The following is a 72,089-nucleotide window of genomic DNA, read 5'->3' on the forward strand; positions in this document are numbered from 1 at the left end:
ACTATTCTGGAGCAACAAACTGGCATCTCTGGTTATTTTCCTTGTTCCAGCTTTGCCCATTACAGTTTGCCAGGTCTTTGGACATTAGCTCTGGTAACCTCAGGACAAGCAACACTAAAGGAGGAAAAGGTTTGATACTGATGAAGTACTGGGTAGCTGAGTGGTTTAGGTCTCTGGCTATGGAGTCAAAGGTTGGGAGTTCAATTCCCCAATCTCCCTCCTTGATAGGGGCTGAGCTCTAATCCATAGGGCCCCTTTCAGCTCTGCAGTTCTAAGACTGCATTAAGGTCACATTACTGTCCAGCGTCTTGTTCATTATTTACAGGCACATACAGTTCCAATGGCAGACATTGCCTCAGGAGCCTGACAAGGTGCCAGTCATGGGCAACCAAACACACAACTGGTGCTTCATCAGATCCCCGCAGCAGCATCCATAATTGGAGTTCCACACATATCAATGTAAAATAGATAGTGGCTATAGGAGCCTCTTCCATCTAGTGTCAGGGCTCATTGACTGGATGTCATCCATACATAATGTTGTTGCATGTGTTGTATGTGTTGCATAAATATTTGTTTATTTCCCACATCATAAGGAAAAAACAGATATGTATTATTAAGGAAGGATGCAAAAGGATCACACCTGCAGTCAAAAGAAATGAAAAGCCTTAATGGATAAGTGACAGGACTTTAAAAAATGGTTAGAGGCCAACAAGAAGCAAAAGTAAGAGGTGTTAGAAATAGTATCAGAATTCTGAATACAATCCTTCAGCAACTACCCATGAAAGACGTGGACAAGCATCATATTGGGGTATATCCCAAAGGATGTAGGGTGTGGTTCTAGCAGCACATTGTGTGCCCTTTTCTCTAGTGTGCCAGTGAGCCCCTAGAATTTAGGGAGGGGAAAATCAGTAAAGCTATGGATAGCTTCAAAACTCATGCACGCAAGAAAATAGCGAAGCAGGAATGAAACAAATAACAAATCAAATAGTGTTGTCTTTGTGGCAGTGAAGGCTACACTCACCCATATCATAAAATCAGTGGATGTACATCATGTTTTCGTCTGAACATTCCAGGCATTATCCACAGTGGTGTGTGCCGCTGCTCAAAGAGGTTCAGTACTCTGGATAGCTCCTTTAGTTCAGACTAAAACCTACAGTGGACTCACTGGCCCTGGGAGGCTGGGGTGATGAGCCTCCTCTCACTGAAGTCCTCCAAGAGAAATAAAGAAGGGGCATTTTAGCACTTCACTTGTTCTTGAACAAATTGTTGCATCCGCACCTAATCAGCACACAGAGAAACCCACAGATGAATTCTAATGGGAGAGAACATCAGAAAGGCGTATCTACACCCAGATTTTCATACAGTGCTCTATTTACAATGATTTACATGTTTGTGAACAGTACTTAAAAACACAACATGAACAAATTACCTCATTCTTTCTAATGAGAAAATTGTTCTGATATTAAGTCTGAAGAGGAAGACATTCTTACTCTCTGGTTCCTGACAAACAGTAGCAAACAAAGGTCTTTGAGACCCAGATAAGAAAATATTTGGAATTTGGGAGAGTCCTTTAGCATTGGTGGGAAACCACTCATTGTGGGCCATTGAGGACCAATCACCTGTTCAATTTTTTATATATATTTTGTCCTAATTAATTTAATTAAGTTAACTTCCAAAGTGGTGTTAAGAAGCACTGCCCTGGGTGATTAACTGTTCCCCTATCAAAGTGTTTTCACAAACACATTTACTCTGATTAGTGTACACATTATTATGTAATTAAATACCTCACACAGAGGAATTTATTAAGGCCTTCTTGTCTCTGAACAAATAAAGCAGCCCTCAGATTCTTGGGGGGAAAAAAACCAATAAAATGTTTCTTCCAAACATCAAATGCTGAGGAAGTCGATCGCCAAATCACCTCCGTGGAAGGTCCAAATCTAATATTGGGAAGTTTATAAAATGCTCCCAAATATCTCCATGGAGGTGATAGTTTACCCTCACCAGACTCGAAAATCATAAAAGACATCTCATGATAAAAAAAAAAAAAACCAAAATGTAAACAAGCCCCCCTCAAAAAAAATTGCACTTCCAAAAGCAGAAACCCCATGCTGTCTTTCCTGGAGAATATTCAGCCCAAATTAATCTTGTTCGGTGGAAGTTTAAGCTTCTCCTCAGGTTGTTTGACTCCAGCTGCCCTACAAGGTTCCCCAAGATATACTAATAAGTACACGTCCGTGCGTATCTTTAGTTCTTTAGTTCACTCTTCATGACACCTACGTTTTCACTGGATTTCAAAATAAAATGCAAAACAATTCCACCAGGAGGTGGAAGGAATGAGGCAAAGTCTGAGGATCTAGGAGCAGTGACAGAGAAAGCCCTCTCCTGTGTCTCCAGTAGAGACAGGCAGGAATTTAAAAATGAAGGACCAAATTAATTCAAAAATTGCGAATTCATCCATTTCTATTTGTATGAATCAATGCCCCCCGATGAATACCAATAATTTTGGGGGGCAATTTTTGATATGTCAATTGGTTTGGTTATCATGTGACACCCCCAGGCACCTAGAATCACCAAAAGTGCAGGAATTCATCTTCTGACTGTCCTCTACTTTCAGGTTTGGTGAAGATTGGGTTTCAGACATCTGAGTTATGCACCAACAAATTGGGTCCCTCGGGACATTTCTGCCCTCAGGCACCAAGAGACACCGAAACCACGGAGAAGCTTCAACTGTCTCTCCTCTACAAGCCCTCCAAGTCTGGTAAAGATTGAATTTCCCCAAGCCAGCTGTTAAAGGACACTTTCCTGAGAGACCCACTTTATGGGTGTATATTGTGGATGCCTGTAATCCAATCTTCACCAAACTTGGAGGGATTGTAGAGGAGAGTCAGTGGAAGCTTCCCTGTGATGCTGGTGTCTCCAGGTTCTTGGGAGGGGGGATGATCACAAAGGGAGACATGGTTCTCAAGGTAGCGTGGGCACAAGCCATTTATGGCTTTAAAGGTTAAACCGCAGAAGCCTCTGTGCTGCAGGGTCAGAAGATCAGCAGTCGTAAGATTGAATCCACATGACGGAGTGAGCTCCCGTCGCTTTGTCCCAGCTCCTCGCCAACCTAGCAGTTCGAAAGCATGCAAATGCGAGTAGATAAATAGGGACCACCTCGGTGGAAAGGTAAAACCGCGTTCCGTGTCTAAGTCGCTGGCCATGTGGCAACGGAAAATGTCTTCGGACAAGCACTGGCTCTACGGCTTGATAATGGGATGAGCACCGCCCCCTAGAGTTGGACACAACTGGACTAAAAATGTCAAGGGGAACCTTTACCTTTACCTTTTTAGGTTAGAACCAGCACTTTGAATTGTGCCCGTAAAAGAAGTGGCAGCCAGCATAGGACATTTACACTATTACCTTCTCTCTCTCTCTCTCTCTCTCTCACACACACACACACACACACACACACACACACACACACACACACACACACACACACACACACACACACACACACACACACACACACACACACACACACATTTTATAATTATTATACAAGGGAACACCTCCTTGTAATAAGGGACTTCTGCCAACCCCACCTGCTCCTTTTCAGGTTTGGTCCTGAAATCTCAAGGAACGTGGAAATTCCAAAGTCGAAATGCTTCTATACTTCCACTGAAATGTTACTCTCAACCCTGGGTGGAGCTGTCTCCCCTCATTTGAGGGGAATCCAAGGTTTGGCATTGGTGCGCGCAGTGTCCCAGCACTGGGACACCACTTGATCTGCGGGCAGGATCGCAAGCTTTTGAAACTTGAGTAACCACCCACCTGGGATTACCTTATTCATCTGTTTCATCTCTGTGAAGTTACGGAATGTTAATGAATATTCCAACTTCATGGTACGAGCTCCTTCATGAATAATGCTATATACCAAGAAGCAGATCTTTAAATGTGTGGGCACTTGAGGAGGAGGAAACATGCGGAATTTTAGAAACTAGCCATCCTGGGGAGGGGGCAATGATCTAAATGGAAGTATTAAACACTAGGGGAGATAAAGGAGGCAAGTGAGCAGGAAGGAAACATTGCACACAAATCCACTGCTGATCATGACTGAACAGCATTATGGAAGAATGGATTTTACATACTGCTTTGACTTTGGGCCAAGGGATTTTGATTTGCTTCTCAGCCTGTTCGTTGGCATGTGTTGAACGAATTCCTTGGAGCTTTACAGAAAGAAGCCAACCTCATCTCTGCTTAAGCAACAACACAGTCTGTAGGGCCATCTCTAGCCTGTACCTAGTATTTATTAGGCGTGACCACCGTTTTTCAGCATTCTGTGCTGACTTTGATAGTCGGTAATAAATTGAAGCCACCATCTGATGAAGCAATGAGATTTGCTTTATGCCTCATTGGTCTCTCTCTTTCTCTTCCCCACCCTCTTTCTCTCTAGCGCATTAGAGGCTAGAAATGAGCAAGTACCTGATAGTGCCAAAGTTTAGCTTGGGATACTTACTCCAATTTCATTTAAAATTGATCGTGGGCACCATGCGCTTTTATGGTGTCAGAGTTAATATTGCAGCCATTCTTGTAACTGCAGGAATGATGAGAGAGTTATGAACATTTGTGAACTGGAGAGATCCCTATTAGCATTAACCATTTATGACTGGAAACACTCTCTCCTGCATCTTCTATATGGCTAGTGGAAAATTAGCAAGTATGCAAATCTGGACTTCATCAGGAGTTGCTATGAAGACAACGGGCTCCCCTACCCACCTCGGATTGTGAGAAAACTGGTTCAGTTTCATAGAGGGATCCCCCTCATTTTTTAAGACTATAGCTAGCAGAGTTCCTAAGCTAGCATTTCTGTCTCTCATTCCTGCATCTGTCAGTTGGAGAACATCCTTTCCAAAGCCCCTCACAGGTGCTGTTTTGGTCTGTTTGCTTGTGACCAAGCAGCAGGTTGCCCCCTGCTCAACCTATGAGACACCCATGCTTCTAGGGCCAGTTTTTTATGGTGCCAGGTAGCCTGTGGTGGTTAAACCGCAGAAGCCTCTGTGCTGCAAGGTCAGAAGACCTGCAGTCGTAAGATCAAATCCACGTGACCAAGTGAGTTCCTGTCGCTTGTCCCAGCTCCTGCCAACCTAGCAGTTCAAAAGCATGCAAATGTGAGTAGATAAATAGGTACCACCTCGGTGGGAAGGAAACTGTCTTTGGACAAATGATGCCTCTACGGCTTGGAGACGGGGATGATCACCTTGTCCTAGAGTTGGACACGACTGGACTAAATGTCAAGGGGAACTTTACCTTTACCTAGCTCCATGGCAGGGCCCCTAGAATCAGCAGGAGTCAGTCCTCCAGCTATCTACACCAGTGACCAAGCCTGATCTGAAAGTATTTAAAGGAATCAGGAAGTATCACATGATCCATTCTGTCCTCTTGCTGCCCAACATCCTCCTCATGTTTCACCAGAACTCCTTTCTCTCTTGGAAGCCAGATCATAACAGGCAAACTGGATCCTTTTCTGAAAGATTTCCTCCCTTTGGGTTGGAGTTTTTGATTGAGAGGAATTCAGACTTCTCCTAATTCCCTCGCATGACAGATAAAGTCCCACAATGAATGGCTTAGGGAAGAAACCGGAAGTCTACATGAAGCTGACCTTCTTGTCCGAAGCTCATGAAACGAGTCATGTAACTCACTACACCTTATCAAGACTTATAGATGTATATTGAATTCATTGAGGAGGCCCATCTGGCTGCAGAGATAGGAAACGGTCCAAACCGTGTCATTGTTTGGTGTGTTTCATTTTTCCCCCAGAGAAAGACAATGATCTGTTAACAAGTCACAATCTCAAGCCGTAAGGATTTACAGAATTTCACAAGTATGGTCAATCGGCAGTAACGATTTCTCTACATACACACAGCCTGCCTCGCTATTGTGGGAGAATCAGCCGGTGTCTTTCTCTTGATCCCGACTTTTCTCTTTGTTTCTAAAGAGTTGGGTTTCAGCTGCATTCTTCAGGCAATCTGGAGAACACCCCTGAGTGAATCAATGTTGAAATAAGAACAAATACAGTCTCTACAAATGGGACAAGAGCGATCAGGTCTGTGGCAGAAGGGACAGAATTATGTTTGCCTACGGCTAACTCCTCGGGGAGAGCGGATTGATTCTTTGTGATTGATGAGTCGGCACCTGAATGCCGAGTCATCAATTCCCCCAAGTTAATGGCCTTGACAGCATCAAGATAACTTTTCCCTCGTGCCTAAACTCAGAGATCGCCCTCGCCTGTGCCCCAGCCCCCAACAGACACAGGTAAAGAAACCGCATCAGTCTCTTTAAATAAGGCGAGAGAAGAAAGTTGGATTATAAATGGATATTGTTCTGCCCGAGGGCAGTGGAACAAGCAGCATCACAACAATAGAGATTGAAAGGGAAAGATGACTTCTAAAATCCGTAACTGTTTACTCTCATGTGCTTCTTTCGAATTGTTGGCCCTAGGCATATTGGGTAACTGGATGTCAGATCTCTAATATGGCTGTTTTATGGGCATACTCAGCATCTCCTCATTGGCCTCTCTTTCCATCAACTTTTTTTTTATTGATTTGTCAAATCTTAAAAAGTTCCACAAAGACAGACGTGTTGGTCAGATTTAGTGTGGAGCACCCAAAATATTTGCAGTCAACTTTTCTTCACCAACTCCAACCTTGGTCTGACACAAAGGAGCAACAGATTTGCAGCGGAATTGCTAACTAGTTCAATTACCATTTCCTCCATCAATCAGTGAAATTAATCAATCAAAATCTTCTCATAGACAAAATACGGATTCTGGGTTGATTTATTGTGGTTGGTTTATACCTCTAATATCAAAAGAGGCATTATTCTCGATCTCTCACATTGGCCTAAAATTAGTCCAGCACTGGGAGTTCTCATAAGAGAATGATATGTTCAAATTTCAAGTGAGTGTTTTGTCTCCATGAGAATCAGAATTAAGGCTTCTCCTTCTTTCATGTCCTTCGGATTCTGCGGATGGCAAATTCTAATGACAGCTCTTCAAAACTGGCAGGAACTATTTCTGTTTTCACCACCTGTTGCTTGGAACAGAACATTCTGGGAAAAGTTGAACAGAAATGTAAAAAACTCTAGTTATTTTCATGCATGCTCTGAGTGAAATTCCTGTCTCTAGCACGTGTGGAGTAATTTGGGAGGAACACCTTGGGAACTGTATCAAAACCGAGATAAAGATGGCAATGAAAGAAGACACAAACATCAATGATGTATAAAGAACAGACCCAATTGCAAAGCTATTTCTAAAATGACTATTATATTGTCAGCATTTGAACTAGGATTTAAACAAGGATCTAAGAAACATCACTTTTTGTTGTTTAGTCGTTTAGTCATGTCCGACTCTTTGTGACCCCAATGGACCAGAGCACACCAGGCCCTCCTGACTTCCACTGCCTTCCGGAGTTGGGTCAAATTCATGTTGGTTGCTTCGGTGACACCGTCCATCCATCTCGCCCTCTGTCGTCCCCTTCTCCTCTTGCCTTCACACTTTCCCAACATTAAGGTCTTTTCCAGGGAGTCCTCTCTTCTCATGAGATGGCCAAAGTATTGGAGCCTCAGCTTCAGGATCTGTCCTTCTAGTGAGCATTCAGGGTTGATTTCCTTCAAAATGGATAGGCTTGTTCTCCTTGCAGTCCAGGGGATTCTCAAGAGCCTCCTCCAGCACCACAATTCAAAAGCATCAGTTATTTGGCAGTCAGCCTTCTTCATGGTCCAGCTCTCACTTCCATACATCACTACAGAAAAACCATAGCTTTGACTATGAGGATATTTGTTGGCAAGGTGATGTCTCTGCTTTTTAAGATGCTGTCGACGTTTGTCATTGCTTCCCTCCTAGGAAGATGTAGAAATTCTGTACTTGTCTCATTTTCACATTAAGCTTCAATGTAGTAACATAACTAAGCATGGCATGTTGTTTCTGTGTGGAAACTACCAAGGATCCTAGTTATGTTGGGTTCTCAAAACATATACATTGCTTCTGGGTGATCCTGAATGTGTGGAGGTAGGCATGTGTGCAGCCTTATGAAAATGTGGTCTTTCTAAGAAGAGAACAAATGGTATAGACACAACCCCACAGGAATACACAATTCAGTGTGTGCAGATATACAAGACTGGTGATGACACATTCTAATTAAAGCAGTTCCCAATGACAAGTCAATCAACAAGAGAACCCTGTGGTTATGTACTCTGATTATTTTTATAAAGGCAATCAGTACATAGGCATGTTGTTCCCTCACAGTCACATCTTTTTGATTATTCCGTAGGATGATTTGCCAGATAGATGGGTCATTTATGATTGTACAATACAGCAGGGAAAACATATATTTTAGGAATACATCCTGTAGGTCTCTGGTAATCCATACGACATTCTAAACCCTCGGTCGGACCTACAAAAATAAATAGATGTTAACTGTGTTGGTCGTGGTTCATGCAGAATAGAAATCCCCATTTGTCTCTACAATATAGTCATAATTCTGGGTCAGAATTCATTGCCTAAGCAGCCCATGGGGCCCCAAGTAGTAGAGGATTTCGGACTTTGGACAGGGAGTCCAAAGTTCAAATCTGTGCTCAACTCTGCCTATGAAGCTCGAACTGGTGTTCTTGACCCCATAGTGCCTGTTGACTCAGTCCAGCTCACAGATAACAATATGGGCAGTATGTATGTGATCCATCACATGCTCCCATGAGGAGGAGATTTGGGTTTATTTTTGTCCTTTGTCACCTAAAAAAAAACATGAAACACAAAGTTCTGCGGGGAACAGCTTGAGCTACCAAACAGTCACTCCTTGATTCAATTCTTCACTCTCCTGCATATGATAAAAACAAAGGCCAGAATCCTATTGCCCATTTATGTTTGTGGAAGGGAAATCATGTTAGTCACAACAGCAAATTGCTGCTCATTAATCACGTGCTGGTTGTGTTGCTGTAAAGGTAAAGGTAAAGGTTGCCCTTGACAATTAGTCCAGTTGTGTTCAACTCTAGGGCACGGTGCTCATCTCCGTTTCCAAGCCACAGAGCCAGCGTTTTGTCCGAAGACAGTTTCCATGGTCATATGGCCAGCACGGCTAGACATGGAATGCTGTTACCTTCCCTCCAGTGAGGTACCTATTTATCTACTTGAATTTACATGCTTTCGAATTGCTAGGTTGGCAGGAGCTGGGACAAGCGACAGGAGCTCCCTCCATTGCATGGTTTCAATCTCACAACTGCTTGGTCTTCTGACCTTGCAGCACAGAGGCTTCTGTGGTTTAACCCACAGCTGCACCATGTCCATGTGTTGCTGGGTGCTCCCCTAACTGTGCAATGGGAGAGACTCCCAAGATTGCAACCAGTCCCTCATTAAGAGTGGCAATGTGCCACTTTGATGTTCTCTTATGTAAGCCTAAATGACCCATCTAATTCTGCCCCAAAGAAAACAAAGCAAGTCACACATCACCTTTAAAGCTAACAGATTCATTTCTGTACGTGCTTTTGTGGAACTGCAGTGGACTTTTTCAGACACTCAGTGTGCAATATTTAAGCCATATGTTTTTCTACCAAGTATATGTGGAGGTGAAGGTAAGGACCAAGTCAGATGGGAAACAGAGATGCTAAGTACATAGTTAGCACTGCTAATGAACTATCTGTACATTAATTACAGATGCGTCCTGGCAATAAGTACAGTGATTAACTAATGTGGAGCATCTGTAAGTATTTCCGGAGTTGTGATGGATACAATAGTTTTTGTCATGGTGGAAAAGACACAGGAAATCCTGGATATGGGATCACAAGAGGTGATGGTAGCCATCCAAGCTGTGGAAACCCAAATGGCAGATACGGTGGAGAAGGTAGAGACTATCTATCTTTCTTTCCAATGAAGGTAGAAGCTTTGGTGGCAGATATGATGGTAATGGGACATGGTGGCCCTGCGGGTTAAACCGCAGAAGCCTCTGTGTTGCAGGGTCAGAAGACCAGCCATCATAAGATCAAATCCATGTGATGGAGGGAGCTCCCATCACTTGTCCCAGCTCTTGCCAACCTAGCCGTTCAAAGGCATGTAAATGTGAGTAGATAAATAGGGACCACCTCGGTGGGAAGGTCACGGCATTCCGTGTCTAGTCGCGCTGGCCACCTGACCATGGAAACTGTCTTTGGACAAACGCTGGCTCTATGGCTTGGAAACGGGGATGAGCACTGCACCCTAGAGTCAGCCACGACTGGACTAAATGTCAAGGGGGACCTTTATCTTTACCTGTGATCATGGTGGGAGCTACCGTGATTTTGGAAATTACACTGGACAGCAGGCCTCAAAGTGTGGTGTCTTCAAAGAGGGAGTGGTTTCAGTGGCAAAAGCTCAAGCTATGGATCAGGAGTGGGGAGGCCATGAATTAGGCAGAGGAAGTGGTGCTTAGGGTAGTCAGAGATTCTAAACCATGAGCCAGGATCAGGGCTGCCATTCTTAACAGAACTGAGCAAGAAACTGTCACCTTCCTTTGAGACAATTGTCCCCAAAGAATTAGAAGATCTCTAGGTAATACACATTGGTTAGCTTTTTGGCTGGATTCCTATTTAATCCAGAGAAGCCATTAAAAAATGGTCTCCAGGAACACCTGGTTAAGTTGAAGCCAGAACTTTGGAGAGGAAAAACGACATTTATATAGAGACAAAAACAGATTAATGTCTTTGGGCCAATATCTGGCACGTGGTTAGAACCTTGTTGGATTTCCACAGCAATGTGTGGAGCTTAAGCTATGTAGACGCACGCACACATTGAACAGGATATTGGCCATGGTGTGGCTAGAAGGCCTAATCTCTGTTTAAGCATCTCGTCCCATGCTGGAATTTACGGCTGCATTCCAAGTCATCTGTTTCCCTCTCATATCTCCATTTGAAATTCCTTTTTCCTGCCATTCCCACTTTGAAATCCATGCCAGAGTGATCTGGGAGTCAAGGACTCCAGCAGATGAGTATTGGCAAACGAAAGCTATGCTCCACTTCCGTCCCTCTGTCCACAGCAGGAGCAGAACCTCATTTTCCCTTGCCGGGCTGCTGCAGTGACTGCAACAAGATAATGCACACGGAAAGCTTTTGAAGGCTCTCAAAATGCAAAGTAAATACTAAGCATTATTTCTAAGTGGTTTGTTTTGGCTCCAGCCTATATGCCTAACTTGAAGGAAATAAGTGCATTTCCTCAAGGTTTTCTTCATCGTCATCTTTTGGTCTAGAAGCAGTGGATGCCAATTTAATGCTCATTCCATTGTAGCACTGTATGCTGTCCAGCTCTATTACCCAAAGTGAGAGAAAGAACGGGAGTCAATTTACACTATAATTTTGATTTAGATGCCTGTTTCTACCTATCTGTCAAAAATATAAAATAGTGCTGCTTCTCCTTCTGTCAGCAGGTTTCTCTGAGGCTTTTCCCCTCCTCCATCTTCTTCCTCCTCCTGCTACTGTAGTTGCAACATAGATCTGAGTTATGAATATTTTGATTGGTTTTCCAAGACATTTGATTAATTGCAGACCTTGCATTAAATGTTTGTGCTATCTCTCCCCTTACTGTTAGAGCCATTCTGATAGTAGCAGGAGAACGGTGACATGTAAATAAAACACATAATAAACAAACAAATGATTGTTGTGGGTTTTTTGGGCTCTTTGCCCATGTTCTGAATGTTGTTCTTCCCAATGTTTCACCAATCTCTGTGGCCGGCATCTTCAGAGGACAAGAGTCAGAACGTTGTCTGTGCTCTGGTGCACACACAGAGCAACCGGAGCATAGACAGAGTTCTGACTATGTCCTCCGAAGACGTCAGCCACAGAGACTGGCGAAACGTTAGGAAGAACAACCTTCAGAATATGGCCAAAGAGCCTGAAAAACCCCCAACAGCCATCAGATCCCGGCCTTGAAAGCCTTTGAGAATAAAATAAATAAATATTGTTTCCTCTGAGTTTGTAACTTCCAGAGCAAAATACTTTGCAATTATCCAACTGAAAATGTTTTACACTCGTCCACTTCAGTTGGCTCACAGCAAACATTAAAACTTTCCAATCCCCATTTCTTGTTTTACAATGTTAAGTTTGCATGCTTTCATACTGTTCATAACCCGATCACATGCATTGTGTGCCATCTGACATTCACTTGGCCTCTGTCCACAGCAGCAGCTAGACACCCTTTCAGCCTTAATGTAGTTGCTTCGTTAGCAATGATGGCATTCTTAGTTCTTGTTTCCTTTTCCCAAGCAACTGATTGAGTGCTTCCTGATCTAGGTGTCTCATCTTCCAGCACTATCTCTTGTTTTGCTTTGGACTACCTCCTCACAGTGTTTTCAAGGGATAAAACAGAAATAAGGGGTTTCTTGTTCCCTTCTTCCACGCCACTCTAACAAGAGTTAGCTTCAAGGTCACTGCTGTTGTCTGAAAGATTCTCCACCGGTGTCACCTTCCACCACTACTGCCCAGTCACTGACCTTCAGGGGTTTCTTAGCCCATCACCATTGAAACTATCCATTCTCTCCTGCTGAGGTGGATGTTACTCTTGAAAAAGGGTGAATGCATCTTAGTCTGGTGTCTCAGCTTTGACCGTTCTGCCTTGGTGACCTTGATAGGAGCCCTGACTCATAATGGAGTTTACTCTTCTGACAATACTGCTCTCATCTTTTCTGACACACTCAAACACTCTTACCATGTTAAAGTGTGCATAGGGATTATGCTAAACAAGGAAACAATGCACCCTGCATTCACAAAGCAAGTTCCTATTGAGAAATACTATTATTCTGAGAGATAAGATAAAATGTGAGCACTGCAGAGCTAGAAGGGACCCTATGGATCATTGAGCTCAGCCACCATCAAGGAAATACAGAGGGGAATCAAACTCTCAACTATGCCTAAACCACAGAGCTATCCAGCTGTTCAATTGTTACTGATGCTGATCAAGTGACAACTTTGTAAGAGCCATCATGATGGAGCCCAGTCAATCCCAACTTATACATCATGGGAAATTGATTGTCCCTGGCAAGTTTAAGGATATAAGAATGGCCTTATTAGTCTACATTATCTGCATCTTGGAGAACTTGGTTTTGGCCTCTTGAAACCTATCTTCTGGGTAGGATTGTGGCCCCATCTCTTTCTTGTTTGTTTTGCTCTATTTATTTAAATTTAAAATATCCAGAAGGCCTTTGATCAGAATCTGGTGGGAAAAGACTGAGGACTACTGTTGCAGCTAGAGTATCAGTTAGGTCTGGAGTCTTGTAGGTTGGAACTTTCTCTTAGCAATGAAGCTCCCACTTGGGTCATCTTGAGCCAGTCATTGTTGCTCCTGGAATTGTTGTCAGGGGGTGGTTTCTGGCCAGGAACAGGGGTCACCTCACCCCAAAATTTGTTGTGAAGATCACAACATGGGTTATGAAGATCATATGGCAGTCAACCCACTCCAGGTTTAGTCTGAACTTTACAGCAGTTATCCAAGGAGCTGTACTATAACCCCAATCCAAGATCAGCACCTTGGAAAGCTCCTTCAAGGTCAGAACTAAAATCTGAACTGGCTTCACTGCCCCACTGACATCAGAGCCACCAGATTCCACTGGAGATGATGTGATAGCCATTTTCAGATATTTAAAAGGCTACCACATATCTCAGTATGCTCAGAGCTATGGTGTGAGAGTTTGATTCCGCTGGGTGCCTCCCTTGCCACTGGGAGATGGGATCAGTAGATCATGTCACAGTCCTTTATGCCTAGGAAACTATGGCAAGGGTTGCCATAAACTGGATTTGATTTCACGGCTTTTATTTCTTATTATCACTTTGGGAGATGGAACAAGCTGATATTCTGCTGTTCTAGAGTTTAGGAATGCAGGTTCCAAGTTTAGGGGGAAAGACTTTAAAGAAAATTTAGAAAGAACATCCTGATGACACCACCTCTGGTCAGTCGTCTTGTTGACTAGTGTGACCCTGTTTTGAAAGAGTTATAGTTCGAGCAACAGATTCAATCCATGCAGATAAGGGCAGCTGATAGTTTACCATTCAGCAAATGATTTACAGAGTCCACTCACTCAACTTGGAGTATGTCCAATGGTGACATTGGGCATATGCTCAGGAACACAAACTGCACCCCATTAATTACCCGACAAGATCTACACCTTTTCACTGACGCAAGTGCAACACAGCAATACTTTTCTAGCAACCATGTTTAAGACTAGAGATGGGCACGAAGCAAAAAACAAACAAACTGGAAAATCCATCAAAAATCACAAATTCATCACTAATTTGTCAGTTCGACTCCAACAAATACAAATTGATGGGGTTTTTTTTGCGATTTTTGAGTTGTCAAATCATCTTTTAAAAAAAAAACCCAACCAATGCCTTCTGCCCCTTTCTCACCAGTTGCCTCTGCAAATGTGCCCACCTCTTAGCTATCACTAATATATATTAGTGACATCCACTTTGTGGGAGGCACAGAGGCATCCACTTTGTCGGAGCCAGCTGGGCTACCTTTCAAGATGGCAGCATTGGTGGAGGAGGGGAGGAAGTAGCAGCCACAAAACATAGGGCGATGGTGAGTGCAGTGCAGACGTGGGTGTCACTAGGCGCCTTGGGAGGTTATTATTCATGGTTCGTGAATGAATGAATGAATTGATCAGAAGCACACAAAATGCCACAAATGTTTCCTTGAAATGTGATTGGTTTTGTTGTCAATGCCGTTACTGATGGGAAATGCCCATTCAGTCAACAATGCATCTCATGGAAAACCAACAGATGCTCATTTCTGCCCAGGCTAGTTGGTTTTCTCTGATCTGATCTATTTCTCACACCATGTAAGCACAGCAGCTTGGTTGTTTATTCTGAGCCACATCTGTCCTTCCTAATAAAATATTACACCTTCCTTTCCTTGTGCCAACATCAAATGTTCATAAAAAATCATTAGTGATGTTTTCGTACCCTTCAAAGGGTATCACCCCTTTTATTTCACTGTGGAAAGAAAATTCACTCTGCACCCTTCTAGCATTCATGCGGAGCTTTCCTCACTTAAAATAAAACCAAGCCAAACAGCAACCTAAAAGTATCAAACCTTATATACTTCTAAAGTGCAGGAATAAATCATATAGTATTATGCCTTGAATAATCTGAAATGTATTACTGAGCACAGATTTCTAAGTGGCTGAAACACTGTCTCTTGGAAGAAGAAAGAAGCTAGGAGATACCGCCTCCAATTCAGAGTTGGGGGAAATGCAATGAGTGGTGATTAAAAGGATGATTACAATCATGATATTTCCCCTAGCATTAATAAAAACTGCATTAGAAAATATCCCAGGTAACCATTTGTGACATCAGCATTATTAAATGATAATCAAGGAAGGGACATTGCCAGATAAACATTTTGTATCAATGGCCACAGACACTCAGAAAACAGGGAGAGGAGCAAACGTTTTGCATTGTAATCAGAGAGATGGTCTCATTTGTTTTCTGTCTTCAACAGGAAATCCGAGAGCTTTGGAAACAAGATGGCGGAAGCACGTCCCACTTCTCTCCAGATACCCTGCAACAGGACTGCAGCTTCTCTTCTGATACTCTATAGAGTACTTTCATATCAGAAGAATATGCATTGTCTTCATAGAATCACAGCTTTATAGAGCTATGATCAAGTCCAACCCCCAGATGAAGCAGGACCTCCACTGTTAAAGCATTCCTGATAGATGGCCATCAAACGTCTTCTTAAATTCCTCCAAGGGAGAGTCTGCCATTTTCTGAGGTAGTCCATTCCACTGTTGTTGTTTAGTCGTTAAGTCATGTCCAACTCTTCGTGACCCCATGGACCAGAGCATGCCAGGCCCTCCTGTCTTCCACCGCCTCCCGGAATTGGATCAAATCCATGTTGGTTGCTTCGATGACCCTGTCCAGCCATCTCGTCCTCTGTTGTCCCCTTCTCCTCTTGCCCTCACACTTTTCTAACATCAGGGTCTTTTCCAGAGAGTCTTCTCTTCTCATGAGAGGGCCAAAGTATTGGAGCCTCAGCTTCAGGATCTGTCCTTCCAGTGAGCACTCAGGGTTGATTTCCTCCAGAATGGATAGGTTTGTTCTCCTTGCCATCCACGGGACTCTCAGTCCACTGTAGAAGGCTCTTATTTGCCAAGGTGTCTTTCCCCAAGTATACTCGAAAGCTCCTTTCTTGTAATTTAAACCCACCACTTTGGGCATTAGTCTTGCTTCCATTGTTTTTACAAACAGAGATTCACTGTTTTGCTTTGCTGATCGTTCCACTGAAATGAAAGTTGTTTGGACTGTGTTCAGTGTCAGGCAAACAATCAGCAGCTTTAAGAAAAATACAATAAAATTGTTTTATTAAACTTTTCAATCACAGAAGCATAATCAAACCAAGCAGAAATAACAGCAAAAAAATCTTTTAAAAGATAAATGCAAAAAACCAACACGAGTAAATGCACAAATTGAAGTTTAATTATTGACAGAGGGTGTAATATTTATCGTATTTTTCAATTTACCTTGCAATTACAAATATAATAGGAATGCATTAATGGCTTGGAGATGTTCTTTATCATTCTTTATATTAGTTTGTATTTAATTCTTCTGCACTAATCTGAGGAAGGTACTCAATAGATGTTGAATATATGAAATAAAAGCATGCCACATTTTGAAGAAATCTGATATTTTGGCATTAGTTTTGACTACTCTTTTGCAAGATGGCCCAAGGTATTTTGGCACCTGAAGGGGTGAGGGAAATAGCATTTTGTCAAGGAATGTCCTACCAAAACCAAGCCACATGACTTGGCATAGGAGGGAGATGATCCTGCAAACACCCTTCCTCTTCTCTAGAGCTAGCAAGAAAACAATAGCAAAAGCAAGCACTTTACCTACATTTCATGATACACTGAATCTATCTCTGCCTACCCTGTCTATTGATAGGGCTGGACCTGTTTTCTAAGTTCCCTCCATGCCATATTCCTTTAGATATAGGTGGTCTACTTCATTGGATAGATGTACTAGGGCATTAACAAAGATGGAAGTCTGCAGTCCTTCCTTCCTTCCTTCCCTCAACCACTTGTTCCTTCATTTATTTTTTGTGAACGTGTTTAAATAGTGCACAGTACAGGACTATTAGCATTTGGTCATGCCAGTGTCACAGGATAAATTTGGAAAACTGTGAAACCTTTCTTCCTACTAGGTGAGATTACAAGTATTTTGTGCTCCTCCTTCCCTGTATTTCAGGAGCTCCCTTTTTTAAAAAAAAATAAATAAAAATGCAGATGTTCTTTTTAGCAAACAAAAAAGGTATTTTGAACATGATAAGTTGCATTTGAGAAAATATACATTTTTTTAAAAAAAATGCAGGGTTTGAGAGTCAAATTATTACTGTTATATTGGTTCTTCAAGAATAGCCCTCTACAGAGCATAAAGAACAAAGAGAATACTAGTCCCAGGAAGCAATGTGACTGTTTCTCCCAGAAGGCATGGCAGCAGGAAATGAAGAGAACAAGAGAAGACTCATTTTTTAGTGATTAGGCATCCTTCAGTCTTGAGAGACTATGGTAACATGCTCTGAATAGAGGAGACATTAGAATAAAAGACTCACTAGAAAAGGTGATAATTAGAGATGGGGACAAATATAAAAACAGATTGGCTTTTTCGACAAAAATAACTGATTCGTTAAATATTCATTCCTTCATATTCGTGGGTACCAGAGACCCCCATGAATATGAAAGGATGAATTTTCACCCGTTTTTATTCGTCCTTCATACATAAGCCGCCTAGAGTGGTCCATTGGTCCAGATAGGCGGGGTACAAATCAAATCAAATCAAATCAAATCAATAAACAAACAAACAAACAAACAAACAAACAAACAAACAAACAAACTAAAAAAAACATTCTGCCTACCAGCAGCCTATCAGCTGATCAGTGGGGGAATAGGCAGCCATCCTCCTCCCACAGCCAGCCACTCCAACAGCCTACCCCACACCCCCTTCCTTTCCCCACCTTAGCCCCCACCCACCCCTCCGACACCCCCTTATCTTAATTGCTGCTGTCCAGGTCTCCTTCTGGCCTCCCAGCCACACATGTAAAAAGGGAGACTGGCTGCCCTTTGCAAAGATGGCAGCTGCGGTTTCACTTAGAGTAGGGAAGCTGCAGCTGTCATCTTTGCAAAGGGCAGCCAGTTCTCCTTTTTTACATGTGTGGCTGGGAGGCCAGAAGGAGACCTGGGCAGCAGCAATCAAGGTAAGGGGGTGTTGGGGGGCTAAAGTAGGGAAAGGAATGGGGTGAGTGGATAGGCTGTGGGGGTGGCTGGTTGTGGGAGGGATGGCTGCCTATGGGCCTCTGATCAGCTGATCAGCAGCTGGTACCTGTGGTATGGGCTTCTGTGCCTGTGTAAACTCTTCTGGGGTGATGTCCAATATCCACCAAATTTGGCCGGTGTGTTGGGGAAAGACATAGGAAGCTCCGTTATGATTCTGGATTCTCTAAGTACCTGGGGGAAGCTTTCCTGGGTGTGTCCTCTTTGTGAGTATATAACACAGGGATCTGTTATCCACTGTTCACCAAACTTTCAGAATTTGTAGAAAATCATCCGAAGAAGCTTCCCTGCATATTTGATTTCTCTTGGTGCTTAGGGGTCAGTTTTATAGCAATTTAAAGTAAAGATTAATCAACAAATTGATTGATTGATTCATCAAAGAATATTTGAGTATTTGTTCAGTCATTAACGTTGATGGATCATGAATCAAAACAAATCACCGTTTTTAAAAATGTGTCCCCATCTCTAGTGATAATTCTAGAAAACGCTGAATGCTGTAAGAGAAGCAGGACTCCCATAATTCTGACTGAGGAATTATTGAAAAATCCTGGAAATTTAAAAAAAAAAACTGAATGGCACACTCCTCCAGAACAACACATTCTCCCCCTGCAAAGCACAATGTTTTGTGCTACTTTGGCTTCTGGCAAAAATGGTCCTGGACCTTTTGCTGTAATGCAGGAATGAAAAGTAACATTGAGGTATCTCAACATGTCAAAACCCCTTTTCATTGAGAAGAGAAAAAACAGCAAATGACCATGACATCCTTAGCTCAAAATACCTCAAAGAAATCAAAGTAAAGACAACAAATCATAGGTTTCCCTTGAGAGTATGAAATAACTGTGGGCTTGTAACTAAGGTTTTTTTTTTTTTTTTTTTTTTTGAGATCTAGAAGTGTTCAAAAGCAGGAGAATGTGTTCATTATAAGCTTGCATGCTTATAATGTAGCTTCTACTGCAATGGACATAACACAACATTAGTAAGATTTCCTCCTCATTAGTGTCACTTTGGCTGGATAGCTCAGTGGCTTAGGTGGGAGTTCAATTCTCCGCTTGTCCTCCTGCGAGAAGAGCCAGCCCCTGTGGTTTTAGGCAACCTGCACATGCCCAAGGTGCCCCCAAGAAGAAGGGACTGGTCAACCACCTCTGCATATTCTGTACCCGGAAGCCCTGAAAAAGGTTGTCATTAAGTCAGAATTGTTTGGAAGGCACATGGTTATTATTAGCCTGATTAAGACCAATCTATACAAAGTCCAGATGGAAGTGGATGCACACAAATCCAGAGCACACACCCTATTCCAACTCCATGATTCTATGATTCTACGATACTCTTGAGAGTCCCCTGGACTGCAAGGAGAACAAACCTATCCATTCTAAAGGAAATCAACCCTGAGTGCTCACTGGAAGGACAGATCCTGAAGCTGAGGCTCCAGTACTCTGGCCATCTCATGAGAAGAGAAGACTCCCTGGAAAAGACTCTGGTGTTGGGAAAGTGTGAAGGCAAGAGGAGAAGGGGACAACAGAGGACGGGATGGCTGGAAAGGGTCATCGAAGCAACCAACATGACTTTGACACAACTCCGGGAGGCAGTGGAAGACAGGAGGGCCTGGCATGCTCTGGTCCATGAGGTCATGAAGAGTCGGACACGACTTAATGACTAAACAACAACAACAATGATACTCTGTGCCAAAGAAAAACATCTCAGCCCCTCATCCTTCCATGCAAGAAAATGACAGGTGAGGATTTACACATCTAGCTAATTGTACTCATTGCTTGAACACCTCCATTGATAAAAGCAGGTTTCAGAAGGACTTGGTGTACATTAGAAATCAACTTACTGTGAAAGCTGGAACATGTTCTACGAATGGTGGAAAACAAAAACTTTGTAATAAATAGAAAATAAGTGACCAAAAGGAATAATGAGGAGAAGACACTGCTGAAAGAAGTGTGTTATTATACAAAAGGCTTGTAGGCTAAGCTTTACAGTATGTATCGTTTGTAGATAGAGACTTAGGCATACAGTATGTGTGTATATATATGTCTATGTATGGATATGTGTATATATATTTAAAAAATTTAAAAAATAGAAAAAAAGAAATCTACATATTATTCTCCTCACACTTTGATTGTACGTGTTGATGTTCGTTGATGCAAGGCATCTGGGGCACAAATTGCTTTGGATAATCTGGGAAGTGCGGACAGAGAGAAGTCCATTCAGCCTCAGACATCAAGCAACTTCTTCAAGCATCATTATCAAGAACTGAACTTGTAACTTCTGCATGGAAAGCAGCTCTGTGCCACAATCCTGCCATGGAAAATTTCTCGTTCTTCTCCTCCCATATGAGAATGATTGTGACTTTGCTTCTATGACTCTGAGACTCTCTCTCTCTCTCTCTCTCTCTCTCTCTCTCTCACACACACACACACACACACACACACACACACACACACACACACACACACAAATCACCACAGCTGGATTACCTTTTTGGCAGGAGGAAATTTTGTTTCTTTAAGTTTTCCTATCAGGCAAAATCAAAAGAAGAAGACGTTGTGCCATCATAAAGCTTAATTGCTATTTTTAAATGTGAGCTTCCATGGACATGTTCCACTTCCTCAAACATAAGAGTGGGACTACCTGTTTACCCTGTGAATTGGGACCAAATATCCACCCCCTACAAACACACAGCAGTCAAATGCAATTTCTAATGCCCTAGTACATCTATCCCCAGATGGGTCAGTGAGAATTTAATTTTGGACTAGAATTTTCTAAAATTTACAAATTTCATCCCAAATTTGATTGTGGGGAAAGACATGCATAAGAAGGTGAAATAGTGAGTTTTCATACCATCCATTCAGAAGACTATTTCAGGATTAGATCTCAGAAGACTTGATCCAAATGAAAAAAGGCAAGGATTTCATTTTTTTAAAAAAAAAGCGAACTTTACCAAAATTCCGATAATACAAATGTGGGATAAATGACACTGGTCAGTTTGCTTGTTTGTGGGAGATGATGGTGAAGGGTCTGTTTGTTACCATCTAAAGCAGAGATCTCACCACTAAGTGTCCCTGTTTAGCAAGGGAGGAAGAAACCCATAACATCTTAAATTCCAAGGGGCCTTTGTAATCCTATCCTAAATAATAAATACATTTAAATAGTTTGGATAGCCCTGGTTTCAGGCCCCCTGGGCTGAAAGTGTTGCTGCTAAATGCCAGGCCAGTACATAGGAAAGTAACAGCCATCCAGGAACTGATCTTGCAGAAACATGCTGACAGTTGGACCTTCACCCTTCTTGGCTTATAAAAGCGACCAGAAAGAGACTGGTTGAATTGGTAGGAGGGGTGGTAAATGCTTCCTTGCACCAGGGCAAAGCAATAAACATAATAGTTGCAAATCAAAATTAAACACAAACAACCAACAAAATTAGATAATAACAATTAAAATAATATAAAAGCAAGACAGCAGGACTAATAGCAATCCCATGATGGTGGATAATTACTGGTCAGTCTCTAATATTCCTTCTTGGGCAAGATACTGGAGGGGAACATGGCTTCTCAGCTCCAGAGGTATTTTTTCTAGAGCTGTTTCAATCTGGCGTCAGGCCTGGTTATGGGACAGAAGATGGCTTGGGTTGCCTTGGTGGATGATTTATGCCTGGACCTGAATGGGGGAGTGTGTGTCTCTCTTGGTTCTGCTGGACATCTCAGTGGCTTTCAGTAGCCATCAACCATGGTATCCTTTTGGGCCGTCTCTCTGGGTTGGGACATGGAAGGACTGTTTTACAGTGGCTCCAGTCCTTTCTGGAGGGGAGGACCCAGAGGCTGGTGCTGGGGAACTCCTATTTCACACCCTAGCTATTGCCTGTGTTGTCCCTCAATGTTCTGTTTTGTCTTCTATGCTATTTAACATCTACATGAAAGTGCTGGGAGAAGTTGTCCAGAGTTTTGGGGTTCAGTGTCCCTAGCATGTAGATGACACCCAATTCTGTCTTTCCTTTCCATCTAAATCTGAGGAAGCTCTTTTGGTTCTAGATCTGTGCCTATTGTCAGTGATGGACTGGACGAGGGCAAATAAGATGAAACTTAATCCAGGCAAGGCAGAGGAGCTCCTTGTCAGTCAAAAGGCATATCAGGGAGTAGGGATCAGGATTGTATTGGATCGGATTACAACTCCCCCTGAAAATAGAGGTCTGCAGCTTGTATGTGCTCCTCAATTCATCTCTGAGCCTGGATGCCCAGGTTTCAGTGGGGGTTAGGAGTGTGTTTGCACAATTAAAACTAGTGCACCAGCCGTGCCCATTCCTGGAGATGTCGGATCTGGCCACGGTTACACACTGCATCCCAGCTGGATTACTCTATTACAGTCTACATGGGAAAATGTTTGGAAATTTGAGCAGATCCCAAACACTGAAGCTAGATTGTTAAATGGGGCTGGACAGTGGGATCACATAACTCCCCCTGTTAAAGCAACTCTACTAGGTGAAATTCAAAGTGATATATTTAGCTCACAAAGCCCAATGTGATTCCAATCTATCTCCCTTTATGAGCCTGCCCAGATGTTAAGATCATCAGGGGAGGCTGTTATGTTGGTCCCGTCACCTTCATTGGTGTGGTTGGTTGGGGATACAGGAAAGGGCCTTCTCTGTTTCTGCTCCCATACCTTGGAACACCCTCCCACAGGAGGCCAGAGTGACTCCATCTTTGCTGTCTTTCCACAAGCTAACAAAGATTTTTCTTTTCAGGCATGATTTCCCTCGGTGATGGCTGCCTGAGTTGGTTAAAAAAAAGGACGGTTTCTATTTTTCTAGGCTTGTAAAAATATTTTTGCTTTTGAATGTCTTTTAGTCATACTTTTATCCAATTTTTTAATATAATGTTTAAATCATTTTCAGTATTTGAATAACTTTAGCTTCCAGTATTATCTTTTTTTAACAATGTAAGACACTTTGGAGCCTTTTTTAAAAAGAAAGACAGGGTAACAATAAATTAAACAAATAGACACATGATACGTAAATGTGAGAAATGTTGAATGCAGAAGGTGGCCATTCTGGTGTCCACCCAAATTTCCGACCAGCTTGGGACACGTGGAGGAGATTTATTGAAGTCAGTTTCTTCTAGCGAAGGTAATTTAGGTCAAGAAGATTTCAGTGAAGCATCCAGAGGGCCTGATGTCAGCACATCTAAGGATAGTCTTGCCTTGTTGATTTTCCCTCGGTCATTTTTCTGTACCAATCACTTAGCGCCGTTGCCAATTTGTTGATTCATTTTAATTACAACAAGGCCCGATTATAAAGCTACTTTGCTCACACCATCCGGTGCTCTTTTCTATTAAAGTCTTATCAATTCTTTAATTGCAAGCCAGGGAGAATGCTGGGTGCCTCCAGCTTGACTCCTTTTGAGGTGTTCCCTGCTTAGCCAAGCAGGCATAATCAGCTTCTCCTTCCTTTCAGACCTCTCTCCACAAAGGGCGAAGGATGCCAAATGCATTGCTCGAAGTTGTGTGCAGTTTTTTTATTATTATTATTGCTCAGAAAAGCAGTGGTGATCCCCTGTCTGTTATGACCCAGGCACCATTGTGGGGAGATGAGGATCAGGTTTGTATTTGACCCCAGTGAAAATGCATACATAATGGTCATGTTGTGATCATTCCGAAGCAGCTATGTGGGTCACTGGGAAATCTAATTTATATATTTGTTTGTTTGTTTGGGATTATAGAAGCATGAAATAATTCAGTTGGAAGGGGTCTAGAAGGCCATCGAGCCCAACCCCCTAGCCAAGGCAGGAATCCAAGTCAAACCAAACTATCTTTACCCTGTCTTTCTCCTTAAAAAAGAACCCAAGGACACTTACATAATTCAAAACACTGTATTCAAAGCTGAAAGCAAAAAGTTATTCAAAGATTGAAGAAGAGTTCATAATATATTGAAAATGTCAGGTGAAAAGATTAAGAAAAACAGATTTGGAAGCAACAAAAAAACCCCACAAACCATCCCATTTATTGTCTCCTAGACAGCCAATCACTGAGGGAAGGCTTGCTTGAAGAGAAGGGTCTTCACCTGTTTGTGGAAGGACAGCCAAGATGGGGCCAGCCTTGCCTCCAGTGGCAGGGAGTTCCAGAGCCTGGGAGCAGCCACAGAGAAGGCCCTCTCCTGTGTCCCCACCAAACACGCTGGTGAAGGTGATGAAAGTGAGAGAAAGGCCTCCCCTGATGATCTTAACACCTGGGCAAGCTCATAAAGGGAGATGCAGTCTTTGAGACAGCTTGGACCCAAGTCATTTAAGGCTTTATAGGTTAAAACCAGCAATTGGAATTGAACTCAGAAATGAATCAGCAGCCACTGGAGCTGCTGTCACATAGGGGTCATGCGATCACAGTCATCCGCCCGAGTTTAAAAACTCCGCATTTTGGACTTGTCGAATTTTCCTGACACTTTCCAAAGGCAGCGCCATGTAGAGTGTGTTACAGTAATCCACCCTGGGTATAACGAAGGCCTTTGTCACTGTGACTGGATCAGACCTCCCCAGGAATGGACACAGCTGGCACGCTAGTTCAAACTGTGCACATGCACTTGTGGTCAGAGCAGAAACCTGGACACTGAGGCTCAGAGACAGATCCCGGAGCACACACTTTTTTCTGTTTCCGTTTCTCATTCAGCTGCTAATGCCATGAACACCTGAAGTAGGGTTTCAACAGGATCCCGGTCAACTTTCCTTGTGTGATACCCTCTAGCGAGCGCCCTTGCTCAGCTTCCCAGCTGCTTCGATCGAGCCAAATTCCTTCCCATTGCTGATTCATGAATAAACAAAAAAGGGAGAATGAAGTAAATAAACCCGAGCTTTGAATATCCTTTTTAGAAAGCTTTTCCTAATGGCCTCCTTCTCTTGAAGGTGCGCATTACCCCCCCTCCTTAATTCACCCCTTCCAGAGCTCAGTGTGTTGGAAGGTGAGAAAACACCTCTTTCAAGTTTTCCCTTGGGTTTTATTTAATTTTTTTTGTTCTTCCTGTTCAAGGGATCTAAACATAGAAAAAAAGGTGGAAAAAAGCAAGAGAAAAAGAGTGGGGGGGGGAGAGAGATTGGCGTCGCTGTGAAAGAACGGTGGACTTGGCAAACACTCTCTAAAAGCCTCTTAAAATTATGTCTGAAGCTCCGGTCTTAAACTACTTCCTTTTAACACAAAGGTACAACAAAGTCATTGATGTCTTTAATCACACTGCCTTAATCACACGCCGGGTAGGTTTGCTCAGTCTGTAATGTACCACTTGACAGTTATTTACATAATGGATAACTTTGCCTCACATCCTTCACATGCAGCAGCTTCCCAATAACATTGAACAAGGAAGGTGCATCTTCAGAACTCCTTCAGATGAGACAATCCGGGGGCAACGGAGTGGGGGAGGAGAGAGAAAAGTCCGGCTGCAGTTCTGTTGGTCACCGCGGCATGTGCCAAGACAATCCCCCCCCCAAAAAAAAGTGAGCTGTAGGGCTTAGTGATGGGGGAGAACAAAGGGTGACTCACACGCCACATCATTATGTAGACTCCAGATATTGGGTCAGCCATGCCGGGTTCATATTGCTTGTGGATTACTGTTCAACAGAATGTGGCAATACTACTTTATGACTCCAACTCCCAGAATCCCTGAGCGGCCACTTTGATTCATTTTCTTGGAGCTGTACTCTTCGAAAGAGACATTTTATAGGTTTGGTTTTGATTAGAGATGGAAATGAACCACAGTTCAGTGGTTCAGCGCACTTGGATGAGGTCCCCGCACAGATGTTCTGTTGGTACTCCCCTCTCCTGCCTCCTCTGTGCACATGTCCATTCCCCAGGTGAAGTGTCCTTCCCGCCCTGCCTCCTCAGCGCAACTCTCGACTCACTGATTGCAGCGCGTGCCTCCCTCCTCCAACTCCTCTGATGGGCACGCATTCAGTGTTGTAGACTTACAAGGCCCACCTCTCGGTATGAGTGGGTAGCTGCTAGAGGAGGCAAAGGACAGAAGCGTGATCATCCCCTTTTAAGGAGCGTGATGGCACAGTGGTTAAACTGCAGTGCTGCAGTGAAGACTCTGCCCATCACCTGAATTTGATCCCGATAATTTCATTCAGGGCTCAGATAGCTGGCTCAAGGTTGACTCAGCCTTCTGTCTTTCAGAAGTCAGTAAACTGAGCTCACTGGGTGGTGGTGGTGGGGTGTCAATGTGTACTCTGCATAACTAAATTGTAAATCATCCAGAGAGTGCTGTAAGTGCTGTGGGGCGGTATATAAACAGAAACACACTAACTGTGAATATAGAATAATAGAATTATGAAGTTGGAAAGGGCCTATAAGGCCATCGAGTCCAACCCCCTGCTCAGTGCAGGTATACAAATCAAAGCAGATCTGCCAGGTGGTGGTCAGAGTTTCTCTTGAACACCTCCCATGCTGGAGCACTCACCACCTCTCAATTCCATATGATTCCATTGTCATACTGCTCTAACAGTTAGAAAGATTTTCCATGATATTTATTTATTTGATTTCTGTACCACCCATCTGGCAGCCAAGGCCACTCTGAGTGGTTATTCAACCGAAATCTGGCTTTGTGTAACTTCAGCCTGTTGTTGTGTGGTCTTGCACTCTGGGATGATGGAGAACAGATCCTGCTCCTCCTCTGGCTATACAGTATCTGCCCTCAGTCTTCTTTTCTAAAGGCTAAACCTGCCCATTTCTTTCAGCCTTTCTTCCTAGGGCTTGGTCTCAAGTCCTCTGATCATTCTTGTTCCCTTTCTCTGATCTTGCTCCCATTTGTTGACATCCTTCTTGAAGTGCCAGAATTGGACAGAGTCCTCTAGATGAGGTCCAACCAGTTCCGAATAGAAGGAGACTAGTCGTTTGTTGGATTTGGAAATGATACTCTTTCTCTCTCATTCATTCACTGACTTAATCTCACTCTATTTTTCTGTCTCTTTCACACACACATTGATGTGACTGTATATAGATGCTGACATTAAAAAGATTCTTGGCTGAGGGTCTCTGAGACCCTCATAGAACTGATGGAGCACATGAATCCACGGCTTGTGTCAGTACAACGTGGCTTTATATGATCAGCCTGCTTTTGTCCTTTTGGTGTTTTTGCTCCTTTTTATGATCAAGCTGAATAATACAGAGTAAAGTTCAGATCAGTCCTATATTCCCTCCTTCAATGCTTCGCGCTTTATCTGTTGCTTATTGATCTCTCGTTATTTTATTACTCTCTGTGAGTAGCGCTGGACGTTTTAAAGAAGGGTGTCATAACAATCGGATCCCTTTTGAGGTCCTCAGTGATATTTGATGGGTTTGGATCACACAGCTTGAAAATGTTGCCTTATAAAAGAATTATTATGATATGAGGGGTCATTCTGGCTGAAGGATTCAGGGAAGTTTAGCAAAAAGGAAAATCCCACTCTAATGCTCTGTTCTGAACTGATAAGATGGTTCATAATGTTTCAGATGGGAAGGACCCATTTTTAAGTCATTGCTCTCCCTTACACTTAACTTCTAGACAGAATTATAGCTGATTAGCTTGTGTTTAGGTCTCCAAACCCTTTAAGCAAAGCAGCCGTTTGCATTAGCTGCTCTGGCCTTCTGTTGTAAGCAGTCTGGTTTAGGTGATCACCAAGCCCAACATTTGATAAAGAGATTATCAGTTTCATATGTGACTTCCAGTAAAGATGTGATAGACAAACATTGTCAAGAGATAGACCAGGAATGAACAGAAAAACTGGAGTCATCCCCCTTCCCCTTATAATAGGGTTGTGAATAGAGCTATAAGAAAAAAACTCCCATCGGCAACCTTACCCAAATGCGCTTCCCTTGGTTAGTGTTCTTTAATGCACTGCAATGAACCCGCACACATTAATTGCAGGGTAGATGCGCTGGACTTCACTAGACAGCTGCACAGAACAGTTGGTCCATAACGGCATCCATCTCGCTCCTTTCTTTGGCAGGAAAACTCTTCAGTTCCCCAAAAATAATGTGAACTACAGGCTCTTTTGGTTTCTGTAATTGAAGCGTGCATAGACACCGAGTCAGCGGTTTGACACAACTGGAAAGAGAGGCCATCATTTGAGCTTCTTTTTAAGGCACTAGGCATGGAGGGTTAACCCCTTCCTTCTGAGCAGGGCTGGGCTGCCACGACGTTCCTCATGCCATGAAGAGCTGGGAAAACTCCTCTGCCTTGATTCCATTCAACAGAATCCTCCTAGGGATGCTCGGGTACAGAACAAAATCATAGAAACAGACCCAGCAGTCTGAGAAGTTGTGTGTTGTATGAACCCACACGCAACAACAAAACTCACCTTCTCAAAGAGTTGTGGTCGCATCTTTCAACTTTGGTCTCCCATGGAGCAACTTCTGAAAGGATTTGGCAGACTGCATTCATGAAACTAGCAGCACCTGTTATCCAGAGACAGCCAAGACTTTGTAAGTAGCCCATTCCTTTGATTACTATATTGATCAAAAGTAGAGATGGGGACAAATCACAATTTCGTGGCTCGGCCCAATTCAGTGTGGTGCCCACACAGATGTTCCAGGAGTGCTAGGCATCTCCTTTCCTGCCTCCTCTGCGCACTTGCCAATTCCACGAGAGAAGTGTGTTTCCCTCCCCACCTCCTTAAAAGGCCTGTATGGAGAAATTAAGGATGCAATCTGGATCACATTCCAGGGAAAGCATGCATACTATCACCAAGTTATGGAAGAACTTGGGAAAATTTACATTTTAGAATACCACCCTTAGCATATGGCTTTCCTTCTTTGGGGGTTTACTAGATGTCCCTTAGACATAAGAACCTACGAAGAGCCCTGTGCTGGATCAGGCCAAGGGGCCCTCTAGTCCAGCTCCCTGTATCTTACAGTGGCCTCACCAGATGCCTCTGGAAGCTCATGAGAGATCACGAGAGACCTGTCTCCAGATCCCCCTCCCCTGCATCTCGCCTTTGGAGGTCCCTTCCTTCAAAGCCTGGAAATTATTCCTCCCCATCATGGCTTGTCAGCTGTGATGGACTTTTCCTCCAGGAATCTGTCTAATCCCCTTTTCAAGGCCTCTAGGCCAGATGCCATCACCACATCCTGTGACAAGGAGTTCCAGAGACTAACAACACACTGGGTCAAGAAATATTTTCTTTGGTCTGTTCTCACTTTCCCAAAACTCAACGGGAGTGGATGTCCCCTGGTTCCAGTATTGCATTCAAACTCTTTGTGCACTGGTACTGTCTTGTGTGGTCAGATGCTAATCTGCTGATCTCTAAGCTTGGGCTGTTGGTGACCCTTCCCTGTGTTGCGGTTGGGACAATACTATCATCCCTTCTTCATTCCAGCCTTGAAGGGCTTGTCAAGGGAACCGTGTGGCCCCCAGAAGAATCTCTGTTTCTGACTGGGACAGCTTTCAGGGTTGAGTTTTAGTCTCAGACATAGAGACCGCTGGTGGAAGCCCTGAGTCCTTCCAGAAGAAAGAACCATAGAACCCACAACAAGACACACTAATCACCCATCTACAGAAAAAGACAAAAGCCTATCTCACAGCCATAAATACTGCACTCCCAAGCCAACTACACCAGAGCGCAGAGTGCTGTCCTCTGAAGATGCCGGCCACAGAGACTGGCAAAATGTTAGGAAGAACAACCTTCAGAACATGGCCAAAGAGCCTGAAAAACCCACAACAACCAACCATAGAACCGTTGGAGTCACCGAGATACCAGGTCATGGTTTGGTGTGGGATGCGTTGCCTGAACATTGCAGTCTATGAACAGCTGTCTCTTTAATTAGAATGGGACAATGAATAACCTGTTTCTTCCTTTGCTTTAATTTGTCAATGTTCGCTTCTTTTCTTTAAAAAATCCCTACAGTTGTCTGTTTTGTGCAAATTAAACTGGGGGGAGGGCGGTTGCGGTTGGGGAGAGATTGGATCCTTCCATGTCTTGAGTTTCTAAATTGTTTCCATTTATGTTCTGTTCTGAAATATAATGAGACACGCATTTGTAGTTTGAGAGTTTCGGCTTTTAAATGCAATACTTTGGTCCCGTAATCAGAGACTATTTTCAAAATGTGGCACCTAGCATACATATGAATATGCTAATCAGCTAAGCTTAATAGTTCTCATTTGTATTAATGCAAATGAGAGGAAATGTACTTTCTGCCCAATATTTTCCTTGATATTTATGGAAGAAACCAACAAATGCCAAGCCCATGCCATTCCATCGCGCGATATGGTCTAACATTTCATCGGAATGCCTTAAAAGGGCGTGTTTGATTTTAGTTTAATCTAATTTTCATCAAACAGAATTGCATCTGAAGGCAATATAAAGTTACAATTTGTTCCATGTCAAATAATAAAAATGGCATTTAAATTTTACATGAATTTGACCTTTTGGATTTTGTGTTCAATTAAAATGTGGCTTATAGTGTGGGTGTCGGGAGGTTGAAATAAAGGATTTGCTATTAGCTCACTCCTGAGCACAGGTGCATAATCTAAAGTGTTATTCCTTCGGCCCGTATTGTGTTTATGATTGTCATAGCGTAAAAATTAAAAAGTATAAAATCAAGAAGTGAACTTTAAAATTAAAGCAATGTTCATTGCTAAGTTGGAATGGACTTTAGCATGTTCAGGGCTCAATTCTAAGGGGGACAGGGCATCTACAGGGTACAACCTCAGCTGTCTTGTACAACCACCCATTGCTCTCCTAAGCACTTGCCCACATTTTATTTAAAATTCAGAGAGGTTCGCCCATAATGCTGGATAAAAGGTCCCCCTTGACATTTTTAGTCCAGTCATGTCCAACTCTAGGCGGTGGTGCTTATCTCCATTGCCAACCCGTAGAGCCAGAGTTTTGTCCGCAGACAATCCTCCATGGTCACATGGCCAGCACGACTAGACACGGAACACCGTTTACCTTCCCACTGAGGTGGTACCTATTTATTTACTTGCATTTTTGCATTTTGCATGCTTTTGAACCGCTAGGTTGGCGGGAGCTGGGGCAAGCGATGGGGGCTCACTCCGTTGCGTGGATTCGATCTTACGACTGCAGGTCTTCTGACCTTGCAGCTCAGAGGCTTAGCTCAAATCAGTATTGTGAAATCCATGATGTTTTTACCCACTGACCAAGATTCCAACCATGTTCTTCTGTATCCATTACCAATGAAATTTGGACATCCATTCACAACCTGACCCATTCTAACCTACAAAAACCCATGCCAGAGAGTTTCCCAGGGCTCTGGAGCAGGGATATAAAGCATCACATCACTTGTCCCCAAATGTGAGGCTGAGGAACTGCAAAATTATTCCCTTTGCCCTGAAAAAAAAGGCTATAATATTTTGCAGCACTCTGGAGAAGAGGAGAATGGGGATGGTTTTCTTGTGCAAATGAAGTACATTTCCACTAAACAGCCATTTAACACAAATATTGTCTAGACAGAAATAATGTAAACCACATTAAAGGACAATGGCAATTGTTTGGCTGCATTGACTTTTAAGGATTAGATGCATCAGAGGGATGGCTTTTTAACCAGCAGTCAGTATGTCTGTGGTAGTTCTCTCTCTCTCTCTCTCTCTCTCTCTCTCTCTCTCAATCTCTTTTAATCTCTGTGGAAACCATGCCTCATGAGGAAAAACTGAAACAACTGGGCATGTTCAGCCTTGAGAAAAGAAGACTGAGGGGAGATATGAAAGCACTTTTCAAATGTTTGAAAGGCTGTCATACAGAGGAGGGGCAAGATCTGTTCTCCATCATCCCATAGTGCAGGACACACAATAATGGGCTCACACTGCAGGAAGCTAGATTTTGATGGAATATCAGGAAAAACTTCCTTACTGTTAGAGTAGTATAACAATGGAACCAATGACCTTGGGAGGTGGTGAGCGCTCCAACACTGGAGGTATTCAAGAGAAAATTGGACAGCCACCTAGCAGATCTGCTTTGATTTAGATTCCTGCACTGAGCAGGGGGTTGGACTTGATGGATTTCTAGGCCCCTTCCCACTCCATTATGCTATGATTCTATGATCCTCTGTGTGTACATGTAGGTGTGCATGTGTATGTATGTGTATGTCTTGATTCTGAAAGGAAAAAGACCTTGTAGTGCTTAAAAATGCCTTGTTGAGGTCTTTCAAAAGTGCATTCACACTTTTGCAGTTTGTGAGCCATTGTTTCATTTTCCATATTGGTTGCCACAGTCTTGTGAGGATTTTGACAGATTTAGTTTCTGTGGCTTGAAATAGTTCTATCATTATCCCGTCTGCTCTTGGGGATTTATTTCTTCCCAGTGCTTTCAGAGCAGCTTTCACTTCACTTTCAAGAACTGCAAGTACTTCATCGTAGGATTCTTCTAAAAAAAAAAAGAGGTCATTCTTATATCTCTTCTGTACACTGTTTCCACTTTCTCTTTGTTTTCTCCTGGTCAGACAACGTGCTTTTATTGTTGGTCTTTTCGCATTCCTAATCTAGGCTTGAATTTCTTGTATCCTGTAGAACAAATCTCTTTTTTCCCCTCTTTTGTTCTCTTCTGCTTTACGTTTGTTTGTTTGTTTGTTTGTTTGTTTGTTTGTTTGTTTGTTTTTTGTTTGTTTGTTTGTTTGTTTGTTTGTTTGTTTTGCACTGGTCAAAGATAAAAGAAGAGAGCACATCAATTTCCAATTGCTAGATATTTTGACTTACCAGTGGGTTTTACTTCTTACTCAGTATAATCGTTTCTCTTACTGATTGCTACACCAGCACCGTCAAATTTAAGATGCAAGTAAAGCAGTGCATTGAATACAGTGATTTACCTTTCATGTGCATGCTCCTACATTAAGGCTGGGGAATCTTTTGTTCCCTAGATACATTTGCTTTCAGTTCCCACAATGTTGGCCACCATAAATAAGAATTTGTGGAAGCTGTAGTCTAAAATGTTTGTAAGACCAAACACTCCCCACCTCAGCTTTAGATGTAGGTGGATTACAGGCAAAACACAGATCCTGCTCCCCTCTCATATTGAAGCAGAGTTATTTCGTTCCTTAAGATCTGGAGGATGAACATGTCATCATTGATATGTGTACAGAAGATCTTGCATTGATCTGGGATTTGGACTGAATGAAGCACAAGGTACTAACCCCTGCTCTAACTTTCCTTCAGGCAGCTAAAATGTTAAAAAAGAAAAAGGCAAGATGCCTAGTTAGGCATCATAATCACCTCTTGATGGTGACTCTGTGGATGTGGTGAATCTTCTCTGGGTGTTAGTCTCTTCAAACCACTTAAATCAATTATCTTTCCTGGGAATGCTGCTGAAACTCCAGTTGTGACTTACTCCTGGATTTTGGCCATTGCACGTATGTGACTTTTTAACATTCGAAATTTCACTGCATTTTTCCCAATTTTGTTTCCCAAATGAAGTTGGCAGTATTTAAGAAAATGCATGCTAAAGCTGAACCCTGCTCCCAAAATAGCTCCAGCTCCTTGGGTGCTCTTCTAAAGTTCAGTCCAAAACCCAGAATGGACCTAGCAGCCTCCCATGTAAAGAACCAGAGGCAACAAGGGTCACGGCCCAGATATCTCCTCAAATGGCTGCAGTTTCCTCTGGAAAAGTATATTTAAAAAGGTTTGTTCTAGCAAAGTTTACTCAGTATTTCTAACAGATGCCTCTTATAGTATCAGGGAATTCTCCCTCCTTAAGAACGCCCCAGCAAATATTAATTTTTTAGACTGCAGCTCCCAAACTATACATTTTCAAGGGAATTTGCCCCTGTGTGTGTGTGTGTGTGTGTGTGTGTGTGTGTGTGTTTATGCGCATACACACATGAGCGCTCACACACATGTGGGTTGGGGCTGTGCTGGCATATCTGACAGAACAGCTCAGTAGCACTATTAGAATTCAGAGAGCTTCGCAGTAATTACAAAACAGCTGTAATGGAAAATTGGTAGTCAAACCCATTCTCCACCACCTAGAACGGTGAATGGGCTCCATTATGCTCCTAATTCTCATTAACTTAATTTGCATAGGGAACAATGAAAGAATACCTAATGAGCTCCAGGCCGACCACAGCCGGTGGATACCTCTCACCAGTGAAAGGTTCAACCCCCTAATTACAGGACAAGATGAAAAAAAACCCACAAGGGGTGTGTGTGGATTTTACCTTCACCCAGTATGAGAGATGGCTATTGGGACAGAGGGAGAGAGGCAGCCATTGCGATTCAACACTGGAAATGTTCTCCTTGGCACCAGGACAGCAATATCGTACACGGACGTTTCCAAGAGGAGCTAAATCCATTATTTATTTCTTGCATTTATAATATCCTGTCATGGAAGTCAATTGTTCTAGTATTTCCCTCACTCCATCATGGAACATTGAATAAGAGATTATCAAGCAAGCTGGGAATTTTGTTTCCATTTAGTTTGATAAGAATTTACAAAATGAGTAAGCAAGTAAGCAAGAAAGTAAATATTATATAATATTTTGAATTGGAAGGGCTTGAGATTATTTATTTATTTATTTATTTACTTATTTATTTGATTTATACCCCGCCTATCTGGTCCAAACGGACCACTCTAGGCGGCTAACAACCATAAAAATAATATAAAACAACTAAAACAGACAATTCTAAAGGAATATGAACATAGGACAAAAGAAGGCAGATTCATTAGTTAAAAAATCCAATCGAACACGACCTAGAGCCCATTATCGGGCCTATTTTGTGGCAATACGGCTGGTGAAACGGCAATATTTCTCCAGCCGTATTGCTTCCTCAGAATGTCGTCCAGCAGAACGTTTTGGGTGGTCCGGAATCTTCTTCAACCGGGAAATCCGGTGGAGGTGCCGGACTGCTCATCAGCTCGCTGTGATGAGTTTGCCATTCATTTTGAGTGGGAAATGGCTTAGATTTGCAGTGGGTTGGACTCCACCTTTACTGCAGAATCAGAAGATGTGTCCAGTGTGCTATGCTTAGGTCAAGTATTAATGGATGAGTTTCAAATGTTGAGACTTGAGGATGTGGACAAGGTGCTTGAATCTGTCTGTTCTGCCACCACTCTGCTTGATCCTTGCCCATCTTGGCTAATTGGAGAGAGACAGGGGAGTGTGACCCTTTTGATACTCCTGGACCTCTCAGCAGCTTTCAACACCATCGCCCATGATGTCCTTTTGGATAGGCTGGCTGGGTTGGGAATTGGGGCCACTGCTTTATGGTGGTTCTGCTCCTTCCTGGCTGACCATGTCCAGAGGGTGGTGGGGGTTGGACAGTTGCTCTGCCCTGTGGCATTTATGTCATGGGGTTCCACAGGACTCAATACTGGCCCCCGTGCTATTTAACATCTACATGGAACCGCAGGGAGAGGTCATCCAGAGGTTTCGGCTGAGGAGTCTGCAATACGCTGACGACACTCAGCTCTACCTCTCGTTTTCCACCAATCCAGGTGAGGCGGTTTCTGTGCTGAACTCGTCTCTGGGCCTGATAATCAACTGGGTGAGGGTTAATAAATTGAAACTCAGTCCAGACAAGATGGAAGTGCTGTTAGTGGGTGCTTCTGAGAAGAGACCAGTCTTTGGGCAGAAGATCTCTTTGGTAGAAGAATCAAGAAAGAGCAGGGTGGAGAGAGAGAGAGAGAGAGAGAGAGAGAGTAGGACTGAGTTATACATGATCTAAGCACCTCCTCCAGGCCAGAGAAAGAACAGCAGAAAATTAGGTGTTCGCGAAGGTGGTTTTAATTAATTTCCAAAACTCTTAAGATGGGAGTCATTGGAATTCAGTACAGTTTCATGTCAACTCTGTTGGACCTTGCTCATTTGGGCTGGTAAGGATCAAGGGATGCTAAGGACTCTGATTCCATAGGCTGAGAAATCCACTCTGGATTTTGCTAGTACTTTACAGACACTTTCCAGCATGCTGGACCTCATTCTCAAAAGAGGTTCAGCACTTTGAAATGGCTCCTGTAAAGTTCAGACTAAAACTGGAGGTGGATTCACCAGTCATGAAATCCAAGCAACTAGTCTGCACTGATTAGGATTGTTCTGTTCATCTATCTTGTGTGGAACAGACTGGCTAGGAAGATGCTGCAATCTCCCTTCTTACAGATGTTGAGGTAAAGCTGATGAAACATCTGCTTGAGGCCCTTGCAGTGATGGGTACCAAGAAAGAAGACAAGCATCTGTGACTCCATACTCCTTTAGTTTTGTAACTGCTTTCGCTTTAGAGACGGCAAGATCTGAAGCAGCCGGAGTTGGAAGTGATGAGTTTCTGTATATTTTGGCATAGCCAAATGCCATCCTGTGAAGCTAATCATATTTGTTTAATTAAAGTAACACATCTGTGTAGTAAATAGCCTGTGAGCGGTCAGTAACATAATGCTGTACAAGTGCAGCCATAATTGGATAATGTAATGAAATGCATGGGAGATTTTTTTTAAAAAAAGAAAATATAATGAGATTTCATCGTTTTATACACACAGGTAATTAGTTCTTAGAAATATGAGGAGAGCGAATGATCTGCAGATTTGAGCTATCAGCAATTAATTCAGACAATCCAAGTGAAGAGGCAAAAAAATTTAAAAAATGCAAGGGGGGGGAGAAGGTGCTGTTGAAGTTCTCATGAATTCAAAGGGGAGAAAGTTACAGTGAATATTCAAAGGAATGAATGGAGGGGGAATGAAAACTCACAAAAGCATGGCCTCCATCTTTAAGGAGCCTTCACCTTTCATCTTAAGGAGGTGTGGTCAGCCGCCTGGAAAGCAGTGTATTATCTCTGAAATAAAGAATCATTGCTCTATAGGGTCAGCAAATGCATGAATGTGTGTGTGTATATATCAATTTCTCTAAACATGATCATTAGCATCTTAAAAAGCAGAGACATCACCTTGCCAACAAAAGTCTGCATAGTCAAAGCTATGGTTTTTCCAGTAGCGATGTATGGAAGTGAGAGCTGGACCATAAAGAAGGCTGGCCACTGAAGAATTGATGCTTTTGAATTGTGGTGCTGGAGGAGACTCTTGAGAGTCCCCTGGACTGCAAGGAGAACAAACCTATCCATTTTGAAGGAAATCAAACCTGAGTGCTCACCGGAAGGACAGATCCTGAAGCTGAGGCTCCAATACTCTAGCCATCTGATGAGAAGAGAAGACTCCCTGGAAAAGACCCTGATGTTGGGAAAGTGTGAAGGCAAGAGGAGAAGGGGACGACAGAGGACGAGATGGCTGGACAGGGTCACCGAAGCTACAAACATGAGTTTGATTCAACTCCGGGAGGCCATGGAAGACAGGAGGGCCTGGCGTGCTCTGGTCCATGGGGTCACGAAGAATCAGACATGACTAAATGACTAAGCAACAACAAAATATGATAAATATATATCTGATGGTAAGCACTGCAGGAATACAGGTTTGGAGACAGGAGTCTACCTGACCTCCTCTAGAATCTTACATGGGTAAGATTCTAGAGGAGGAATCTTCTAGAGGAATCTTACACCCAAACTCCTTAGTAGTGCTCTTGGTAAGACAGCCCAGCCCTGGTCAGCCAACGTCTGGACAACTTCCACCCTGCAAAGTCTCTTGACAGACCATGGCCCAGGGAGTCCCCCAGTGCAATAATCTCAAGATCCACAGCACCAGGAGGTCAGATGGGTGATTACCGCCCAGTCCTCCATGGGAATTCACCTATACTCAGCCCTTCTGCACCACTCCACTCAAGTAACCCAGTATAGCCCATGAGTGGGGGACAGACAAAAAGCCATCCCGCCCACGAAAAGAAGGCTGAGGGGAGATAGGATAGCACTCTTCAGATACAGTACTTGAAATATACAGGCAGATACAGAGGAGGGGCACGATCTGTTTTCAGTCATCCCAGTGTACAGGACACATAATAATGGGTTTGGTTTCCAAGTAGCCAGATTTAGGATAAATATCCATAAAAACTTCTTAATTGTTAGAGCAGTATGTTAATGGAACTAATTACTTTGGTGCGCGCTCCAACACTGGAGGCATTCAAGAGGAAATTGGACAACCCTCTGTCAGATCAGCTTTGATTCGGATTCCTGCATTGAGTAGGGGGTTGGACTTGATGGCCTTATAGGCCTCTTCCAACTCTATGATTCTATGATTCTCAGTGACATGACTTAAAATAATCTGCTGGGGCACCCACAGACCATCGGAGACTGTCGTGTTGACGAATACCTAGTTTGTGAAATTTTCTGAATGGAATTATAGGAAAGCCAAAGTAGTTACGTGGAACCCTGTGAATCCACATAAATATAGCATAATGAAAATCTTCCCTTTAATGAAAACATCTTTGGGTTGTCCGTACTGTGATTGAACCAGGAATGCCAACAGGAACACCAATAAGGACAGTTTAGAAACACGGTGAAAATGACTAACATGTTACTATTAATCATTACTTCAAGATAAACAGTAATAATAATGTGTTAGCATTCGTGTCAGCCATTTATGATTTAAGGGATTTATTAATATTTCCATTACTTCACTAAGCAAATAACACATGATTTTATTGGAGGAAAATATCCTTTAAAACCAACACCATCCCAAAGGAATAACAGGTTCAAAATAATGAGTAAACATCTCTACCTAAAATCCTAATGCATTAACATTAAGCTTAAAACACCAAATGGAAATTCTTATGCCCTCATTATCATTAAAAATAGCTTGTTAGAGAACACCTGTAATAGCCAGGGTGCTCTTGTTTACATCCACCGACAGAAATGCATTGGTGCAAATCTCAGCAATGAATTGCTGCAAGTGAAAAACTTTGTTTCAGCATTTGGTGTCACACACACACACACACACAGACATGTGATTTGGCACAGATCTGTAAATGCCTATGCCGAATTCTTAACTTGTGGCAATTTGGAGCCAAAAACTATATTGATGAACTGACACAGGCATCATTTTTCAGCAGGATTCTAGTAAAGGTTGCTCCTTCTGAACTCTGACAACATCAGTGCCATTTCTGTGGATGTGAAGAGGTGATGGAAATACTTGACAGGTAGTCATACAGAGGAGGGGCAAGATCTGTTCTCGATCCTCCCAGAATTCAGGACTAGATATGGGGACGAATATAGAAATGGATCAGTTTTTCTGATGACTATAGCCAATTCATCATATATTCGTCGATCTGTATTTGCAAAATTTTAAATCCAGACGAATACGGCTTGACAGATATTTCCTCAGTTTTATTCGTCAAGCCATTCGTATTTGTCTTTATTTTTGTCATTACCCCTTTGGGGGGCCTCTCTGAGCTTGCTGGCGCCAATTTGAGGCTCTGGCCAATCAGGACAGAGATCCTGGATTGGCATGTGCAGCAGCCAATAGCGCTGCTGAAAGGTGTATCTACTTTTACAGCTGCTTCATATAAGCTTTTCCCGTCCGGGCGTTCCCCACTTCTGTTCGTGCTCCCCGGAGTGAGAACACTTGCTGCTCGCTGGCTTGCTGCTGCTCTTGCGGTTTCGCTTTTTCAGCAGCAAAGGAAAGAATTATATTTTTCTTTTTCATCATCATTCATCAATCATCATCAACTTTACTGGGAATTTGGGGAGGGATTTCAGGTAGCTTAGGCTACTTCTTCGGAAGGGCTTAATTTGATTTCAAATTCAAATAAATCAAACCTTTTTTTCCCCTGGAGGCATATGTGTGTGTGTGTGTGTGTGTGTGTGTGTGTGTGTGTATCGTCCGCGGGGTGGGGGTGTGCGGAACTGTCATCATGTGACTGTGGAAACTCTTTCCCTTCATATTCAGTTTTCAGAAGTTCATTTTAGAGAGGCTTGTGTCTCTCACGGAATTTGGTGGGTGGCTGAATCCAACATTCCTTTTTTCTTCTAAATTTTATTTGTGTGTGTGTATGTGTGTGTATTTATCTGTGTGTTTATGTGCACGCGCATGTGCGTGCGTGCGTGTATGACTGAGACTTAGCTGGCAGGGCTTTTCTGTTTGGACTTTTTTTGGCTTCTCTGCCACAGTGGGTCAGGGGGGAAATTTTCCTAATTACATTATACTGAGGGGGGGGGGCGCTTTGTTTAGGCAAGCAGGTCACATTTTAGTAAAAGAATTACACCACCATCATTCTAAAAATAAAATTTACACACACACTCCGACCCTCTGTTAGTTTCCTTCCTCAATGTACATTGCTTTATTTGTTTAGTTGTTTTGTTATGCAGGCAGTAGAAAATGAAGGGATTTCTTCAGGGGCAATCCAAGGGAAAGAAGGCTGTGAAGCTACGCAGGCTAGGTAGTTGCACTGTCATCACAACAACGACATCTACGATAACCAGTACCACTGTCCCTCCTCCGGTGGCCTTGTAGGCAGGCATTGAACCAAAGCTTCCAGAGGTGCGAAAAGAACTGCTGCTCCTCTTCCTAGAGGAATCTGAGGAGTTACTGGTTTCTGAAGATCCCCAGTCCGATTTGGAACCAGTAACGGCAAGGCAGGCTTCACAGGCCCCCCCCCCCCATTCCCAGAGTCATCTGTTCCCATTGGCCCTTAGCCACATGGTCACAGATTCCAGGCAGAACATGTTGGCGGCATTGAACCGGGCTTTGAGGGCATCATATGCATAGTGCATAAATTACACCTTGTGGTGCGCTATGCCCTCGGTCTGGGCAGCCACGTCAAGCCCTAGTGGGATGCAGGCCCCTGGGAGATATGGGCACTCCCAGAGCAATGCCACCAACCAGTGGGCCACTTCTCCCACAGCCCGAAAGCTGCCCACCAGCTGCGTGAGAGCCAGGAGGAGTTGGGTCAGCAGACCCATGTTCTCCTGACAGACCTGCCCACCAGGTGGAACTCCACCTACACCATGGTGTCCCACCTGGTGGAGCAGAAAGGCCATTTTGGAGGACATCATGTCCTCCATGCCCATTCTGCCTGGAGGGAGAGAGGTGGGCATCAGTGCCACGGATTAGCTGGCCCTCTCCCTGATGGTGGAGGTGCTCAAGCCCTTCCTGGAAACCACAGACAACTTGTGTGGTTATTCGGCAACCCTGGGGCAGGTCATCCCCCTGATTCATACCCTTGATTGGTCCCTGGAGACTGCTGTGTCACCAGGATCCTCCTTCCTTCCATGGACCAGGGGCTTTGGTGGTTGCAGGCAGGCGTGCAGGAGCGACTCCCTCCTGTCTACAGTGACAGAGCTTACTGCTTGGCCTGCCTGTGTGATCCTCAAATCAAGTGGGGGGGGGGGCTTGGTAGCACATACCTCACACTTTGAGAAGTGGAGAATGGACTTCTCCACTGTGGTCCACAGGGCATTGGGGGCACAATGCTTGCTTGGGGAGACAGGAACGCCAGGCCACGAGGGGCAGGGTGGTTTGCCTGAAACACAGGGAAAAACTTCACCTGGTGAAGGCTCCATTCACCACCACCATTACTGGAGCTCTGTGTGATGCTGGCACTTGCCTCAGAGGAAAGATAGCTGGCTGAGGAGGATTCGGCGGAGATAATGGTGCAGTAATATCAGGCTGAGCCCCCTCAGCCCCTCCAGTCAGATCCCCTCCATTACTGGGCTAGGAAACTAGTCATATGGCCAGAGTTGTCCAATGTGGCCATGGACCTCCTTTCCATCCCCCCCAGCCAGGGTCCAGAGTGAGCGCAGGTTTTCCCATCTCGGAGACATACTCTGACCATGCCGCTCACATTTGGATCCTGTTACTGTGGAGAGACTGTTGTTCATCAAGGTGGACCTTCCCTTGTTGGGCTTCCCCTCACTGAACCCAAAGAGGTAGGGTTCCAATGACAGTCTCTCCCTTAACACACCTCCTGCCAGCCTGCCTGCACCTGCCCACCTGCCCACCCTCCAGTCCTCCTGGAAAAAAAAGACCTGCCTACTTGCCTGCTGGCCTGTAAACCTGCCCCTCAGTCAAAAGTCCAGCTGCTGATTCCAGTCACCTCCTTGGGCCAAGTTCCAACTAAAGCCTGCCTGCCTGCCTGCCGGGTCACGTCAGCCCAGTGGGTCAATTTTTGTAGAATTGCTGCCTGTTGCTGTTTTCAGGTTTGTTCCACCTTCTGCCTCCCTGACTTCCTGCTGGGTTACGTAGTCCTGGTGGGCTAAGTTTGTTCCTCCTTCTGCCTGTCTGACTGCCTGCTGGGTTACGTCGTCCCAGTGGGCTATGTTTTGCAGAATTCCTGCCTGGAATGGGTTAAACCACATCAGCTCTGCAATCTGAAGCCGGGTGATTTGGTGATGGGGTGACACACAGACAGCCTTTGAATGGGGCAGACCCAGGCCGGCCCTCTTGGCATCCAAGCCTAAACCTCCTCTTGGCACACCCAGAGCCTGTCCCAGCAGCCCCGAATGTGACTAGAGCCCCAGCCAACCCTCTCTTGGCACACCCAAGGCTAGTCCCGGCATCCCAAACATGGCAAGAGGGCCAGCCTGTCTCAGACCCCTAAAACCACAGAGGGCTAGCTTTATCATAGCCAAGTTGCAAGCAATCCCCAGCTTTCTAGTTCTAAATGAGCATCTTTGTCGCCCCATCGCCCGACTTCAGATTGCAGAGCTGTTCTGTTTCCAACAGCCCCGCGGCCCCATGCATTAACCACTATTAGTAGCACCAACCCTGTTCATCTGATGGTGCTGCTGATGCTGTTGGAAGTTGGAAGCAACCTCAGTTGCCTCCTGGGGGCAAAAACCTTTCCTTTGCAGGCATATCCGATGTTGCTGAAGAAGACCAGAGTCTGCTCTGCTGCCTTTTGCCTCAATGCACCGATGGGGCAAGGCACGCCACTTTTGTTGCTGCCAACTACCTCAGTGCCCCATGAGGCCAAAAAAAGCCTGCTTTCCTGCTGCCAGCTTCCTCGGTGCCTGACGGAGCCAAAAAGCCTGCTATGCTGCCAAATACCTCCTTGCCTTCAGTCCTCCTGAGGGCAAACTCTGCTTCACTGGCAAATGTAATGTTGTGCTGAGCGGAAGACAAACTCAATGCCTCATGCATGCCTCTGCCAAAGGGACCTCTCATTCTGCTGGGGCCAAATATAACTCCCTCAATGCCATGGGCTTCTGTGTGGTAAACTCTCCTGAGGGTACCCAATTTGTGGGTGGATAACTTGGATTTTTGGTATCCAATCTCAACCAAAGTCAGCAGGCGTGATGGGGAAAGACATAGGAAGCTCCGTGATGATTCTGGATTCTCTAAGAACCTGGAGAGAGCTTTCCTGGGGGGTCCTTTTTGTGACTACATAACTTGGTGGCCCATGATCCAATGTTCACCCATCTTTCAGGATTTGTAGAAAAGCGTCTCAGGAAACTTCCCTGCAAATGCAGTATCTCTAGGTTGTCAGGGTTCAGTGTTATAGCTGTTTACAATGCAGTTGAATCGACGGATCGATTCATTGATTCATCAAAGAATATTCGTATATTCGTTGATCCGTTAACCTTGACGAATAACGGATCGAAACAAATTGCTATTTTTTAAATTCATCCCCATCTCTATTCAGGACGCATAATAATGGACCCAAGCTACAGGAAACCAGATTTAGGCTCACTATCAGGAAAAACTTCTTAACTGTTAGAGCAGTACAACACTCGAGCAGATTATCTTGGAAAGTGGTGAGCACTCCAGTGCTGGAGGCAATCAAGGGAAAATTGGACAACCCTCTGCCAGATCTGCTTTGATGTAGATTCCTGTATTGAGCAGGGGGTTGGACTTGATGGCCTTTTAGGCTCCTTCCAGCCCCCTTATTCAATGATTCTATGAGAGATGGAGGGAAAACGATGGCAATGTCCTTCACTCCAGCTTCCAGGCCATCTTTGACAAGCGAGCTACACATTGTCATTGTGAGTTTTTTATTTCATTTTAATGTTTTCCAGACATAGAAATAAATAAATAAACATTGGCCTGGCAGACTTAATCACCTCAGATCTGTGACAGAGCATCTGTCAGAAGGGTTTTGAATTTCTCATCATGTTCTGTTTTTTTTCACATGTGGAAATTATACCATGCCGAAGGCTCATTTGGTTTCGAAAGTGTCACAATTTTCAAATGTCCGTATGGGTATTGCACATTCCCTTCATTCTCCCTGGCTTAATTGTAGGTTATTGAATACACCCCAAGCTTGCAAATGTGTCATGAAATGGCTACCTTCAGCGGGTCTGACATGCGGCTTAATGTGTCCTGTACAAAAGAGGAAACTTTGCTTGAAACTTTTCTGCAATTGACATGTATTTATATATATATATATATCTGTATGTGTGTGTTCTGTTTCAGTAAATGAGACTTCAAACTGCTGCAATTCCAGCCCATACCGGTATTCCCCAGACATGCATTTACCTTACATAAATGCTCACTTCTTGGATGTACAACACCTGAGAATCCTCAGGTGAAGGTCCGCCAACGTATGGAGCTTCAGAGGCGGGGATCCTTTGCCAGGTATAGGCATCCTTCAGTCTAGAGAGACTATGGTAACATGCTCTGAATCGAGGAGTGTCCTCTCCAGAGCATGAAGCCTGGGTAAAGTAATATGGAGGATAAGCTGTTACCCAAGCAGCAGATCCCCCCTCTCTACATTGCTGAAATGGTCCAATGGAAAGGCAAGAGCCAATACGACTGGTTCCAGCAACGTCGCAGCAGTTGGCAGAACGACACGAGCTGCCTCCGGGACTCCAGCTCCGGATTTTGCCTCGATGTTGACTCCTGAAGCCTTTTCCATCAGTGGATATAGCCACAAGGCAGTGGAGGTTGAAATCGGAGTTTTCCTTCTCCTAGATGGACTGCCTTCCATGGCTGACGAGCCCCACCTACCTGGCCTGCTCTTTAATAGTGACAACCCCTGTTGGAAACAGTGTGAGACTCAGAACCTTGTTCTAGCCCAAGTTGCCCATGAGGCCAGGGCTGGAGCATCTTATTTCAGACAGCTTCACCCTACCCAGACTTCTTTTGAGGCACACAAACCACCCAGCTGTCTTGGGGAACCCAGTGTGAGTCTACCTGGTCACCTCTAAGACTGGATAGGAATTTCTGGCCTGTTTATCTGATTGGCAGATTTCCCATATGAGGCAATGTCAGTTGAAGACCCCCGAACATATCAAAGCCTGTTTGGGAATACAAAAGGTCCATCAAGATTGTTGGATCAGGATTCAACTTGTAGGGTTGGCAGATCTGCTGCACCCCATTCTTGAGGTTTCAAGGCCAAAACCTAAGATCTGGAGTGGACACTTGTGATGTGGCACAGATGTGGTGTGGGCAGAGGTATAAAGAAACTAGAACTGCTTCTGGACCCAGTGACTCGTAGAAGCAAACTCAAAGGCAAGCTTAGGTAAATGGTGCCCTGAATCTGGGCAAAAGCTGGCTAGCAGGTATCAGCAAGTGAAAACAAGGAGGACAAAGATTTCTTGGCAGCTGGGAAGGCAGCAGCTTGCCGTGGTTACCACCATTCCAACTTAGGGCTGGCTCATGAAGGGGGTTTCCCTACAGAGTACATGATGTACGGGGAGCTGTCCCAGATTTCTGTTCTATTACTGTGGCTTAGAGAAGATGCGTCACATGGCATGAGGATGTTGAAAAACTTCTGTATTTATTGATTTAGCCCTCTGATACTTTTTGCCAGAACAAAAGGGCTCCAGAATCACAATGCAGATGCTTTTCCTCTTCTGCAATTGTGTGATGGACCCCAAAGCATGCAGCTCCCTCATGCTCTCTTGTCCCTTCCTCTCCTCCTGGCTTTTTGGCCTGCCAGCTTTGCAGAAGAACAACACACATACAAACACCTTCATATTGGCACCAACTAGGATGGTTGGTTGCCGACAAAGGTCCACATAGTCAAAGCTATGGGTTTTCCAGCAGTGATGTATGGAAGTGAGAGCTGGACCATAAAGAAGGCCGACTGCTGAAGAATTGATGCTTTTGAACTGTGGTGCTGGAGCAGACTCTTGAAAGTCCCCTGGACTGCAAGGAGAACAAACCTATCCATTTTGAAGGAAATCAACCCTGAGTGCTCACTGGAAGGACAGATCCTGAAGATGAGGCTCCAATACTTTGCTCATCTCATGAGAAGAGAAGACTCCCTGGAAAAGACCCTGATGTTGGGAAAATGTGAGGGCAAGAGGAGAAGGGGAGGACAGAGGATGAGATAGTTGGGCAGTGTCACCGAAGCAACCAACATGACTTTGACCAAACTCCGGGAGGCAGTGGAAGACAGGAGGGCCTGGTGTGCTCTGGTCCATGGGGTCATGAAGAGTCGGACATGACTTAACGACCAAACAATGATGGGTAAAAATCAGTTCCCAGGTTGTAAAGCCACTTTGCACATCAAAATCAAACTTTTTTACTTCCTCCATTGCTGCTCACCTTGAGATTTGGTTCTCCACCCAGAGATACAGGAAAGCTTAGCAAGTTCCCTGAGGTGGTAGTTGGGTTGCTAGGTCATCAGCACCCATTGGCTTAGTTTCAAGGCCAAAATCCTGAGAATGGGGCTCAGACCTTCAGGGGACTGGGCCTTTGTGATATCACAGAGGCAAGGCATTCAAAGTTTCGGATGGGAAGCTAGAATTGCTTCTGGGCCAAATTACTGGAGAGGAATGTGATGGATAAGAGTGGCATAAAGATGATTTCACAGCACTGATGACCATTTTTGTTCCTTGGGGAAGAAGACTGAGTCAAGTAAGTGTCTGGGTCAAAATAAAGGCCCAGATACCTACTTCTTAAGAAGAGAAGAAAGATACATGTACCCCCTTCAGAAGGCAAGTATGCTGAGTTCTGACCAGAATGATTACGAGATCTCATACTGAATTACAAATTACATAACATTCCCATCATGACATCAAAAGAAAAAGTCATCCATACAGTCTGTTGCAGCCCAGTCACAAATCTGGACAGTTTTGCCACAGGCAGGAAACAGAATCACATATTAGCAGACCAATTCCAAAAATCATGGAATTCAACAGCACCTACATATTATATAGATTTGATGTTAGTCCAGTAGTTCCCAACCTTAAGTCCCCAGGTGTTCTTGGACTAAAACTGTCAGGAGCCTTCACTGCTAACTGTGCTGGCCAGGATTTCTGGGAGATGTAGTTCAAGAACATCAGGAGATCCAGATTTAGAATCACTGTCCTAGTCTACCATTGTAAAAAAAAAAAAAATCTTCTTTTAGCTTATTTAATTCTGTGGGTATCTTATCAATTACTTTCTGTGATGAATGCCCAGAATTTTCCGAGTGTAAAGTATTCAGAAGGGGCTTACCTGTTGCTCCTTCTGGTGGTGACCTGGTTCCACCATAAAGTTTACTCGGGACCACACATGTGGCAGGGCATATAAACCCCATCGACCATGCAAACTCCAGAGAATCTCGACTCACTCTTTCCCCAAGAGGCCGAGAGGGAATGTGAATTTTCAGCCCCATCTCCAACCCATGGAGACATAGGAGCTCTTCAATGAATTTATCCCCACTCATTTACCCTAAATCATTGACTCATCAAAACATTTAACATGTGAAAACATATTTTTTCATTTGTATTTGGTAAAATGGAGCTTGCAACCCTATAGTGAACAGGAATTATGCAGTCCAGCAAAGAGCAGATTACTCTGTCACAAAGGCCAGGATAATCACTCTCAAAGCACAGCAAACTCCTTTGTTCCAGGGATGGGTGAGGATTTAGCTGGGCTCACATTGTAATGCAAGGCTTCGACTGTTCATGTTTCTTAGAATGGAACACAGACCTGGATCCTATTTGTGATCAGAAGCCCGTGTGTTTCTGAGCTTCCAATATCATTCACAAAAACACAAGGACACATTTCCCCAAATATACACACTTGGGGAAAGTGCCTAGAAAGAAGTGTATGTTTGAAAAGAAAGAAATCTGTGGAGATTGTGGGAGTTGTTACACAGAATAAGTTTTCCAAGTTTTGACAAAAAGACTTGGAGAGAGAGAGAGAGAGAGAGAGAGAGAGAGAGAATCTTAGAACTGCAGAGCTAAAAGGGACCCTATGGATCATTGGACAGACAGACAGAACTACAGAGCTGGAAAGGGACCACCTAATGGATCATCAGAGGGAGAGAGGGAAGTGGATAATCTTAGAACTGTAGAGCTGAAATCATCGGCCTCTCCCAATTTGAAGAGCTGCATCACGGCCTCTCCCAATTTGAAGAGACCTTTGTCCAGCAGGCCGAGGCAAAGAGGAGGCCCAAAACCAGCCAAATCAGGGAGCTGGACAGGGGACAGATTGGATTTGTCTTCAGCGTGGAAGGGATGGTCACTCTCAAATTGGGCTTCTCAGCCACACTAGACGCTGTTCCAAGTCCTCTATACAGAGCATGTTATAATAGTCTCTCGAGACTGAAGGATGCCTAATCAATCACTCAGAGCTGAAAAGAACTGTATGGATCATCAGACAGACAGATTGATTGATCGATCCAAAACAACAACAAGAACCAGGACATTGCACACAACTGGTGCCATACTGCAGGTCACTTCCCATAACAGGTCATTGATCAAGGCAAAGGAGAGGACCCTGGGAGGATGAATTAAAAGGAGATGTGTGGAGATAAAATGTACCAAGATATTAAGAGGGTTAAGGTCATCAAAACATTAGGATGGAATCTGGAGCCCAGTTCATCTGGTCTTTATCTCAGGTTATGGTGAAGAGTAGAGTAAAAATCCTGCCTGTTGTTTTGTTTCCCTTTTGTCAGCCCTGAAGCACCCATTTCTATCTCTGCCTCTGCCTTTGGTCTTGTCTTGTATTCTGTTTTGTTCCTGTTTCATTGGGTGAGTTACAGGCATTGATAGCATTGACTGGATTTCACGGGAAAGTAATTAACAAAATTAGATAGGATCTCTCACTACCTCTCAGGCTAAGTTACTTTAAAGGGCGGTTGTGAGCACAGTAGTGGAAAAGACTTTTATGGATGAAAGATGGGATATAAACATCACAGAAGAATAGGTGAGAGAGTGAATGTGTGAGATTGATTGATCGATCGATTGATTTGCTGTTATATGTCACAAAGTCTGCTCTGACTTATGCTGACCCTAAAAGCATTTTTGAGATATGCGAGATGTTCGTTTAGAATTATCACATCCTCTGTGAGTTTCCATGGCTTAGTGGAGATTAGAACACAGGCCCCAAAGTCCTAGTCTGTCACTCTGTTGCTTACCAGTAGTTCCCAACCTTGCATCTTGGACTGCAACTTCCAGAAATCTTGGCCAGCACAGCAAGTGGTGAAGGGTTTTGGGAATTTTAGTTCAAGAACATCTGGAGACCACGGTTGGGTACCACTGCCATATACCGTACTGGTTCTGATAGATGAATAAATAACCAACACTGTCATCCCAAAATCATCAACCGACTACTTTTGAGGAGTCTACAAGTTGGCCAGGAATTCAGTCCACCACTTTGAAGTCCATCTGTTGCCTCTCCCGAGCAGAACATGTAAGAAGGAGCAGAACATGTAAGAAAAACCAGAACCCAAAATCTCATTTCCAGCTGTAAGATGCTTCTGGAAAGCCAACCGCTAAGTCATCAACACACCAGATCTCTCAAATGTAGGATATGGTTGCGAGATACACTGTTTCTAAACCTGTATGTTCTATTGAGTTACCATGACTATTGGCCATAGGTTGCAGATCTCTGCTTTTTGAATTTTGTAAAATATTTCTTAAACAACATCTAAACTAGCGGCATGAATATAGTGGCTGAAATCCATTAGGAAGTCACAAATACAGTAGGTCCACTGAATCAATGGAATTTACATTAGATGTTGACTCACCAAGTCCTGACTGATTCAATGGCCTATTCTAATTACAACATACTACTAGATTTTAACCAATATGTTATTCTTCTCTCAACGATTTCGCGCCCCCGCCTTTTTTCTATTATGCTTTCTCTTCCTTTTAGGATGTTTTCAACAGGATATTCTCAAAACAGATTTTTAATTCTTACCTGGGTTTCATCAATACCCATGAAAGGTCTTGCATTTGTCAGACTAATTATTATGCAGAAAGTACTTCCAGTGGCAATTTCTTTATTTCATGGAATTTTCAGGAATTAAAAGCACTGGCTGGGTTGTCTGCCTCTTTTCTTCCATCAAACACTCAGGCTTCAATTTTACACAAAATTACAGATGTTTTGTGCAAAATTGCAAACACAATTTTGCAAGTGCGTAGAACAATTGCAAAATTGGGTGGTGGGAACATTCCACGCTTTGGTTTCCGCACCAGAGCTGAGAAATCCTGTAGGAGCTTCCTGGACTGTCTTAGCAGGAGCAAAGAAGGTCTAGCCCAATACCATTGCTTAAACAACAAAACAAAACCTTATTTAAGTCAGATTTGGCATGTTTTAAGTTGGTTTAAATTTGGGTGATTACGTGAGGTACTGTATGTGCAAGTGCAGATTAATTTGACGGGGAGTTGTGTTATTTTGCAGCACAGCAAGTTTTTTTTTTACTCTGCCACCAGAGATACACCTATTTTAAAACAGTTTCATTGAAATTGATTCCACATATGTGAACACCTCTCTCCAGCTTTGCTATGATATAGGATACAGCAGCCGGTTTAACTGCCTGGAAGCTTCGGCCTGGCCCCAGAAGGCAGCCGAGAGACATGGCATCAGCTAAGTCCGTTGCTGGGCAGCTCAGAAGGCATATGTGATTTATAATCACATGACTACCATGTGATTATAAATCAAATTAAATAACATGTAGTGCACGTTTTATCACTAATGTGTACTGTAGTTACTTATAGTTAGAAGTCTCCACACTCCTGCTTTGAAACAGCATCATAAAATTTGCCAAAAGCATGAGGCCCTTTTCCTATTGTAGCTCTGTGTGTGTGTGTGTGTGTGTGTGTATGTGTGTGTGTGTGTGTGTGTGTGTGTGTGTGTGTGTGTGTGTGTGTGTGTGTGTGTGTGTGAGAGAGAGAGAGAGAGAGAGAGAGAGAGAGAGGATGTGCAGAAAACTGTTGTGTGATTCCCAAATCTGGCAGTCTCAATCCTCCTTTTCATGTCCCTGCACAAGGTTGCTCCAAGTGCCACCGTTCTGACATTCAGGTGGTGCGAAGCCCGTGCGCAGACATGCAATGCTACACCCAGAGACCTTGATTTGGGGTGTGGGGGCTGGCTTGCGGCCACCTGTGCTCATCCAGTGCTCTTCCACCTGCTCCTTATCTGCACACTTCCAACAGCTTCTTCTCGCAGTGGGTGGCCCGCTACTCCAGGAATTGGGTGGCCCTGCCGGCAGCAGCGGCAGCAACATGCCGCAAGAAACGTCTTCCATGGAAATTTGCATTTGCTTTTGTTCTCCTTCCCCGTCTCCCGGCCTCCCTTTGAATTCCTGCAAACAATTGCCAATTTGAAAACTGCAAACAAACAAACAGACAGACAGCAAGAGATCTGAAACTTTATCTGAAGGCAGCCTAACCCCCTTGAAGGCAGTTCCCCCTGGAGCAATGCTTTCTTGTTGCTTCTGCTTAACTCTTCTGCTCGCTATTGTTTCCTTGCCTTTCTACTTTGATGTTTCTTTAGGGACTCGGGGAAAGGAACAATAAGCAAATACCGAGGCATTTAAAGGAGTCTTTTTTCACCCGCCTCCTCCTGCTCTTCTTCCTTGGCATGCAACAGACCTGTCAAAACAGTCAGAGGGCAGGTAAGGATTGGAAGGAAGATGAGAAAGGAAGCTGTAAAGAAGCTCACGCAAGGAATCTGCATCCCCTGCAAGAGATCTCAATGGATTTCAGAATCCACCCACTGAGGGACTGTCAACCTGTTCTGCTTACCAGCTGTAACTGTATTGGAGATATAGTTGAGAATAAGCCTAATGAGCACGCATTTTTATAGAGAGAACACTTGTAGAGTTATGAACACAGACATTGCAGGATTTCTCACAATCCTAAATGCATACTAAACATTTGCTGTAAGAGACCAAATAGCCTGTACAGACAAACGAATCATGAGTTCTGCAGGAGTTGTTAAAACAGCCCAGATAAAGACTGAGTTTGCACCACAATGTACCTCTCTCTGTATGATTGATTAGGCATCCTTCGGTCTCAAGAGACTACGGTTACATGGTCTGTATGGAGGACTTGGAACAGCATCTAGTGTGGCTGAAAAGGCCAATTCGAGAGGGACCATCCCTTCCACACTGAAGACAAAATACAATCTGTCCCCTGTCCAGCTCCCTGGTTTTGCTGCTTTTGTGACTTCCTCTTTGCCTTGGCCTGCTGGATTAGAGTATCTTCAAATTGGGAGAAGCCGTGATGCACCACCTGCCTCCAGGCTGAGCGCTCAGAGGTCAAGGTTTCCTATCTGTTGAGGTCCATTCCCAAGGCCTTCAGATCCCACTTGCAGATCTCCTTGTATAGCAGCTGGGGTCTCCCTCTGGGGCAATTTCCCTTCACTCATTCTCCATAAAAACATAAAAAACACAATTAATAATCATAATACTATGGAGACAGAACAATCCACTCTCCAGTGGTTTTCTGTGGCCACACACCTGCATCTTTTCTTTTGTCTGAGAATTCATCTTCAAAGCTCTGTTGTACAGTTGTGTGTGTGTGTGTGTGTGTGAATGCACACATGAGCGCACACAAACACTTCCTAAGAAAAGAAGTAATAAACAGTGAGTGATTTATTTATGTGGACAAAATGATTTGATGCTGTTCCTTGTTGACAGAATGATCTTTCCAGAATTACATTCTATTGATAAAACTGTGAAGAAAGTGCCATTTGTTCGGAGAATAGGGGCTTCCATTCCCACCCCACCAAGATTTTTTTTTTAAAAAAAGCATTATCCGTTGTTTCCAGAGAGTAGACAGCCTTAAACTCCGAACGTGATTCACACTCCCTTTGGTTTGTGTGTTGCTGGTGTATTTTTCTGCTTGTTCAAGCTGATACAGAATGTCTCATTAGGTTTGGGGTGCATATTAAGGGACTCCATGTTCCATGTAGTGGTATACATGGATTTCCTAAAAAAAAACATGCCCTCGCCTCTTTTCCATACCTCTGTGTTCTAAATGAGTGTTGTGTGCATGGAAGCTGATTTGCAGCAGCAGGATGGAGTCATGAAAACAGCTCTCTCGCTCTCGCTCTCTCTCTCTCACACACACACACACACACACACAGAGAGAGAGAGAGAGAGAGAGAGAGAGAGAGATTACTAGGAACCAAGCTGGTAAGCTGGTGAATGCTATAGGGGAGGGCAGACCTTTCGACAGCTGACAGCTAAGTGGAGCCCCCACTTACAGCTGCAGCCTATCACAGAATGTTGGATACTGTGGACGTGACCTTCCTGACACATCTGTTGAGCAACCAAATGAGAGGCATTGGGCTAGCTGAACGGTTTGCTCCACCAAGATGCTTCTCACTCGAGAGGCTGTTGAATTGCAGAAGACTAGTTGAGGGTACCAATTTGCACACTTTTAAATGTTTAGATATAGAGCTAAATGTATATTGGATGTTGGACTGAGATGCCCTCAGGGTTTTGTAAACAAAAGAGGCCACTTCTCCAAGCTTGGGTTTGGACCTTATTCTGTCCTGCCATCTCATGAAGACCTTGCTGGTGAGACTGGAGCTGCGCATGCTATGGAACCACATGTTTCCCTCTTCTTGCAACACACTTATCATCTCTCAGAAGCAGACATGAATTCAGGCACTACAGTATTTGGCAAATGAAACCAAGGGGGCAGATTCTGCCATTTCTGAATCAATGCAAAGCGAAACGAGGAATCCTGGAGTGGTGCTTGAATTTAAGGAGGGCTCTCTGAAGTGCCAAATATCTCGGTGTGCTCCTGGCATCTCCAAGAGGAAAGGGTGTCAAAGGCTCCTTGAGGTAAAGGAGGTGAGAACACTTCCAGATGGCTGTCACTCTTTCAACACTTGTTTTATTAAACAAAGTAACTGAACAGGGAAGTCAGCCACTTCTCTCCTTGGAACATAACCTCCCTCCTCCCAGTACAGGTGAGGTGAGGACAGTTTACATCATCCCCCCCGGCAGTCTTTTCTTAACCCCTGACTAACCCAAGGGTCTTCTTCAGGGCTTGGTAGGGAGCTACAGAGAGCTTTGTCGAGCATCTCTGCTGGTGCAGCTTTCAGATCTGCCTCCAGCACTGCACAAGGTGCTTCAGGGCCTCCCTGCTGTTTAGACATGAGGTCTATTTGTGGGCTGAGGTGTAATGAAGGAGATCAATGAAGATCCAGTTAGTCCTGTTCAGGGGGCTCCAGTAGGGGGTAAGCCAGTCAGTTGCATCAGCCCAACCTTCGTCCTCTTCCAACTCTCCTTCTCCTGATGCCTCCTCTTCAGATGCCTCCAGGTGTTCCTCATTATCAGGGCCCAGTCTACACAATGGGTTCTAGGTGGAGATCTGACTTTCTTGCTCTCTTATCAGCTACTTCACTCCAGCACGAGAGCCACTGCAACCCAATCAACTTTCATGGGAGGAGAAAATAGTCCAGGCTGTTTTCTTGTCCTCATTACAATCACAGTGGCGCCTCAACTTACGAACTTAATTGGTTCTAGAATTCCGGTCGTAACTCAAAATGGTTGTAAGCACCATTTCCCATAGGAATGCACTGAAATGCAATTAATTCATGCATTAATCTTCGGCCAAAAGAAAAAATCACCAAAAAAAAAAAAATCACTGCAAGACCCATTAATCCCTTCTGGCCAAGTGGAGTGGAGAGAAAAGCAAGTGAAGTGTGCAAGACCCATCAGAAATGCAAAGAAAACAAAGCAAAAAGCAAGCAGATTGTGCAGGACCCATCAGAATTGGGGAAAAACAAACAAAAAGCAACCAAACTGCACAAGACCCATCAGAAATGTGGAAAAAAACCAGAAAGCAACCAAACTGTACAAGACCCATCAGAAACTAGGGAAACAAAAACCCAAAAAGCAAACAAAACCACCAAGACCGATTGGAAATGGGGAAAAAAATCAAAAAGGAAGCAAAACCCCCAAGACCCATCACAGCACAGAAACATAACCCCCCGAGCCCAAAACCATGCTGCAAAACCCTCCCAGAACAGTTTTTAGAAAGCAGAAAGCAGCACCTTACCTTACCAGGCAGTCTGAAGCCTCCTCCGATCTCATTCACTCTAACCGTTGGGGCAAAAGAGCTGCAGCCTCTTTGCCTACCAACAGCAATTTGAATTTCCTGCCTTTTCCCCCTGCCTTTTTCTGTTCATAACTGGAAGCTCCGGCCACAAGCCAAAGCAAAATTTTGCAGGCAGAGCTGGTCGTAACTCGAAATGATCATAAGCCAGGACATTTGTAAGTTGAGGCACCACTGTACTTTAAGCTCTGCAGGGATTTAGAAAAGTGGGTTTTTAAAATAAATCATAATAATTATTATTAACTGAGGAAAAGAAACAATAGCGTAATGGAAGAACCTAGGAGTACAAAGTTGAAGGTGCTTGACAATTCAAGGGCTAGTGAAAAGCCCAAGCTGTCCTGGAAAACCAAATTACAGAACTCCTGGGATAGAATTCACCATCTCATGTTGCAAGGGAAGGTCATCTGAGAGATTGCTATTTTCATTGCTTTACTTTTCCGGAGGTAGGGAGAATGTGCATTGGATAATTCTTCTTTCTTTTTAGGTAGTTGCAGATCTCAATCCAAACTATTGCTTACTTATGTATGTATGAAATTTGTTCAGGATGTGAGTAGGGTATATCACAGTAGCACCAGGGGTAAGACCTAAGCTATGTGAAAGGCTCCCAAAGGCTCCTTTCCTCCCTATGGAAAGGAGGCAACTTTTGGAAGATTTGCCTGCATGCTGGAGATAAAGCAGTAGTTGATGACAGCAAGTATCAACACCCCATCCCCTGATCACAGTCTTTTATTTTCCCTGTTCCATGTTTTCTTCACTATTTGGACAAACACAGATATATATATATAGAGAGAGAGAGACAAATACCTGTACTTTGAAACATTTGGGTACAAATCTGATTTGACTGACAAATTATTCAGATAGCCTAGTATGGCATGCATCCTACTCTGGTCCCCGGAACAGATATGGTGCTGCATGTGGAGTGGATGCTCCCCCATGATGAACTGCCGTCTTTGGCTTTCCCCTCAGGGAGTAAAACATCTGAGACTGGCCTGCCCACTCAGTTATAGTTGTTGATGAGACGAATAACTTGCATGTCTAGTCAGAAGTAAACACCGTCACTTTCAGACAGGTAGAACATCCTTGTTTTTTATTTACCAAAAATATTTTTACCCTACCTTTCTTCTTTAAAAAGACATAAGGTGGCTTGCATTGTTAAAAACCCATATTTGAAAGCTAAAATTGGAATATATGCAAATATTAAGAAGAATTCAAGCAAATACCACTCTTAAAATGGAAATCAAAAACCAAAACCAGTTTCTAAGCAAGAATCAATTTAAAAATCTCACTCAGGCAGCCAGCCATTAAGGGAAAGCTTGCCTGAAGAGAAATGTATTTGCCTGTTTGTGGAAGGTTAGTCAAGATGGGGCCAGGCTGGCCTCCAGTGGGAGGGAGTTCCAGAGTCTGGGAGCAGCGACAGAGAAGGCTGTCTCCCGTATCTTCACTGGGTGCACCTGTGAGGGTGGTGGGACCAAGAGGAAGGCCTCCCCTGATGATCTTAACACCTGGGCCGGCTCATAATGGGAGATATGGTCTTTGAGATAGCTTGGACTCAGGCCATATAGGGCTTTATAAGTTAAAACCATGAGAAGAGAAGATTCGCCTGGAAAAGACCCTGATGTTGGGAAAGTGTGAAGGCAGGAGGAGAAGGGGACAACAGAGGATGAGATGGATGGACAGAGTCATTGAAGCGACCAACACGAATTTGACCCAACTCCGGGAGGCAGTGCAAGACAGGAGGGACTGGCGTGCTCTGGTCCATGGGGTCATGAAGAGTCGGACACGACTTAACAACTAAACAAGAACAACAAGTTAAAACCAGCACAGTGCCCAGAAATGGATTGGCAGCACTGTTGCAACGGGGCGGGGGGTTAATGTGATCTCTGTGACCAGCCCCAGTGATCAATCTGGCTTTGACGTTTTGGACCCACTGAAGTTTCTGAACATTTTCCAAAGAAAGCCTCACAGTCAGATGATGGTATGATTTAAAATAAATCCAGTTTCTTCTTTCTCCTCCTCCTCCTGATCATGCAGTCTAAACCTGGCAGGAAGGCCCTTAGTATTTTAGCTGGCGTCTCTTTTTGAATGTCAGTCAACCCCCACCCCCACCCCCATATCCAACCTGCAGCTCCTTCTGCCTTGAGGAAGAGCTGGCACCCCAGGCTATGCCTTTAAAAATCAGCCACCAAAAATATTGCTAGGCATGTAGCCATGAATCTATAATGCCTGAAATGATGGATCTGAATTCCTTCAACACACATCGAGTTGGTGGAGTGGGGGGGAGGAAAAGAGGCTCAATCTTGGTGGAAAAGTGGAATAGAAGTACAATAAAACTTACAACACAACAAGGTGGCTTTTAAAAAAATGGGGAAGAGATTATGGCTCTCAATTTACTAATTCAGATGCAGGCAAAGAGCATCTTCCCACTGCCTTAGTAGAACCGTCTTTTATTCCATATTCAACTGGATCTCTCTCATTTGCTGTTAGCTCTACTTATGGGTGGGAATCAGTGCCTAAACTGGCCAAAGATCCTAGGAAGAACCTCAGAATCTCAGGTGGTCATGACAGGGACAAGGAGCTCAAGAGTCCTTGAGGTCTTCTTTTGACATATAGCTCCCAGAATCCTCATGTTTATTCTACATTTCCAGACATCATATTTCCTGGTTTTGTTCTGGTCTGCAAATTCCAAAATCCCCATATGAGCATACAGTAGTTTCATGAGCATATACCTTGCATGCAAAAAGTCCCAGGTGCAGACTCTCCAGCATCACCTCTTGAGAAGCCGAGGATGGTTGAGATCTGAGGAAAGGTGGTTGCCCATAGGAGTGCAGGATGCTTAAGGTAGCTCTGGAAGTGTAGGCAACAAGTACGATTTCAGGGATGATTGCCAATAGTAAGTGGCATAAAGGTATAGAATCAAAGAATGATTGAGTTGGAAGGGCCTACAAAGCCATTAAATCCAACCCCTTGCACAATGCAAAAATCCATATCAAAGAAGACCTGACAGATAGTTGTCCAATTTTCTCTCAGATACTTCCAGAGATGGTGTGCTCACCACCTCCTAGGGTAATTGATTCCATTGTTGTACTCCTCTAACAGTTAAGACATTTTTCCTGATATTCAGCCAAAATCTAGCTTCCTGTAACTTGAGCCCATTCTTACATGTCCTGTACTTGGGGATGGTTGAGAACAGATCCTGCCTGTCCTCTGTATAATTGCCTATCAAGGATTTGAAAAGTACTGTCAGGTCTCCCCTCAGTATTCTTTTCCCAAGGCTAAACATGATGAGTTCTTTGAGTTTTTCTTCACAGGGCTTGCTTTTGAGTTCGCTGGTCATCCTGATTGCCCTCCTCTGAACTTGCTCCAGTTTTCTTGGCATCCATCTTAAAGTGCAGTGTCCAGAACAGTTTGCAGGCACAAACAGCCTTTGCAGGGGTGAGTGCATGTGGGGGTGAGTGCATGCATCTGCCTTCACAGCCCAGTCTGGCTCAGGCCACGGACTGGCACCGGGCCACAGACCTGGGATTGACGACCTCTGCTGTAGAGGACAGGTCCTTGAAAACTGTAGGTGCTTTTTCTTTTACCTCTTCTTTCCAGAGGGGAAAGTTTATAATCCAAGAAAGGGAAAGCAGGATGCAACCTAAGAACCAGAAGGGGAAGCCACATTCAAATACTGTAGTGGGAGGGTAAAACCTCCATGGGATTCTCTTCCCTTAAAAATCGAACAAAAAAACCAACAACAAAAACACACACACTGTCCTTGTCTCTTTTGATTCACTTTTCTCATTTAGGAATACAACAAATACTCACAGATTCTCTCAATTTTCTCTTCCTCAATGAAAAACTGTCTTGATGAGTCAGGACACCCCAGTGACAAACTAATTAACTGCTGAGGAATGTTTTGCTCTTGCACAAGGGTGAAAAGACTGACGCTTTTATCAGCAGCACTTTAAAAAAAAGAAGGGGCGGGGAGAAAGGCAGAATTCAAGGGAAGTGGGTTTTGGGGCAGGTGGGTGGTGAGCCTGTATGTTGCCCTTTCAAACCCTTGTCTTTGACATCAAAAAACCATGGCGGAGAGTAAACCAGCACTCACAAAAGTGCGTTGTGTGACCTTGCAGGCTGTCTGTTGTGGGCTCAGATATGACCGGGTTGTTCAATAGCTCATTACAGTTGATGACCCAGTTGCGTTACAGCCATTGAAATGGCTTCCATCCTGTGGGGTACCTAAGCAGACAGAAGGCAAAGGGTGTAACTTTCACTTGCTTCCAGCTGTCAATTAAAGTGTCTCTGCTCTGATTCTGAGGGAAGAGGTGCTTGCACTGTCAGGCTTGGTGTGATCTTGAGAATCCCAGCAGAGATTCTTTAATTGCTGGCTGCAAGTGAGTGAATGTTATACCGTTTGCCTTCCACAGGTGTAAAAAATCAAGATCATTTCAACCTGTATTTCACAGAAGAAGTTGTACTGAAAATGTTGCAGTGGATTTTTCACCAAAAAGACATTTTTCTTCAGGCAGGCTTTTCCTTAGTGACTAGCTGTCTGAGAGGGGCTTTTACATATAAATGGGTTGTTGTGCCTGGCTGCTTTTAAATGTGTTTCTAGTACTGGTTTTATTTGCCATTTTAATATACTATTTGTTCAATTCTTTTCATTGTTTGCCCACTTACTGTTTTTAGCTTTTAAACATTGTCTTTTTTTAATGATGTGAGCCACCTTGGGTCCTTTTTAAGGCAAAAGGATGGGTAATAAACAAACAAACAAATAAATTCATGAAGGCTTTCACTGTGGGGATCTAATGGTTGTTGTGGGTTTTTCAGGCTCTTTGACCATGTTCTGAAGGTTGTTCTGCCTAACGTTTCACCAGTCTCTGTGGCCAGCATCTTGAGAACACCAGAGCACGGAGTGCTGTCCTCTGAAGATGCCGGCCACAGAGACTGGTGAAACATTAGGAAGAACAACCTTCAGAACATGGCCAAAGAGCCCAAAAAACCCACAACAACCAAATAAATTGGAGGTCTGATGGTCTAGTCATAGAGAAATAGTTAAGACAATCTTCGGGAGGTGAGAGGAGCCCACTGGAGTACTAAAACTAGAGATGGGGATGAAACGCCAAAATGGTGCTTCGTCTTGGTTCGTGAGTTGTCAAACTTGATGACCCACGAATCATGAATCACTCCCAAGTGACCTGACAAACAAATAATTTCATCATTCTTCGGATCATTTTCCCCCCTTTCTTCCTCTTGCATGCCCCGCATGACATAGCAAGAAGAGGGAAAGCAGGGATCAAAGTGATCACACAGCGCTTTGATCCCTTTCCCCCCTCCTCTTGCTGAGACCCATGCAGCATAGCAGGAGGAGAGAAAGCAGGGATCAATGCGATCCTGTAGTTGTGCCTGCGGGATTGTTTTGATCCCTTTTCTCCTCTTCTTGCTAATCTCCCCAGGGCATAGCAAGAAGAGAGAAAGCAGGGATCAAAGTGTGGTGCGGTGTGGGCATAGGAAGAGGATGAAAGGGGAACCAAGTTAACCCCCAGCCCCGGGAGTGGGATTCCTTTCAGTCAGGATTTAGAAAGCTACCCGAAAGGAAAACCTCTCTTTCCTTATGCCCCTGAGGAACAGCTGATCGTCAGGGACATACGCAGATAGGGAACAAAAGGACAAATATAAATAGGTTATATTCATTGCTTTGTGTTCATTGAGGTCTCTGAACCTCAAGAATATGAAGCAACGGATATCTGACGATTCAGGGATATTTAATGAATATCTTGATTCATTTTTATATTCGTCCCCATGTCTATCTAAACCAGTAGAAGTGGAGAATGGAATACCCCCAGCATGGATGTATTAGGAAAAATTAGGCTGCCTCAATAGAAGGTTAGTGTCGGAATCAAGGGAAGTCATGGTATCACTCTATTCTGCTTTGGTCAGACTTCACTGTATCCAGTCCTGGACCACATAGTTTATGAAAAATATCAGCAAATTGGAAGGTCTCCCGAGGAGGGCAACCAAGATGGCAAAATGCTGGAAATATCTATAGGGAAAAGTTGATTGAGCTGGGTAAGTTTAGCCTGGGGAAGAGAAGATTGACTTGTCATAGCTATCTCTACACATTTGAGGGGCGGTCCTGTGGAAGATGGTGCCAGCTTCCATTCTGTAGTTCCAGAAGACCCAGAATTGTTGATTCCATTTACAAGGAAGTAGATTTTATCACAACATTAGGGGATAAAAACGGGAGGATCCTGGGAAACTCTCCTTCATTGGATATTTTTAAATAGAGGTTGGGTGGCCAGGAGTCAGGGGTGCTATAGATGTGGATTTTCTATTTTGAAGGTTGGACTTAGTTACCCTTGGGATCCTTTTCAATTCTCTCTAATTGTTTAATTCTCAGAAGGCCAACCTCTAAAAGGATTTAAAGCGAAAAAGACAGAGAGGCAGAGAAAGAGAGATTATGGGACTGACAAGAAGCCAAGGAGTTAAGAAAGGGTATCATGTGGTAAGCGTTCCAATGCTGGAGGCATTCAAGAGGAAATGAGACAATCATCTGTCAAATCTACTTTGCACCGAGCAGGAGGTTGTACGTACTCAATGGCCTTATAGGCCCCTTCCAACTCAATGATTCTAAAATTCTCTGTGTTAAGAGGTACTCCGGTGATGAACAACAATGAACACTAGACAGAGGTCTGAGGACAAACACACTCTCATTCTCAATCACTGGTACCACCAAGTAAAGCAGTCTCAGTGGTACATCCAGAGATATTCAAACAAATGCTAAGAATTAAGTGTGTGATTAGATGAGGAAATAGCTTGCATCCTTCAGAACACGGCCAAAGAGCCCAGAAAACCAACAACAACCAGACGTGGAAATAGCTTGAATTTTGGACTCTAAATACCACAGTCCAGAGCAAGCTATTTCCCAGTGATTACTCAGCAAACAGGAGATTCTGAATCAGCTCAGATCTGTCCTGTGACCAAGTTGGACCTTTATGGTCCAGTGGGAGGGCTAATCATTTTGGGGGTCAGGTTGCTGTTCATGGACAGCAAGGTCCTTTTAAGAGAGTTTGGTCTCGGCAAAGTGACCCTTTCCAGTATGATCAATCATGACCCTTTCTTGCCTCCTGGTTGCACCCTTACTCTCCCCCATCTATATCTATTTCTGCAATTCAGCTCCTACTGACATTATGGTTCTTTAGCCCTGACCTTTGGCATCGGAGCTACTTCTCAACAATTGCTGTTTTTCTGAGTCTGCTTGTCCCTTGACTTTCCAGAAATGATAAATGCAATAACGGAATGCTTAGGAACATATAAATGCTCTCAGAAAGGGGGGCTTTTCTCTTTCAGGTGGGTGACTACATTGATACAACGATTAGTGGGATGCAAGACAAGAAAAGTCGAGAGCCGCTACTCTAATCCAGTGGTGCACCTTTTTATCCAAACTATCACAGTGACATTATCTCAGTCTTCTTTATTTGTCATCAACTTAAAGGAGCTCATCTTCTTAAAAAAAAAGAACCATGTTGTGCATCACGCATGTGTTATTTTTAGTTTCTCAGATATGATTGAGGAAAAGTTTTCTGTATACAGTACCTGTCGAGCTCTAAATGTTAAATCAGGAGAGGTTAGGATAAACCTATGGAAAACAAAAATGCACCTTGTCGAATGGATGAACGCTGAAGAGTGTCTCCTAAAAGGACAAGACTCTGGTGGGACCATCTGGAAATCACTTCATACACTTTGAAATGAAGTAGGAAGATCAAAGAATAATCAAGTAAAATAAAATTACTTGTATTGAGCATGGAGAAATGCAGTCAACATGGCATTTATGCAGTCAAGCATGCCATTTATGCCCCACCACGTGTACAAAAGAAGATCTAGCAATTAGCTGAGATAGTGTTATTGAAGTAGCCTATTCGTTTGGGTAAATTTATTTATTTATTTATTTATTTATTTATTTATTTATTTATTTATTTATTTATTTATTTATTTATTTATTTATTTATTTATTTATTTATTTATTATTTGTCCTGACGAACTAGTGGCAGAGCCTTTACTCTCGACTGCTAACAGAGCGAGATGAAGTAACATAATAATAAAAACACCAATGGAAATATCGATGAGGCATCATACACAATGCAATAATGTTGAAAAGGACAATAAAATGACAAGAATAATAGGCGTCTGGCAGAGAGAAGTTCATGGATACACAATAGAATTAATCAAAACATAAAATTAATTAATTTGGGGCAGGGCTGTGAAAGGCTTGCAAAAACCGCCAGGTCTCATGTTGTCTCCTAAAACTAAGGATGGATGGGGCCAATCACTCCTTGGATGGAAGGTCTAATTATCAAAACACTTTAATTGGTTTTTATTTTTACCTATATTTCATGTAGATCCATAATTTTAGCTTGTGCAAAAGGACGGAAGGAAGGAAGAAATAAAAACAGGGAGAAGGAAGGAAGGAAGGAAGGAAGGAAGGAAGGAAGGAAGGAAGGAAGGAAGGAAGGAAGGAAGGAAGGAAGGAAGGAAGGAAGGAAGGAAGGAAGGAAGGGACTGATGATGGATAGAAGGAAGGAATATCTCTCTCTCTCTCTCTCTCTCTCTCTCTCTCTCTCTCTCTGTCTATATAAACACCATCAAAATGGCACCAACACATGACAGCCATGTGGAAGTCAAGTAGGTTCCCTCTTCTCTCCAAGTGAGTTAATACGGAGATCCCAATTGTTAATCCCCGTCTTTTCTTCCTTCTTCCTCCACCCTCCTCCAAACCCCTTTCATTTCATACCCAATCAATATTATTTGACAACATACAGGTCAGCCACGATGGCAGCATGGAAATTACAAAAGAAACTATGGTTTGGTTTGAAATTAAGGGCTGGTGGAATCAATAGTACATTTGAAAATTGATATCGATCATGGGAGACGTGTGTGGAGGAGGGGTGGGAGAAGACGCCGGGATGACATCCTTTCCCACCTACACGACTTCTGTCTCATTCCAGCAAAGCCAATGAAATCAACCTAAAAATTATGTGCAGATGAATCTTTTTTGAAGCAATTGGACGTGGAGGGGAGGGAAAGAGGAGAAAGCTATTGACATCTCGTAATTGGATTTCCCCACTTATAGCCATAATGGGGAATGTTTTTGTTGTTATTTTGCAAGCGGTTGACAATTGTTTTTGAAGCCCATGTTTAAACTTGAAGGTTTCTCACTCAACTCGCTTTGAAAAGGAATAGGCAACCGGAGGGAGGTGGGAGGGGGGGGTGGACGAGCGAAATCAGCAAAATGCCACTCTTTGCCAACGAGCTCGGAATCCGCGCTCGTGGTTGTTTAGCGTTTTAGAGAACTATTGTGTGACAAATTGATTTTGAGTCATCATTTGCTTAAAAAGGCAGTAAATGAAACTTTATGAGATGGGGACGAAATAACGACATGAAATTGTCCATCCAGAACTCCTGATGGTGATCAGTAAAATGAAATAGATTAACTGCTTTGAGTTGGGGGGGCCCTCCCCACTTCCTTTCTCTGCACATCTCTGCTATGACAGCATAATAGCAGACATGGTATGGAATGGTCCTTTTATCCTTGACCCAGTATGAACCCACGGCTTATCTCCTGTCGGGTTCTGATTGCCAAACCTGGTAGTTATTAACAACTTTCACCCTTCCTCTTTGAGTCTGCAACTTATACTCTGCCTTCAGCAATATTTTTTTCCAGAAGATATACGCTTTTCCTCTCACACCCGCCCCTCCAAATCTTTCCACCTCTACTTCCTTTGAAACTCCTTGGATTTTGGGGATGGGAGAAATCCTCACTGGTATGAGAGAGCCTATCAGCATCATCAAGAAGCAGCGATGGAAGGACAACAAGAGGCATGAAACAAGGTTAGGCAATGAGGACCACCATCTCCCCACTCAAACATCCCCTGGAATAGTGCTCTGCTCAACAACATCTAGGAGGAAATGGCACTTCACTGTATTCTGACGGATGGACCTCTAGAACTTCGTCAATCGGCGGTTCAACCCAATGGGAAAATAAGAATGTTGTTGGAGGGGAAGGCATGGATGGTTAGGGTTTCCTAGAAAGCTGAAAGAGTCACCAATCAAGGACTTCACAACAACCATCTTAGAGATACCTCAAACTGCACTTCAAATAACTAGTTCTGAATGAAGTACCTGCAAGAGCTAATCCAACAAAGGGCTCTTCCATTTGTTCTCTGGAAACCACCGTGTTTGTCACTGATAATCAGGGAGTGGACAGGAAATTCCTCTGGACTGCAAACAATACAAGATTTGTGGGGGGTTTTGTTATTTTTTTCAGAAGAGGTAGCTCTGTTAGTCCGTGCTAGCATATTTTGGTGTCTTGTGCTCACTCGAAGGACAGATCCTGAAGCTGAGGCTCCAAGACTTTGGCCATCTCATGAGAAGAGAAGACTCCCTGGAAAAGACCCTGCAATTGGGAAAGTGTGAAGGCAGGAGGAGAAGGGGACGACAGAGGATGAGATGAATGGACAGCGCAGTCGAAGCGACCAGCATCAATTTGACCCAACTCCGGGAGGCAGTGGAAGACAGGAGGGCCTGGCATGCTCTGGTCCATGGGGTCACGAAGAGTCAGACACGACTTAAGAACTAAACAAAAATAACATGACCCCCAATCAGAGATGGTATTTCGGCCCAAGTTGCTGGCCTTTAAAAACCTTGTTGACATTCAGTTCCCCTCCCAGGAAGCATTGTTCAGTAAACAGTGACAATGATTGCTGGCTAAATTAATCTCAGGCTATGGATAATGAGCAGGAACAATATAGTAATGTGCATCTCTAAACACTAATGGGGCTTGTGAAGTGGCACTGGTAGATGATAAGGAAATAGCGTATGAACCGTTGGATAGTTCCGTGGTGTATGTTGGATAGCTTGGAATTTCAGCGAGGTAGAACACAATATTTTTATAGTTTAGAATAACCTAAGAAACCTTGGCTTATATTGAGTCCATTGAGATGGGTTTTAAACATATGTATATATTTTATCATGGGATGTGGTGGCGCTGTGGGTTAAACCGCAGAAGCCTCTGTGCTTTAAGATCTGTAGATCTTCAGCTGTAAGACTGAATCCACATGACGGAGTGAGCACCCGTCGCTTGTCCCAGCTCCTGCCAGCCTAGCGGCTTGAAAGCATGCAAATGCGAGTAGATAAATAGGGACCACCTCGGTGGGAAGGTAACAGCGTTCCGTGTCTAGTCGCACCGGCCATGTGACCACGGAAGATTGTCTTTGGACAAACACTGGCTCTATGGCTTGGAAACGGGGATGAGCACTGCCCCCTAGAGTCAAACACGACCGGACAAAAATTGTCAAGGGGAACCTTTACCTTTTTATATATTTTATCTCAGCTGATTCTCTCTGGATTCTTCTCCTATTATTTTTTCTTCTTCAGAATGGCAACTTTTTATTTTTAGCAACTGAACCCATGATTTTGCACGCTGTTTTGTCCCTGCCTGATAATGTGAAAGTGTTTTGAGTTTGTTTCTTTCATTATGGACAACTGGACCCCTCTTTTTTCCCTCTACTTTTAAGGGCTTAATTGAAAGTCGTTCTTTCATTTTCCTCTTTGCTCCCCACTCACAGCCTGAGCGGCTAGCTGGCAATCTGTCCATCTCCCTAACAACAGCAGCACTGGCAAAGAGGGAGTACCAGCCAATATGAGGCTGAGATTTGGTTGAAGAAACTCCTGTTGGCACCATGGATCTCTTTTCTTCAGTACCCTGTAGATTAGAGTGAATTACATTTTTGACCTGGGTTCCCTAGTAGGCATATGGGGGGAAAAATAGGCTCTGGAAGTTTTGGCCTATGGCATTTTGATTCCCCCCCCCCCAGGGCACATGGGCAGATCTGGGGTGAAGTCCATTAAAACAGGTCACAGTTTTGACAGGAGGTGCTGGGATCAGTGGTGGCAGTGGTGAGCCCCTCCCCCCTGGGGCAATGGGGGACCCTGGCTGTATCCTGTGAGTCATGTGATCCAGGGATACTGGTAGTTGATGGCCGTCAGAGGCCAACTCGGGCTACAGCCAGTCTTAAATCATGACTTGGTCCGGAAACTATCCCAGGAAGGCTTCCCCACTGATTGGCTGGTCCAGGTCAAAACTGGAGAGAGCCAGCGCCGAAGACTCGCCCTGTGCAGGTGGGATTGCCTGCCTGGATGGACCATCCACTCCTTGGCCTGCACAAACTTTGCTCCCCTGGCCCATAATAACAAGATGAGACACAAGTTATGGGTTAAACTAGGGGCGCAACTTTATTAAGTTATTTAAACTTGAACTTCCCCTTTCACAAGGGGGCCTGCCGGAGTGCAAACAGGTCTGGAACATACCTGGAGGCTGCCCTCCACCTGAGCCTTGAGACCCTGGGGTCCCCCTGTTTCCCCTCCCCTCCGCTAAACTTCTGTTAATGCAATTCTGAGAGGAGGGGTGCCTTGAACCCGCTGGATGCCTCCCATGGGACTCACCTGAACATATCCTGCTTTTTGCAAGACCCACCCAGGCAGCTCCACGCCTTTGCGGAGGGCCCTCAGTCTCCACGGCAGGTAAGGAAACGAAGTAGTGTCATCGTTTAATAAAGTCGTGGTCCATTCTTGTTGTCCTGCCTGTTTATTTCCTGCTGACTAGGCAACGTGCACCAATTATCTGGATCTGTGCAGTAGAAATTCTAGAGATCTCTCCCGGCTGAGAAATGTTCTGAATATGAAATACCAGCGGACAAGAGAGTAAAAACGTCGGCAAAGATAAGGAGACAGGTTTCATCAGTCCCTCCAAATCCAACAGATTTTCCTTTCTTCTGCCCTCCGAGTTCCTGTCCTAATATAAAATGGGGCAGAAGAAATAAACCAGGTGGAGAAAGAAGTCTGAAGTTGCCACATCAACAATGATTTCTTTCAGGTTTCCATCTCTCTCTCTCAACTTCGGTTTCTCTCTCTCTCTTGTCTTCCCAGGTTCGTCTAGAAGCAGCAAGAGTGACATTTGTAATATCCTCTCTTTCAAACTGTCTGCCAGCTGGGGAGTAATGAAGGGAGCGTGGCTGGTTTCTCGGCATCCTCAGGATAGATCAAGATTTCTAATGGGAAACTGGTGATGGAGATTGTCTGAGCTCTCGTGCCCTCAGCGGAGACGACTTAGTCAATGTCACAAAGCGAACCATCACTCATGAGCCCGTGCTAAGCTGCACGGACTGTGACGGCACCCTATCCTGCAAACGCTTTGCCCCGTCCTGCCTCCTTCTTAATGGGACACTTGGCTCTTAGAAGTGAAAACAGCTGGAAGGCAGTTGCACTTCCCCCCCCAAGAGTCTCTCTGGCTAGGGAAGAGGATCGCTGGTTCAAATAACTTGAGCTAATCCCAAAATTGTCCATGGCTGAGGTTCTCAATACTATGTATTCGCAAAGGCTTTCACGGCCGGGATCTGATGGTTGTTGCGGGTTTTTCAGGCTCTTTGGCCATGTTCTGAAGGCTGTTCTTCCTGACGTTTCACAGAGTTCCTACTCCAGTCCTCTGAAGATGCCGGCCACAGAGACTGGCAAAATGTCAGGAAGAACAACCTGCAAACCCCCAACAACCATCGTTCTCAATACTCATGTCTCCGTTGTCATGTGATTCCATTGTGACCAACAGTGGCTGGATTTGGGCCAGGGTGTCCTTTTTGGCCTTTGTTGAAGAATTTTCATTTCAGAGAAGCATTTCCAGAGTCACCAGTTCTGATCAGATTTTTTTTTCTTTAACACCTCTCTTGTATATTTGTTTATTTTGGAACTGGGGTAATCTGTCTTCCTTCAACCCGAATTCATTTTTTTTAAAAAAAGTCAAGCGCCCCCCCCCAATATGTGATCTGTGAATTTTCGGCAGATTTTTGAGAGGAGGAAGACCTGAAACACTTCTTTCTTTCTTTCTTTCTTTCTTTCTTTCTTTCTTTCTTTCTTTCTTTCTTTCTTTCTTTCTTTCTTTCTTTCTTTCTTTCTTTCTTTCTTTCTTTCTTTCTCTCTCTCTCTCTCTCTCTCTCTCTCCCTCCCTCCCTCCCTCCCTCCCTCCCTCCTTCCTTCCTTCCTTCCTTCCTTCCTTCCTTCCTTCCTTCCTTCCTTCCTTCCTTCCTTCCTTCCTTCCTTCCTTCCTTCCTTCCTTCCTTCCTTCCTTCCAGTTATTTTACCCCAACTATCTCTTTAAAAGGTGGCTTGCATCAGTAAAAAGACAATATCTAAATGAAAGACTAAAAACAGTAAACATACAAATATTTAAACATGATCAAACAACTATTATTTTAAAAGTGGACAATAAAATCAATACCAAAAACTCATTTAAAAGCAACAGGGCGATTCTTTTAACAATTCTTTTTAAAAAACCCTCTCAGACAACCAGTCACTAAGAGGAAGCCTTCCTGAAGGTTTTCATCTTTCTTCATCTGCACTGGCAAAATTCCGACAACAAAGAGAGGGCCACAGTGTACCATTTTTACCATATATTAAAAGGAAGCTGCCTTCTGCCAAATACGGTGATCCTACTGTATCATTAACGTGGCTGGATACTAGAGATGCAAACTCAAGCCCCAGAGGAAAGCAGTGAAAGCCTTTGCCTTGGATCTGTCAGCTTTAGTTTATCCTCACGTTCATTTAAGACACACAAACAAACAAACAAACTCTGGAGTTGCTTCCATTCTGAATATGAAAAAAGAAAGGTGAGGTTTTGGCAAAATCTTATGAACTGTCAAAACCCTGTTGGGTGCCATCCGCCTGTGAATGAAGAAGGTCGTTATTGCCAGTGGCAGATAGTTACTAAGAAAAGATTTCCTTTTTCAATGTCACAGGGCACACGGCTTCATCTCATTGCGGTGAACAGTGCACATCTCTGAAACTGAAAAAAAAAGTATGTTTTAAATCAGTGGCAATTATGATGCTGACAATGACATCATTCCTATTGTGGAGACAGAGCTGCACAACAGGATTCTGGTCAACAAATAAGAAAACTGCAGGGATGGAAGGGCACCACGTAATATTTTAAAGATATTTCCCCCAAACTGGAAGTGGACTGATGGAGACCCCAAGTTCTGCTGGAGTTTTTGTCTGGATTTTCAAATAATTTTTTGCATTATATTACTTTAGCTCCACTATAAAATAAGGAGATATGGAAAGACTACAAGCATGAAACCTGGCTTTGTGCAGTCCACCACAATATCTCCTCATTGCCTGAACCCACCCACAAGGTTTGCACAGAATGGCATGCAATCTTGTTTCTGAATGGTCCACCTAGTAGAGGCCACTGACACGTGGGGATGATGAATCCACATTGAATTTTGATCTGATCTTTAAGGGAGGTATTAAAGGTCCAGAACCAATTTTGAGCGAAAGGGTTCTGTGCCTTAGCCAGCTTCTACAAACTCAGAATAAAATCCAGGATGGAATCACCGCCTTTGCAAAATTAAGGCCACCAATGTCTACAAGGTCCAGCTTGTGTGATTTGACTTCATCCTACTTAATCCAAAGATTAATGTGACTACTTTTCAGCTTTTCATTTCTGCAAATTTACCGAGAGTCAGTCAATACAAACACACCCTTGGAAGCCTAAAAAGGCCACAAGCCTAGGAAAAAAAAAACCACACCAAATAAAATGTTCTCCCAGACACAGCTCTCCTGCTTCCTCTACTACTCTGCACGAAAGAGGCTTAAAGCTTCTGGTAGCATTAATTTAAAGCAAAAACCCCGCCCCCTCAGACCATGTGGTCAGGGAGAACAAAGGTGAGAGCAAACACACCCTTGCCAGCCTAAAAAGGCCACAAGCATAGAAAACAACAACAACACACAAAATAAAATGTCCTCCTTTTGACATCTGAAGTGGAGTGAAACAGGGCTGGGTCCTCGCGCCGAACCTGTTTGGGATCTTCTTTGCTGTCATGCTGAAGCAGGCCTTTGGAACTGCAACAGAAGGTGTCTATCTCCGGACTACATCAGATGGAAAGCTCTTTAATCTTTCTAGATTGAGAGCAAAGACCAAAGTCCAGGTGAAATGCATGCAGGACTTCCTTTTCACCGATGATGCAGTTGTTGTTGCCCATTCTGTTGAAGAAGTCCAACAAATTATGAATTGTTTTAATAAGGCCTGTCAAGATTTTGGACTAACAATCAGCCTGAAGAAAACATAAGTCATGGACTCACCTCCCTCTATTACCACCTCTACACAAGAATTGGAGGTTGTTCATGAATTTGTGTACCTTCGCTCAACGATCTCTGACACCCTCTCCCTAGATGTCGAGCTGGATAAATATATTGGCAAAGCAGCTACCATGTTCTCAAGACTCACAAAGAGAGTATGGCTTAATAAGAAGCTGAGGGCATATACCAAGATCCAGGTCTATAGAGCCTGTGTCCTGAGTACACTCCTTTACTGGAGTGAGTCCTGGACCCTTTGTGCATGGCTGGAGAGGAAGTTGAACACGTTCCAGATGCATTGTCTCCAATGCATTTTTGGTATCACCTGGCAGGAAAAAGTTCCAAATACAGTAGTCCTAGAATGAGCTGGAATTTTCAGCATGTATACATTACTGAAACAGTGACGTCTACGTTGGCTTGGGCACGTCATGAGAATGGCTGATGGTCAGATTCCAAAAGATCTCCTGTATGGAGAATAAGCGCAGGGAAATTGCCCCAGTGGGAGACCACAGCTGTGATACAAGGATATCTGCAAGCGGGATCTGAAGGCCTTACGAATGGACCTATACAGATTTATTTATTTAATTATGTATTTATGTATT

This window comes from Pogona vitticeps, chromosome 2 (assembly GCF_051106095.1).
Source record: "Pogona vitticeps strain Pit_001003342236 chromosome 2, PviZW2.1, whole genome shotgun sequence".
NCBI classification, from domain to species: Eukaryota; Metazoa; Chordata; class Lepidosauria; order Squamata; family Agamidae; genus Pogona; species Pogona vitticeps.